General features: G+C 40.7%; 2 protein-coding genes across 2 annotated transcripts in view; both read left to right on the top strand.

The window, feature by feature from the left end:
* The window catches only part of ccdc22 (CCC complex scaffolding subunit CCDC22), a 30,710-nt gene extending 24,333 nt beyond the window's left edge, over window positions 1-6,377 (top strand). The window contains exons 9-16 of the mRNA XM_087833838.1: window positions 392-511; window positions 592-708; window positions 786-887; window positions 1,255-1,362; window positions 3,989-4,084; window positions 4,378-4,437; window positions 4,529-4,603; window positions 5,745-6,377. Of these exons, the coding sequence (XP_087689964.1) occupies window positions 392-511; window positions 592-708; window positions 786-887; window positions 1,255-1,362; window positions 3,989-4,084; window positions 4,378-4,437; window positions 4,529-4,603; window positions 5,745-5,858 (792 nt within the window). The 3' untranslated portion in view covers window positions 5,859-6,377. The remainder of the gene's footprint in view (window positions 1-391; window positions 512-591; window positions 709-785; window positions 888-1,254; window positions 1,363-3,988; window positions 4,085-4,377; window positions 4,438-4,528; window positions 4,604-5,744) is intronic.
* Window positions 6,378-33,647: 27,270 nt separating this feature from the next.
* Window positions 33,648-65,334, top strand: arhgef10lb (Rho guanine nucleotide exchange factor 10 like b). The gene is made up of 20 exons (XM_035915019.2): window positions 33,648-33,756; window positions 35,137-35,240; window positions 37,732-37,809; window positions 38,178-38,357; window positions 39,941-40,057; window positions 42,683-42,775; window positions 44,365-44,535; window positions 45,259-45,404; window positions 46,205-46,371; window positions 48,103-48,218; window positions 53,881-54,008; window positions 54,128-54,228; window positions 55,264-55,385; window positions 57,227-57,313; window positions 57,641-57,858; window positions 58,546-58,703; window positions 58,840-58,982; window positions 62,379-62,550; window positions 63,399-63,515; window positions 64,224-65,334. The coding sequence occupies exons 1-20, from the start codon at window positions 33,660-33,662 to the stop codon at window positions 64,805-64,807; spliced, it is 3,099 nt and encodes a 1,032-aa protein (XP_035770912.2). The 5' UTR covers window positions 33,648-33,659; the 3' UTR covers window positions 64,808-65,334.
* The last annotated feature ends 6,755 nt before the right edge of the window (window positions 65,335-72,089 follow it).

The following is a 72,089-nucleotide window of genomic DNA, read 5'->3' as shown; positions in this document are numbered from 1 at the left end:
ATAGGTCAGAGGAGTTAAACAGATCTGTCTTGGCGGTTTGAGGTCTGTAATCCATAACATGGTGAGAGTTATGGGTTGCAACATGCATAGGAGTGGAAAATTCTTCGTTACCACTTCATGTTCTGCTTCCTTTTCTTTACTCCTGACACTGTCAGTCTGTTCATCTCACAGAGAGAAGAGACAGTATACTGAAAGGTGCTGACAGAAATGTAAAAACATGTGGAGGATATGTATTGTCACAATCTCTGAAAAGAGCAAAATGAGCACAAATGATTGTTTCCTGATTCAAGATTCACAAATGTGCACGGCGACGTGGCTAATGATGTAACAGAATAACCTGCATATAATGCATATAATAATATCATCTTTATTTATTTGTGGTGTGGTGCAGGTGTTGGATGAGCTGAAACAGAGAGAACTGAGAAACTCTGAAAAAGAAGAGAAAATCCAAGTGAAGAAGAAAACAATTGATCTTCTGCCAGATGCAGATAATAACCTGCTGAAACTTCAGGTAGGAGCTGATGCTTGATGTCACCCAGCCAAGCAGGTCTCACAGATCCATTATATATATATGTGCCTTCCTCTCTGCAGGCTCTGGTAGAGGCCAGTGCCAAGCGAGTAGTGAACCTGGCATCTCAGTGGGAGAAACACCGTGCTCCACTAGTTGATGAATATCGCAGACTCAAAGACATCTGCAGCAGCAAAGATGTATGTCGTGTAACAAGCCTTTTGCTTTTCTTTAACAATAAATGTACAGTTTGATCATTTTTGTTTATTTTCCGCAGGTGGAGTCATCCAAGAAGCTGTCCGAAATCAAGTCTTTGCATGAAAAGATCCGTGTTTCTACAGAGGAGGCCAAGAAGAAGGAAGATGCATACAAACAGCTGGTATCGAAGATACTAATTACATTTTTATTGGGGTTGACATAGACAAATTTAAAAACATTAAAAATAATTTTAATTTGTAACGTTGAGTGGTTGATATACCTTTAAATACCATGAAAATGGTATTTTCTAAGCCTGAAAAAAATGTCATGAGAAAAGGCAAGGAAATTTGCTCCACAGATCCCTTTTCTAAAGTAGTGCATCTCCAATACATCAAATTAGGTCATTCATTATTTGAAGCTTGTTTCGTAATATAAGGTTTATAATGGTTATGGCAAGTAGTTGGAAGGATTAGTTTGCAAAATATGTGTTTTGGCTGCTGAATGTAATAAATGTGCTGGTCTTTTGTCCCCGTTTGCTTCTAACGTAGGTAACAGAGTTAGAAAATCTTCCTCAAGATGCGTCTCGCTCAGCGTACACTCAGAGAATTCTAGAGATTGTCAGCAACATCAAGAAACAGAAGGAGGAAATTACAAAGGTATGTTTAAAACCAAGAACTGAAGGAATCTTAATTAGTGATTTTTACATGTCCTATGACCAGACCAGCAGTCTGCATACCTAGGTTCTTGATTTTTATACACCTGTGGCCATAGAAATTATTGGAGCTGCATGAATTCGATTATTTGGATGGTACGTGAATAATTTTGGCAATATAGTGTATTTCTCCCAGCTTCTGTTTATTGGCTCCCTGTTAAATCTAGGATTTAAAGTCCTTCTTTGCGCATAATACAAGATCTTGAATAAATAGGCCCAGTCTTAACTTAATGTCCTCAGATATCACCCCATATCTTATCACCCTAGCAGAGTACTTGTTAGGGCTGGATCAGGTAACCCTGAAGCAGCCTGGGCTGCTGCAGGCTCACTCACTATTTCTTCCTCACTCATCTAGTTATAATAGTGTGCCTCGAGGCATTCACACTGTCTAGATCCTGTTTCTCTTTAAACTTTGTTCTTCTACCTTATTGTGTGAATGCTTCACAGGCATTCACACTATTGAGTTCCCGTTTCTCTTTATACTTTATTCTTCTACCTTACTATTCTAGTTGCTCAGACCTTTGCTGGTTAACTACTCCCTCAGTTTTCAGCCGATTTTCACCATTCAAACTTTAAACTGTTCAGCTCTTTCTGCTGAAGCGTGCTATATCTTTTGGTGCTCATACCTTTTATACTTTTTGAGATATTAAGCTTTTTATGCCATTTTTGGCCCATTTTGCTGAATGGGACCACATTATCAGTGTGATCACCAGTTTAGCTTGCCGAGCTGAGCCATGTTTTAGCTCAGTGAGCAGCTGTTCTCAGAGCAGGCGGACCGGGTTCAAATCCCGCTTATGGCAACATTTTCTTCAGTTAACACTTCAACTGTTTTAACTCTTTCCACGCAAATTTCAGCTTTTTCACCTCTTTTTAGCAGAATTTTCAGTTTTTCATTACTTTTCAGCACAAATTCCAGCTTTTTTAGCTGTTTTTAGCACAAACTTCAGCTTCTTTACCACTTTTCAGCTAGAGAATTCTGCTGATTCACCTCTTTTGAGTACAATTTTCAGCTTTTTCACCTCTTTTCAGCGCAATTTTCAGGTTCCTTAACAAAAAACATTTCAGTAAACAGTTCAACTTTTTTTAAACTCTTTTCAACACAAATTTCAGCTTCTTCACCCCTCTTCAGCAGAATATTCAGTTTGTCAACTCTTTCCAGCAGAAAGTTGAGCTTTTTCACTATTTTCAACACAATTTTCTGTTTCTTCTGCTCTTTTCAAGTTCAAAAGTTCACCTCTTTTCAGCAGAATTTTTTTTTATCTCTTTTCAGTACAAATCTCAATTTCTTCTGCTCTTTTCAGCACAATTTTCAGTTTTTCACCTCTTTTCAGCACAATTTTCTGTTTCTTCTGCTCTTATCAGTGCAAATTGTTTTTCTCATTACATCTTTGGTTGGCATCAGAACTGGTTTGGCTCAGTGGGATGAGCAGCCGCCGTGAGACCCGGTGGCGAAGGTTCGAATCCTACCTGTGGCAATTGCCACACATGTTCGCCCGCTTGCATGCACTCAGCTTTCTCGACACTCTTCACTGTACCCTTTCAAATACAGCCATCTTTAGCAAGCAGTTCAGCTTTTACAACTCTTTTCAGCAGAAAGTTCTGCTTCCGCTGCTGTTTTCAGCAGTTTCCAGTACAAGGCATTCACACTGCATTTTCGCAGGAAATGCAACTTTTTCTAGTTAAATTCTGTCTTGCTTCCATAGTGTACTTTTTGTCCTCTGCTCTTTTCTTTTCTCTTCACCCACAACAAGTAATGGCAAATGTTTGCTCCTCTCTGAGCCCGGTTTGTAGGAGTCACCGTGTCCTCATATGAGGTCTTTTGATTGTTTGGGTTTTCTCTCTGTTTTTACCCCTCAGCCATAAAAGGCTGATGAGGTCTGGTGTACAGGCGGGCAGGTGGCGTGAACACTCAAGTTTGTGAATGCGATAACTCAAGAACGAGGCGACGTAGGATTTTGAAACGTGTACCAAAATCCTAGAGTGAAGATTTTCAGTCATCCAGGTCATCGCAGTCTAAGGAGCTTGGAAAGAGAAGCGTCTGGACTTTAAGTTTCTTGAAGACGTTTCACCTCTTATCCGAGAAACTTCTTCATTTCTAAGAGCAGTTGGTGGAAAGAGCAATCACACACAAGCCAAGGTTTAAAAACGGGTGTGGGTTTACACCCTGGCTCGTGTGATTAGGCAAAGGATCAGTAGGGACACTCCCATAGGGCTTAAAAATCTGAGACTCTCCACCAGTTGCTCTTAGAACTGAAGAAGCTTCTCGGATGAGAGGTGAAACATCTCCAAGAAACTTAAAGTAGTCCAGACTCTTTTCTTTCCAAGCTCCTTAGACAGACCATATGTGCATCTACTAAAAATCTCATACAAGTTTGAATTTCAGTCGAGGTCAGAGGTCAGGTTTTCTGAAAATCTTCTGAATGCAAGATCTCAAGAAGGGAAGTCATGTAGGACTTTCACATTCGTACCATGTGTGCATCTGCTAAAATCTCAGACAAGTTCAAATCCTGGTGATTTGAAAATCTTGCACCTTAAAAATTCAGATTTAACACTGTTCACTTTCCTTTCAGATTTTATCAGACACTAAGGAGCTCCAGAAAGAGATCAATAATCTGACTGGAAAACTAGACAGGACATTTGCTGTGACTGATGAGCTGGTCTTTAAGGTAGTAGAGAGTTTTTATTTTCACAGGATTGGAACTCTTCTGTCTCATTGTTCAGAAATGTTATGCATAATTATGAGGATGATTTCTTTTTATCATTTTACCATTTCTCAGCAAAAAGATTTTCTTCATTGAACAAATGTTTAGTAAAAAGAGGTTTGAGTTCTTCCCAGCGATGGGATAGATGCTCTTTAATCTTATCATTCCCTGACTTGATTGTTTTCTTTTTTCCAGAGAAATCAGTTGCTCCTGTGTTTATTTTTTCAATAAATATTTGTCATGTATGATTTGTGTAGGATGCCAAAAAAGATGAAACCGTCCGCAAATCCTACAAGTACCTGGCAGCCTTGCATGAAGTATGTCACTGTTTGTCTGTGTATCATATATTACTATACCCTTGATGTCTATCAACAACAAATGCTTTCATCATCTTGGATTCTTCCGTAGAACTGTAATCAGCTAATCCAAACCATTGAAGACACCGGTACAATCCTGAGAGAGATTCGAGATCTCGAGGAGCAGGTAGGATTTACAGTTCGACTGCTGCAGTGTTGATTGCTGTGTTACATTAGAATAGAATGAAAAGTCAAATAGTTGTCCAGCCTGGAAAGAGCTGCAGGATGTAGTTAAGTGTGACCCGATGAGCAGGATGTTGAAGGCTGTGGTAGAAAGGATAGGTGAGGTTGAGCAACCCATTGCAATGCCTTTTCCAAGCTGATGCCAGCTGGTTGTGACCTCTTGAGGTGTAAAGGTGGCGACTGCTTGGCTGTACTCTGAGGGGATGGCTTGGGACTTCCAGGCTATTCTCATCAGTTTCCAGAGGAGCTTCAGTACCGTGGGACAGTTCTTGTACACCTTATGAGGCATGCCATTTGGTCCTGGTGTTAAGGCAGCCTTGTTTACCACAAGATTAATTTCAGACCATTTGGGAGGCGCAGTATCAAACCTGAAGACTGGCTCAGTGAGACGAGGCACATGCTCTGGAGAGCCAAGTGGGGTGTTCTCAGGGTCACATAATTGAGTCTTGGTGTGCTCTTCAAGGTCCTGCTGGGTGGCAGCTTTCTGTTATTTTTCTCCTCCAGGACACTTTTTCATGTATTAAAAAGTTTCCTGAAAGAACCTCGTCTGCTCCTTTCTCTTTCTTGTTTCCGTGCTTCTGGATCCGCTCTGCCCTCCTCAAGGTTAAAGCCTGCTCTTGATCTGGACCCAAAGTAGCTGCCTCTCCTTTATAAACTTAGAAATCTCCTGCTCAGGTCACCCTTTTCTCCGGGGGTGTTCTTCCTGTGGGTTATTGCCTCAAATCTCTACCCACCTATCCCTGTAGACAATGCTGTCAAAGAGGTTTACAGATTTTTCTTTTTAGTTTAAATATTTAGTCTTGAGCTGAGAGTTTTATTCAATACTGTATTTATGAAAACAAACCAACAAGGAAAAAGTATTAGACTTGAAATTTGGGCTATTAGTTGACCAGCAACAGTCACAGGTTGCTGAGGTCTTTTTGTTTGTTGTTGTATTTGCTAAGCTACATTATACCTGTAGCAGGTCCATAGTAGGCACACAGTAATTATATTTTTTATCCATGTTTGTCTTTAGTCACCACAGGCAACATGTGTCTTTTGAAAAATCTTTGGTCTTTTGGTCATTTTGTGTTATTCTCTGTTAGATTGAGACAGAAAATGGAAACAAAACTGTGGCTAACCTGGAGAGGATTCTGGAAGACTACAAAGCGATTCGACAGGAGAACGCTTCACTCGCTGCCAAAGTGAGAGAAGGATGAAAGGACAGCTCTGCTTTATGAGGCTAAAGTGAAAACATGAATGGGACTGAAACAGCACTTCAGCTGTCACACTTAGATGTTTGTCCATTAACGTGGAGACCTGCTTTTCTTTGAAAAAGACAAAGTGTGTTTTGGACCACAGGAACTCTGTAATTGAAATGCATGCCATGGATGGACAAATAGGTCGGTAGATGGAAAATGTTGAATTTGTACTTGGTGTGCCTGGGGGATGATTGTTATGCATTCAACTGAAACACGACACTGGGCAGCAGCAGGTGCTGTCATTTATAACGATACATGAGACATCATAAGATGTTGTGATTGAAATTTAATGTTTTCCTTTGACATTTTAAAACACAAGTAACTTTTCCATTTTCAGACCCTCAGTCTATAAGTTGTCATGATTTCATGTGAGCTTAAGTTGAGCGAATGGCATTTGAATGTAGTTAATCTGTCGTCCATCAGCAAATTGTTGTATATATGGTACCAGCCTAAATAAAGATGCCTTACATGCTTGAAGATACTGTGATTTTTTATTTTTTTTTATTTTAAAACAAGTAGCAATGATCCAATAATACCCCAAAGCAGAGATTCTTAATGATATATATATATATATATATATATATATATATATATATATATATATATATATATATATATATATATATATATATATATATATATATATAGATAGATAGATAGATATCTAGATAGATAGATAGATATATATCGATATATAGATATATAGATATAGATATCTATAGAGACATAGATATATATCGATATATAGATATCTATATAGATATATAGATATCTATATATCGATAGATCTATCGATAGATATAGATATCTATATATCGATAGATCTATCGATAGATATAGATATCTATATATCGATAGATATCTATATATCGATAGATATCGATATCTATATATCGATAGATATAGATAGATATAGATATCTATATATCGATAGATATAGATATCTATATCTATCTCTATATCTATCTCCTCGTGCAAAGACAAATTTAATAAATGACAAATTAATAAAAAGGCATGAACATTTTTTTGTGTATCGAAAAAATATCGAACCGTGACACCAAAGTATCGAACCGAACCGAACCGTGAATTTTGTGTATCGTTGCACCCCTAATATATATCTATATCTATATAGATATATATCTATATATATAGATATAGATATAGATATATATATATAGATAGATAGATATCTATCGATCGATATATCTATCTATCGATCGATATATCGATCGATCGATAGATATCTATCGATCGATATATCGATCTATCGATCGATATATCGATCGATCGATAGATATATCGATCGATCGATCGATATATCTATCGATCGATCGATATATCTATCGATCGATCGATATATCGATCGATCGATATATCTATCGATCGATCGATATATCTATCTCTATATATATATCTATATCTATATATATATCTATATATCTATATATCTATAGATATATATATATAGAGATATATAGATATATAGATATAGATATATATATATATATATAGATATATGTATATAGAGATATAGATATATATATATAGATATAGATATATATTAGGGGTGCAACGATACACAAAATTCACGGTTCGGTTCGATACTTTGGTGTCACGGTTCGATATTTTTTCGATACAAAAAAAATGTTCATGCCTTTTTATTAATTTGTCATTTATTAAATTTTCACGGCACATTCTGCACCACCTCTCTGTGCGTTCATCATTTGTTTGAAGCCAGCTCACCTCCTGCAACCACTTTTCCGAGAATACGCGCTTCTTTTGTGGTTCGGACTCCTTCTGACATTTCTTTGGAGGTGGAGGAACACCAAAGTAATTGCTTAAAGGAGCTTCTTCGACATCTTTATGAGTTCTAAACAAATGTCTGTCCTCCTCCTGAAAATCTTATGTATGCAAACACGCGTTGCAACTTCTTATCTTGTGCGCGTTTTTTATTTTGACAGCGAATGCGCACCTGCGGACCACTTATGTGTAGACCTGGTTATTTAGCTCGTCATATTGCAGCCACAGAAATTCTTTTGTCCATGAAACCATAAAGCTGCACTTTCTTTTCGCCTTATAGTCTGATTTGTCATAACTTTTCCGTTTTGTGGTAAGCTTTTCTTTGGCTGTCACTTCTTCACCCTGACCTGTCTTATTTGGCTCAGCAGAACTAAAATATATATCCTGCTTCTTTTACACACGCACTTACATAACGCTCAGCGATTCTCTGCGTGATCAACCTCTCACATGTTTAAGCTTGCTGCGGGAGATTTCACTTGTCATGTTTGCATAGTAAGCTAACGATTGATAAGACGATGTCAGAGGAATTGGTGCGCAAATTATCATCACTCACCAATCAGTGCTGTCGCTCTCTATACACAGTTCGCGCGATTGCAAAGTGAAAGCAAAAAACAAGCGCAAATTCAAACGCGATTTCAATATGTCACATATTGACAGTGGCCGATGCCAATGACATAATTACCCAGCTACATTTCCGAAAGAATGCAAAAGCATTGACATATATTTTTCCTTCCTACGATAGGCCGACGAGCAGAGCAGGGCAGCCCGACTGGAAAAATCGCTAGCGATTTTGCGAGCCCTGTATCTGATTGAGGAATCACTCATCTTTGGAAAAGAGAGTTTATTACAGAGAAATGTCTCTTTCCAAAATAAAAGCTATACTATACGCTTCTTCTGGGCTATATTCTCAGCAGCATATTAAACATATCAGGTCCCCATAAGGAGAATCATGTGCTAACGGCTGTCTAAATGACTCGGGTAAAGTTTGTATGCGTGCTTGTTGTTTTTGTCTGCTTCCACTTGTCTTTGCACTAGGATGCTATCGGGTAAATGTGCAGTCATATTCGTTGTGTTCCCACTAGTGCTGTCAGCCTTAATCTGAAATGAGGTTAACGCCACAACACGGCAAATCTCCGTTAACGAGCTACCGCGGATTGCCCCATGTGTGGGGCTGGACAGCGTCAACACATTAACGAGCTAACTGCGCTAACACACTAGTTCCCACCAATTGAGCATTGCTGGCACATCCAACATACTGTTTTACTTTAGTCCATGACGCGCTTACCTTCAGGGTCATACATCACATGAAGACCAAAATAGTTCCAGACGCCAGATCTGAATGAGGGTGGGGGAGGTTCAATTTGCCATGTTGCAACGAGCTTAACTTCTGTCTAGCTAGCTTGCCCTGCGCTCAGTGAATCTGTGTTCGACTACTCCGCCTAGGCTGCACTGTCGAGCGCAGATCCACTGAGCGCTCAACACAGACAGCACCGTCAAAAGGAAAGTTGATAAAATAAATTAAAAATGTTGTATTGTTCGATACATATGCGTACCGAACCGAAAGCACTGTATCGAACGGTTCAATATCGATACGAGTATCGTTGCACCCCTAATATATATATATATATATATATATATAGATAGAGATATATATATATAGATAGATATATATATATATATAGAGAGAGAGAGAGAGATAGAGATATATAGAGATATATATATATAGATAGATGTATAGATATAGATAGAGATATATATAGATATATTCAATTCAATTCAATTTTATTTATATAGCGCCAAATCACAACAAATGTCGCCTCAAGGCGCTTCATAGATACAGAGAAAAGCCCAACAATCATATGACCCCCTATGAGCAAGCACTTTGGCGACAGTGGGAAGGAAAAACTCCCTTTTAACAGGAAGAAACCTCCGGCAGAACCAGGCTCAGGGAGGGGCGGCCATCTGCTGCGACCGGTTGGGGTGAGAGAAGGAAGACAGGATAAAAGACATGCTGTGGAAGAGAGACAGAGATTAATAACAGATATGATTCAATACAGAGAGGTCTATTAACACATAGTGAGTGAGAAAGGTGACTGGAAAGGAAAAACTCAATGCATCATGGGAATCCCCCGGCAGCCTACATCTATTGCAGCATAACTAAGGGAGGATTCAGGGTCACCTGGTCCAGCCCTAACTATATGCTTTAGCAAAAAGGAAAGTTTTAAGCCTAATCTTAAAAGTAGAGCTAGTGTCTGTCTCCCGAATCCAAACTGGAAGCTGGTTCCACAGAAGAGGGGCCTGAAAACTGAAGGCTCTCTCTCCCATTCTACTTTTAAATACTCTAGGAACAACAAGTAGGCCTGCAGAGTGGGAGCGAAGTGCTCTAATAGGGTAATATGGTACTACAAGGTCATTAAGATAAGATGGGGCCTGATTATTTAAGGCCTTGTATGTGAGGAGCAGGATTTTGAATTCAATTCTGGATTTAACAGGAAGCCAATGAAGGGAAGCCAAAACAGGAGAAATATGCTCTCTCTTTCTAGTCCCTGTCAGTACTCTTGCTGCAGCATTTTGGATTAACTGAAGGCTTTTCAGTGAGTTTTTTGGACATCCTGATAATAATGAATTGCAGTAGTCCAGCCTGGAAGTAATAAATGCATGAACTAGTTTTTCAGCATCACTCTGAGACAGGATATTTCTAATTTTAGAGATGTTGCGCAAATGGAAGAACGCAGTCTTACATATTTGTTTAATATGTGCGTTGAAGGACATATCCTGGTCAAAAATGACTCCAAGGTTCCTCACAGTGTTACTGGAGGCCAAGGTAATGCCATCCAGAGTAAGAATCTGGTTAGATACCATATTTCTAAGCTTTTCAGCGCAGAGTACAATGACCTCAGTTTTATCTGAGTTAAGAAGCAGAAAGTTAGTGGCCATCCAAGTCTTTATGTCTTTAAGACATTCCTGCAGTTTAACTAATTGGTGTGTGTTATCTGGCTTTATGGACAGATAGAGCTGGGTGTCATCTGCATAGCAGTGAAAATGTATGCTATGTCTTCTAATGATGCTGCCTAGGGGAAGCATGTATAATGTAAACAGAATTGGTCCTAGCACTGAACCCTGTGGAACTCCATAATTAACCTCAGTGTGTGAAGAGGACTCTCCATTTACATGCACAAATTGGAGTCTATTAGATAGATATGATACAAACCACTGCAGTGCAATACCTGTAATACCTACAGCATGTTCTAATCGCTCTAATAGGATATTATGGTCAACAGTATCGAATGCTGCACTAAGGTCAAGAAGGACAAGCACAGAGATGAGTCCACTGTCAGAGGCCATAAGAAGATCATTTGTAACCTTCACTAAAGCTGTTTCTGTGCTGTGATGAACTCTGAAACCTGACTGCAACTCTTCAAATAAACCATTCCTCTGCAGATGATCTGTTAGCTGTTTGACAACTACTCTTTCAAGGATTTTTGATATGAAAGGAAGGTCGGAGATTGGCCTATAATTAGCTAAGACTGCTGGGTCTAGAGATGGCTTTTTGAGTAAAGGTTTAACTGCAGCCACCTTGAAGGCCTGTGGTACATAGCCGATTATTAGAGATAGGTTGATCATATATAAGATCGAAGAATTAATCAATGGCAGGACTTCTTTGAGCAGTTTTGTAGGAATGGGGTCTAAAAGACACGTTGATGGTTTGGAGGAAGTAATTATTGAAGTTAACTCAGAAAGATCGATTGGAGAAAAAGAGTCTAACTTAACATCAATGGAACTAAGAGTAGCTGTAGATAATATTACATCTGTGGGATGATTATTGGTAATTTTTTCTCTAATGATAAAAATTTTATTTGTGAAGAAGTTCATGAAGTCATCACTAGTTAACGTTAAAGGGATGGTTGGCTCAAAAGAGCTCTGACTTTTTGTCAGCCTGGCTACAGTGCTGAAGAGAAACCTGGGGTTGTTCTTATTTTCTTCAATCAGTGATGAGTAGTAAGCTGTTCTGGCTTTGCGGAGGGCTTTCTTATAAAGCAACAAACTATTTCTCCAGGCTAAATGATGATCCTCTAAATTTGTGACACGCCATTTCCTCTCCAGATTACGAGTCATCTGCTTTAGGGTACGTGTTTGAGAATTATACCACGGGGTCAGGTACTTCTGATTAGAGACCTTAGTTTTCACCGGAGCTACAGTATCCAGAGTCGTACGTAGTGAGGAGGTGAAATTATTAACAAGATAATCGACCTCTGTTGGGGTAGCGTTCAGATAGCTGCTCTGCTCTGTGTTGGTACAGGGCATTGACGATGATAACAGTGGCTGGATTATATTCTTAAACTTAGTTACAGCGCTTTCAGAAAGACATCTACTTCTGATAAAGTCCACTCTCCACTGCTGCGTAATCAATTATTGTAAATGTAAATGTTATCAAGAAATGATCAGACAGGAGAGGGTTTTCAGGAAACACTGTTAAATGTTCAGTTTCTATGCCATATGTTAAAACAAGATCTAGAGTGTGATTAAAGTGGTGGGTGGGTTCTTTTACATTTTGGGAGAAACCAATTGAGTCTAACAACAGATTAAATGCCATGTTGAGGCTGTCATTTTTAGCATCAACATGGATGTTAAAATCACCCACAATAATTATTTTATCTGAGCTCACAACTAAATTAGATATAAAGTCTGAGAAATCAGACAGAAACTCTGTGTAAGGCCCAGGTGGACGATAGATGATAACAAGTAAGACTGGTTTCTGAGTTTCACAGCTGGGGTGGACAATGTTAAGCATCAGGCTTTCAAATGAATTAAAAGTCTGTCTTGGTCTTTCATTAATTAATAGACTGGTGTGAAAAATTGCTGCCACACCGCCCCCTCGACCTGTGCTTCGAGATTTCTGGTAGTTAGAATGACTCGGGGGTGTTGATTCATTTAAACTAACATAATCATCCTGCTGCAACCAGGTTTCTGTAAGGCAGAGTAAATCAATTTGTTGATCAATTATTAAGTCATGTACTAACAGAGACTTGGAGGAGAGAGACCTAATATTTAATAATCCACATTTCACTGTTTTACTCTTTGGTTCAGATGTGGATACTGTATTGTTCTTTCTTTGTAAATGTTTAAGTTGTTTGTTGCTGGTTTTTAGTTTGTTTTTTGTCTTTTTGGAAGCTGACACAGTCTCTATGGAGATGGGTTTTTGGGGGGGTAGCAGGAGGAGAGAAGCTGCAGAGAGGCGTGTAAGACTGCAACTCTGCTTCCTGGTCCCAACTCTGGATAGTCATGTTTTGAGGGGTTTAATAAATTTGTCGATATTTCTAGAAATGAGAGCTGCTCCATCCAAAGTGGGATGGATGCCATCTCTCCTAACAAGACCAGGTTTCCTCCAGAAGGTTTGCCAATTATCTATGAAGCCCACATCATTTCTTGGACACCACTCAGACAGCCAGCAATTTAAGGAGAACATGCGGCTAAACATGTCACTCCTGGTCTGATTGGGGAGGGGACCAGAGAAAACTACAGAGTCCGACATTGTTTTGGCAAAGTTACACACTGATTCAATATTGATTTTAGTGACCTCCGATTGGCGTAACCGGGTGTCATTACTGCCGACGTGAATTATGATTTTACTGAATTTACGTTTACCCTTAGCCAGCAGTTTTAAATTTCCTTCAATGTCGCCTGCTCTGGCCCCTGGAAGACAATTGACTATGGTTGCCGGTGTCTCTAGCTTCACATGTCTGAGAACAGAATCACCAATTACCAGAGTTTGACCCCCAGCGGGTGTGTCACCGAGTGGGGAAAAACGGTTAGACACATGAACGAGTTGGTGGTGTACCTGGGGCTTCTGTTTAGGACTATGCTTCCTCCTCACCGTTACCCAGCCGCCTTCTTTCCGCAGCTCCTTGGGATTTGCCGGGGAACACCTAGCGGGGCCTACGCTATCTTCGGCTGCACCAGCTACAGGGGCCTGGCTAGCTAAGGGTGAGAGAAGGGTGCAAAGCCGAGTCTCCAGATCAGTAATCCTGGCCTCCAGAGCTGCAAATATGCTACATTTGTTACAGATATCATTACTGCTAAAGGAGGCCGAGGAGTAACTAAACATCTGACACAATGAGCAAGAAAGTGCAGAAGGGACAGGTGAAGTAGCCATGGTGCTAACGGGTCGGCTACGAGCTAAGCTAGCGAAACAGTACAGAGACAGTGAGTGAATACTTTGGCTATAAATTAGGTAGTGAGTACACAGAAAGTGTGCTTCGGATGAAGCACGTGAAGATTATACTGTGGAAAAAAAGAATGTATTTAAAAGTTGTTAATTAAACTGCTAAGCAAATAAGCTACTCAGAAACACCACTGTGTTTGAGCAGGAACAGGAAGCGATACTATACCACAGAGCGAGCGAACACCAAGTGACAGCGCCACCGACAGGACAGGAGGAGGTTTATTCAGCCACTACGAGGCGCCCGGGTCCTGAGTTGCAGTATATAGATAGATAGAGATATATATAGATATAGATAGATAGAGATATATATATAGATAGATAGATAGATATATAGATATATATATATATATATATATATATATATATATATATATATATATATATATATATATAGATATAGAGATATAGATAGATATATATATATATATATATATATATCTCTATATATCTCTATATATATCTCATAATTCACGTCGGCAGTAATGACACCCGGTTACGCCAATCGGAGGTCACTAAAATCAATATTGAATTGGTGTGCAACTTTGCCAAAACAATGTCGGACTCTGTAGTTTTCTCTGGTCCCCTCCCCAGTCAGACCAGGAGTGACATGTTTAGCCGCATGTTCTCCTTAAATTGCTGGCTGTCTGAGCGGTGTCCAAGAAATGATGTGGGCTTTATAGATAATTGGCAAACCTTCTGGAAGAAACCTGGTCTTGTTAGGAGAGACAGCATCCATCCCACTTTGGATGGAGCAGCTCTCATTTCTAGAAATATGGACGAATTTATTAAACCCCCCAAAATATGACTATCCAGAGTTGGGACCAGGAAGCAGAGTTGCAGTCTTACACGCCTCTCTGCAGCTTCTCTCCTCCTGCTACTACCCCCCCCCCCCCCCCAAAACCCATTTCCACAGAGACTGTGTCAGCTCCCAAAAAGACAAAAAACAAACTAAAAACCAGCAACAAACAACTTAAACATAAACAATTACAAAGAAAGAACAATACAGTATCCACATCTGAACCAAAGAGTAAAACAGTGAAATGTGGATTATTAAATATTAGGTCTCTCTCCTCCAAGTTTCTGTTAGTACATGACTTAATAATTGATCAACAAATTGATTTACTTTGCCTTACAGAAACCTGGTTGCAGCAGGATGATTATGTTAGTCAGGGCGGTGCAGAGAGGTTTAAAGGGGCGGGTGCTCAAAGTTAAAAAGGGGCACATTGAACCAGGCTGAATAACAACAACACACATTCATCAAGAATCTAATATGGGATCACATCATACTATATCACTGTTGTGAGGTGGCGACAAGGCAAAGCAAACGTAGCCGATGTTTTACCTGATGGGTACAACGTTGCTGTTGAGGGGTTTCTGCTGCTCCTGCTGCTGATAGTGCTGAAGGGCAGGGCTGTGCTGATCTGAGACTGTAGACATTAAAAAGTCCATAGGAGAGATGGTAGCTGATTAAACAAGTGTCATGAGATAATAACAAAATGCAAAGATTGGTGACAGCGCTTGGAACCATAAAGCAACAAAAAACTGTGAGAAATAATTTAGGCTGTGCCTGTGAATCACTCTTTGCTTCTCTTCTTCCTTCCATCCCATCATCTCATATTTCACTCTCCACTTGCTGTCTATCTGAGAACAAGGCACAACTTGCTATTGCAATAAACTATAATCTAATTATCCACACCTAACAACTCTTGCACTTAATCTATAATAAAATGATGACAGAAAAATGTTATAGCACTGCCTTTAGTAGCCTCACACAGCTCCTACTGTTCCCTCCTCATGTCCTTACCAGCCATGTCTGGACAATGTTATATCATGAGTAATAATTTTTTAAAAATCCATATACATAAAACAAACACATGCACGCACACACAGTGACATTTTAGACCTTCTTCAGAATACTGTATATACTATGGGCATCACGGTGCTGATCCAGAATCCTTACATTATTATTTATTACTAGAGCTACAATAATAAAGCAATGAGGAGGGGGAAGTAATAAATATGAAATAATGTATTTATGATGATTCCATTTGTTTCACTATCCACTCTGTGCAGGAGCAAAGCTTATTACATTTTTAAACTGTAGAGATACAATAATTTTACTGCTGTAAAATCCAAATTTTGTCTTATTTAAAATATAAATCTAATATAATCTGCTTCTTAATGTATGTTCTTTAAAATACAGCGTGTGTTTTTTAAAATATTATAATTATAATAATGCATAATTATGTGGACATGCATATTAGACCGTTTTTTAGTGAAATATAATCCCTCCAGAAAGGCAGGAAAAGCCCGGAAACTTACTTTAAAACTAAATATGTTCCCTAAAACGGTGGACAGAGCTACAGACCCATGACAGCCTTACACAGGTAGCCAGCAGCTATGACCAGCACTACCTGTGCAGTTAATAAAAGGACAGGTAATGTTTGTCACGCTGTTGCACACACAGCACGCTCGTTTGTTTCAACTTACCAACGTGTACGTAATAAGCTAATACTCCTGTGTGCTATACACTACAGTGTACGCTGCACACTTACTTACTGGTTTTGTGGCATCAGTCTGTGTCTCTGAGTTAATTTGCGTTTCTCCTGCAGCTCTGGACCGCAAAAAATGCGCGTGCTCTTTGTGAGCTCGTTCCCGGCGCGTAACCAGCGCATTTTGCCGTCAAGGGCGATCATTGGCTAAATGTGATCATGTGACTGATGCAAGCCAGATCCTTTTATTTAGCAAAACTGTGATTAATAGTTAAATATTATTGTTGAGGGGCACAGACAGGACTCCGCACGCACACACACATTAAAAAATTTTTTTTTTTTAAAAAGTTGCCTCAACAAAAGGGCACTTTGGGCACCCATCAGGAAAGGGGCGGGTGCTCAAGCCCCTCTAGCCCCCCCCTCTGCACGTGCCTGATGTTAGTTTAAATGAATCAACACCCCCGAGTCATTCTAACTACCAGAAATCTCGAAGCACAGGCCGAGGGGGCGGTGTGGCAGCAATTTTTCACACCAGCCTATTAATTAACGAAAGACCAAGACAGACTTTTAATTCATTTGAAAGCCTGATGCTTAACATTGTCCACCCCAGCTGTGAAACTCAGAAACCAGTCTTACTTGTTATCATCTATTGTCCACCTGGGCCTTACACAGAGTTTCTGTCTGATTTCTCAGACTTTATATCTAATTTAGTTCTGAGCTCAGATAAAATAATTATTTTGGGTGATTTTAACATCCATGTAGATGCTAAAAATGACAGCCTCAACATGGCATTTAATCTGTTATTAGACTCAATTGGCTTCTCTCAAAATGTAAAAGAACCCACCCACCACTTTAATCACACTCTAGATCTTGTTTTAACATATGGCATAGAAACTGAACATTCAACAGTGTTTCCTGAAAACCCTCTCCTGTCTGATCATTTCCTGATAACATTTACATTTACAATAATTGATTACACAGCAGCGGAGAGTGGACTTTATCAAAGTAGATGTCTTTCTGAAAGCGCTGTAACTAAGTTTAAGAATATAATCCACCAACTGTTATCATCTTCAATGCTCTGTACCAACATAGAGCACAGCAGCTATCTGAACGCTACTCCAACAGAGGTCAATTATCTTGTTAATAATTTTACCTCCTCACTACGTACGACTCTGGATACTGTAGCTCCGGTGAAAACTAAGGTCTCTAATCAGAAGTACCTGACCCCGTGGTATAATTCTCAAACACGTACCCTAAAGCAGATGGCTCGTAATCTGGAGAGGAAATGGCGTGTCACAAATTTAGAGGATCATCATTTAGCCTGGAGAAATAGTTTGTTGCTTTATAAGAAAGCCCTCCGCAAAGCCAGAACATCTTACTATTCGTCACTGATTAAAGAAAATAAGAACAACCCCAGGTTTCTCTTCAGCACTGTAGCCAGGCTGACAAAAAGTCAGAGCTCTTTTGAGCCAACCATCCCTTTAACGTTAACTAGTAATGACTTCATGAACTTCTTTACAAATAAAATTTTTATCATTAGAGAAAAAATTACCAATAATCATCCCACAGATGTAACATTATCTACAGCTACTCTTAGTTCCATTGATGTTAAGTTAGACTTTTTCTCCAATTGATCTTTCTGAGTTAACTTCAATAATTACTTCCTCCAAACCATCAACGTGTCTTTTAGACCCCATTCCTACAAAACTGCTCAAAGAAGTCCTGCCATTAATTAATTCTTCGATCTTAAATATGATCAACCTATCTCTAATAATCAGCTATGTACCACAGGCCTTCAAGCTGGCTGTAGTTAAACCTTTACTCAGAAAGCCATCTCTAGACCCAGCTGTCTTAGCTAATTATAGGCCAATCTCCAACCTTCCTTTCATATCAAAAATCCTTGAAAGAGTAGTTGTCAAACAGCTAACAGATCATCTGTAGAGGAATGGCTTATTTGAAAGTTTCAGTCAGATTTCAGAGCTCATCACAGCACAGAAACAGCTTTAGTGAATGTTACAAATGATCTTCTTATGGCCTCTGACAGTGGACTCATCTCTGTGCTTGTCCTGCTAGACCTTAGTGCAGCGTTCAATACTGTCGATCATAATATCCTATTAGAGCGATTAGAGCACGTTGTAGGTATTACAGGTACTGTGCTGCAGTGGTTTGTATCATATCTATCTAATATACTCCAATTTGTACATGTAAATGGAGAGTCCTCTTCACACACTGAGGTTAATTATGGAGTTCCACAGGGTTCAGTGCTAGGACCAATTCTGTTTACATTATACATGCTTCCCCTAGGCAGCATCATTAGAAGACATAGCATACATTTTCACTGCTATGCTGATGACACCCAGCTCTATCTATCTATGAAGCCAGATAACACACACCAATTAGTTAAACTGCAGGAATGTCTGAAAGACATAAAGACCTGGATGGCCGCTAACTTTCTGCTTCTTAATTCAGATCAAACTGAGGTTATTGTACTCGGCCCTGAAAATCTTAGAAATATGGTATCTAACCAGATTCTTACTCTGGATGGCATTACCTTGGCCTCCAGTAACGCTGTGAGGAACCTTGGAGTCATTTTTGACCAGGATATGTCCTTCAACGCACATATAAAACAAATATGTAAGACTGCGTTCTTCCATTTGCGCAACATCTCTAAAATTAGAAATATCCTGTCTCAGAGTGACGCTGAAAAACTAGTTCATGCATTTATTACTTCCAGGCTGGACTACTGTAATTCATTATTATCAGGATGTCCAAAAAACCCGCTGAAAAGCCTTCAGCTGATCCAAAATGCTGCAGCAAGAGTACTGACAGGGACTAGAAAGAGAGAGCATATTTCTCCTGCTTTGGCTTCCCTTCATTGGCTTCTTGTTAAATCCAGAATTGAATTCAAAATCCTGCTCCTCACATACAAGGCCTTAAATAATCAGGCCCCATCTTATCTTAATGACCTTGTCACCATATCACCCTATTAGAGCACATCGCTCTCGCTCTGCAGGCCTACTTGTTGTTCCTAGAGTATTTAAAAGTAGAATGGGAGGTGCAGTTTTCAGGCCCCTCTTCTGTGGAACCAGCTTCCAGTTTGGATTCGGGAGAGAGACACTTTCTCTACTTTTAAGATTAGGCTTAAAACTTTCCTTTTTGCTAAAGCATATAGTTAGGGCTGGACCAGGAGACCCTGAATCCTCCCTTAGTTATGCTGCAATAGACGTAGGCTGCCGGGGGATTCCCATGATGCATTGAGTTTTTCCTTTCCAGTCACCTTTCTCACTCACTATGTATTAATAGACCTCTCTGCATTAAATCATATCTGTTATTAACCTCTGTCTCTCTTCCACGGCATGTCTTTTATCCTGTCTTCCTTCTCTCACCCCAACCGGTCGCAGCAGATGGCCGCCCCTCCCTGAGCCTGGTTCTGCCGGAGGTTTCTTCCTGTTAAAAGGGAGTTTTTCCTTCCCACTGTCGCCAAAGTGCTTGCTCATAGGGGGTCATATGATTGTTGGGTTTTTCTCTGTATCTATGAAGCGCCTTGAGGCAACTTTTGTTGTGATTTGGCGCTATATAAATAAAATTGAATTGAATTGAAATATATATATACATATAAAAGCAAAATGGCCAGCTGATAAAAGCTGAAGTTTTCTCAAAACTACTTGTTTTTCAACTCTGAAATATTGGCAGAAGCATTAGAGAAGGAAGAAGGAACAGCCAGCAAATGCAAAAATTACAAATATGGACACATATGCACACACATATGCACACAGAGACTCACACAAACACACAGATATGGAGCACAGAGGGGCATGTGTGAATCTATGCCAGTCAATGAGTCTGAACTCACTTTGAATACACCAAACAGAGAGGCTGTGTACTTTTTCCTGCCCAAACAGCTGCACCTGCTGCAGCCCTTACACACTCAGGCAAAGAGAGACACAAGCTTTCTGCAGTATATTTCTGCAGAGGATTCCCCTCGAACAAATGGCAGATACACAAGGGTAAGGCAAAAATGACATGCCTAACAATGTTTACAAATATGGACACACACACACAGAAATGCAGTGACACATAACCTACATCCAGAAAGCAATGTTTACAAACATGGATGCAAACATAAACATAAACACAGACAGGGGCACACAGAGCATGGAGTGTCTGCGTGTGTCTATGCCAGTCAACCAGTCTGAAAATGCTCAATTTGAATCCACCAATGAAATGCTGCCCCCGAAGAATAAAAATTGGGTCTCTTTCACACACACACACACACACACAGCAGATATTCTGAAAATATTCTGTTTTTTTTTTTTTCATTTGAGATTTTTGAGTTTAGACATTTAAAATACATAATTCCACTCTTCCAGTGATTTAAAGAATATGAGCTATTAATATTCATTCAGATGCGTTCTAGTTCTAAATTTTCTTTTGCCATTAGACAGTTTTTCTTATGTACATTTTCAAGCTGTTCAGCTAGTTTCCAAGTTCTTCTGTGTGAATTTCAGTTCTGTGCTTTGGCTGTCAGGTGAATGTTTCGCTGTATTTCAGCCCATTAAACATGTTTTTTACCAAAGATTTCAGCAATTATCAAAATTCAACTCAAACTATTCAGCTATTGGCAGTCACACTGCATTTTCTACAGGAAATGCATTTTATATACCAGTTTCAGTTACTGTTGTTCATATGTTAACAGAATAAGTTCAAATTGTATTAAAAAATAATACCATCAATATGTTATGTTTACCCGACTACACCTACTGGACTTGTGGAAGTATTTTGAGAACCATAAGAGACTCTTACAAGTGTTTGAAAGAAAAAAAAATCTTTAATATAGATGAAGACTCATGTAGAAATATGAATGAGTTTATAAAGTTTGATTTCTGTCATGGTGTGTTGTGACAGGTAGGTAGTAGGACCCAAACACAGGACTCTTATGTGGAATGAAACTTAAATCGGCAGCTTTTATTGCTGGAAAAATATTTTCATTAGGGATAAACGTCACAAAAAACAAACCAAAAACTCAAAACTCATATAGAAACTCAACTGGAATCAAGAAACTAAAACCTAAGAAACAAGAACTAGGAAAACAAATCAGGAACTATGAACAAGAATTAAGTAAAGAACACGAAGGGGGAAAAAACACCCAGCCCACTGAAAACTAAAGAAACCCCCAAAACATGAACAACAATCATCAAGGAACATATTTACATATTTACAGTTACTGGAACACCAATACTGGGCCGCAGACCCAGTACGGTGACAATTTCAGTTTCAATGTCTTTTGGTCTGCAACAACAGCAGAACAGACTTTTAAGTCTTTTGAAGAAGCCCTTCTTATTGATCTGAAGGTCTTTGGACTTCATACTTTCAGGGTTCAGGAAAAGGTTCCTCACAGGGAACATCAGGAACTGGCCCAATTTCCAAACGAGATCCTTTGATCTTGTGATCTTCGCCTTCAACACTGGATTTGGACTCGGCATAGGGTTCCTCACAGGGAATGTCAGCCAATGGCACACTTTCTGAAAGAGCTCCTTCGATCTTAAGGTCTTCAGCCTTCAGACTAGATGAACTTTCAGCAAAAAGTTCCTCACAGGGAACATCAGGCTCTGGCACACTTTCTGACAGAGCTCCTTCGATCTTAAGGTCTTGAGAACTCAGACTGGATGCCCTTTCAGAAAGACGTTCCTCACAGGGAACGTCAGGCTCTGGAACACTTTCTGAAAAAGATCCTTCGGCTAGTGGAACATTTGCCATTGAATGACCGTCAGAGGAGCGTTCTTCATTTGTGTTCTTCACCTCGGGAAGACTTGAAGGGGGCTCAAAGATTTCAGATATCCAGACCATTGCTACATCAGCAATGGTCTTCAGCAACACTGGTGCAAAGTTTGCAACTTTGATAGACAGAATTTCTTGAGGAAATTTCTACCTAATCTCCGTCAGGATGCTGTCGACCATATCGTCTCGGATGGAGCGGGTGAAGATGGCCTGTGTTTCCATCACTGTGAGACTCTTGGAGACACGATCTAAAGTGGCCTTGGTGACACTCGTGGAGAGGATGCTTAGACTCTGGGAGGCCATGTTTAGGAGGGGACGAGGAGGAAGCTCCCAGAAGCCCTGGAGAACGTGGGGAACTACCTCAATCACTACCTCCTGCGCGGTGAGCAGTTTGCTGTTCCTGCTGCTTCTCTTTTAGGATTTCAATGTAATCCTTTACCACACTGAGGAGTTTAGGTGCTCTGTAGAAAAACATTATAAGAGTTATCTTTTAAACATATTCAAAGCATCATTTAAATATTGAAACACTGTAGCTGGACTGTTAACCCTATAACCGCCTTTGTATCATACATGAGTTTCTGAGACCTCTATCTCATCAACATGATCAATACTTGCCATAATTTCTAAATGTTATGGACAAAACTCTTCTTTTTTTTGTCTAAAATTAACATTGTTGTTAACAAAAAGTTGCCAAAAACACCAAATGTATCAAATGCAATACAAAAAAATATAATAAATACATAATAAAAGTATATCATACACAACGTTTGACGTTTGTTGTCATGTTGTTTTGTTGTCAAAAAAAAATTTGTGCATTTTGTTTAAAGGGTTAATAAACATCTCAGCTCCAAAAAATCAGAATTTTCTGGCTATTTTTTGATGGGTTGGGTCTTACAGGGTTAATAACTGTATATTACACGTGCCTCACTGAAATTTAGGAGGTATGGCCTCTGGGAACTGAATAAGCATTCTGGCTTGAAATTCAACGTCCCTCATTTTATTGATATCGTTCACTGCCTATACCTGAAACAGAAAGCACATTTACAGTGCGCTTATGTTTAAAGGTTATGTGAACATAATGAAGAAAAAAAAAAAGAAATTTCCAAATTACTACAAGTCTTGTGAGTTTTCTAGTCTTACCAGCCTTAGAAGAGGTTTTTCAATTCAATTCAATTTTATTTATATAGCGCCAAATCACAACAAAAGTCGCCTCAAGGCACTTCATAGATACAGAGAAAAACCCAACAATCATATGACCCCCTATGAGCAAGCACTCAGAGACAGTGGGAAGGAAAAACTTCCTTTTAACAGGAAGAAACCTCCGGCAGAACCAGGCTCAGGGAGGAGCGGCCATCTGCTGCGACCGGTTGGGGTGAGAGAAGGAAGACAGGATAAAAGACATGCTGTGGAAGAGAGACAGAGGTTAATAACAGATATGATTCAACACAGAGAGGTCTGTTAATACATAGTGAGCGAGAAAGGTGACTGGAAAGGAAAAACTCAATGCATCATGGGAATCCCCCGGCAGCCTACATCTATTGCAGCATAACTAAGGGAGGATTCAGGGTCACCTGGTCCAGCCCTAACTATATGCTTTAGCAAAAAGGAAAGTTTTAAGCCTAATCTTAAAAGTAGAGCTAGTGTCTGTCTCCCGAATCCAAACTGGAAGCTGGTTCCACAGAAGAGGGGCCTGAAAACTGAAGGCTCTCCCTCCCATTCTACTTTTAAATACTCTAGGAACAACAAGTAGGCCTGCAGAGCAGGAGCGAAGTGCTCTAATAGGGTGATATGGTACTACAAGGTCATTAAGATAAGATGGGGCCTGATTATTTAAGACCTTGTATGTGAGGAGCAGGATTTTGAATTCAATTCTGGATTTAACAGGAAGCCAATGAAGGGAAGCCAAAACAGGAGAAATATACTCTCTCTTTCTAGTCCCTGTCAGTACTCTTGCTGCAGCATTTTGGATTAGCTGAAGGCTTTTCAGTGAGTTTTTTGGACATCCTGATAATAATGAATTACAGTAGTCCAGCCTGGAAGTAATAAATGCATGAACTAGTTTTTCAGCGTCATCTGAGACAGGATATTTCTAATTTTAGAGATGTTGCGCAAATGGAAGAACGCAGTCTTACATATTTGTTTAATATGTGCGTTGAACCTCATACCTCAGTGTATGAAGAGGACTCTCCATTTACATGCACAAATTGGAGTCTATTAGATAGATATGATACAAACCACTGCAGTGCAATACCTGTAATACCTACAGTATGTTCTAATCGCTCTAATAGGATATTATGGTCAACAGCATTGAATGCTGCACTAAGGTCAAGAAGGACAAGCACAGACATGAGTCCACTGTCAGAGGCCATAAGAAGATCATTTGTAACATTCACTAAAGCTGTTTCTGTGCTGTGATGAGCTCTGAAACCTGACTGAAACTCTTCAAATAAACCATTCCTCTGCAGATGATCTGTTAGCTGTTTGACAACTACTCTTTCAAGGATTTTTGATATGAAAGGAAGGTTGGAGATTGGCCTATAATTAGCTAAGACTGCTGGGTCTAGAGATGGCTTTTTGAGTAAAGGTTTAACTGCAGCCACCTTGAAGGCCTGTGGTACATAGCCGATTATTAGAGATAGGTTGATCATATATAAGATCGAAGAATTAATCAATGGCAGGACTTCTTTGAGCAGTTTTGTAGGAATGGGGTCTAAAAGACACGTTGATGGTTTGGAGGAAGTAATTATTGAAGTTAACTCAGAAAGATCGATTGGAGAAAAAGAGTCTAACTTAACATCAATGGTACTAAGAGTAGCTGTAGATAATATTACATCTGTGGGATGATTATTGGTAATTTTTTTTCTAATGATAAAAATTTTATTTGTGAAGAAGTTCATGAAGTCATCACTAGTTAACGTTAAAGGGATGGTTGGCTCAAAAGAGCTCTGACTTTTTGTCAGCCTGGCTACAGTGCTGAAGAGAAACCTGGGGTTGTTCTTATTTTCTTCAATCAGTGATGAGTAGTAAGCTCTCTGGCTTTGCAGAGGGCTTTCTTATAAAGCAACAAACTATTTCTCCAGGCTAAATGATGATCCTCTAAATTTGTGACACGCCATTTCCTCTCCAGATTACGAGTCATCTGCTTTAGGGTACGTGTTTGAGAATTATACCATGGAGTCAGGTACTTCTGATTAGAGACCTTAGTTTTCACCGGAGCTACAGTATCCAGAGTCGTACGTAGTGAGGAGGTGAAATTATTAACAAGATAATCGACCTCTGTTGGGGTAGCGTTCAGATAGCTGCTCTGCTCTGTGTTGGTACAGGGCATTGACGATGATAACAGTGGCTGGATTATATTCTTAAACTTAGTTACAGCGCTTTCAGAAAGACATCTACTTTGATAAAGTCCACTCTCCACTGCTGCGTAATCAATTATTGTAAATGTAAATGTTATCAAGAAATGATCAGACAGGAGAGGGTTTTCAGGAAACACTGTTAAATGTTCAGTTTCTATGCCATATGTTAAAACAAGATCTAGAGTGTGATTAAAGTGGTGGGTGGGTTCTTTTACATTTTGAGAGAAACCAATTGAATCTAACAACAGATTAAATGCCATGTTGAGGCTGTCATTTTTAGCATCAACATGGATGTTAAAATCACCCACAATAATTATTTTATCTGAGCTCAGAACTAAATTAGATATAAAGTCTGAGAAATCAGACAGAAACTCTGTGTAAGGCCCAGGTGGACGATAGATTATAACAAGTAAGACTGGTTTCTGAGTTTCACAGCTGGGGTGGACAATGTTAAGCATCAGGCTTTCAAATGAATTAAAAGTCTGTCTTGGTCTTTCATTAATTAATAGACTGGTGTGAAAAATTGCTGCCACACCGCCCCCTCGACCTGTGCTTCGAGATTTCTGGTAGTTAGAATGACTCGGGGGTGTTGATTCATTTAAACTAACATAATCATCCTGCTGCAACCAGGTTTCTGTAAGGCAGAGTAAATCAATTTGATGATCAATTATTAAGTCATGTACTAACAGAGACTTGGAGGAGAGAGACCTAATATTTAATAATCCACATTTCACTGTTTTACTCTTTGGTTCAGATGTGGATACTGTATTGTTCTTTCTTTGTAAATGTTTAAGTTGTTTGTTGCTGGTTTTTAGTTTGTTTTTTGTCTTTTTGGAAGCTGACACAGTCTCTATGGAGATGGGTTTTTGGGGGGGTAGCAGGAGGAGAGAAGCTGCAGAGAGGCGTGTAAGACTGCAACTCTGCTTCCTGGTCCCAACTCTGGATAGTCATGTTTTGAGGGGTTTAATAAATTTGTCCATATTTCTAGAAATGAGAGCTGCTCCATCCAAAGTGGGATGGATGCCATCTCTCCTAACAAGACCAGGTTTCCTCCAGAAGGTTTGCCAATTATCTATGAAGCCCACATCATTTCTTGGACACCACTCAGACAGCCAGCAATTTAAGGAGAACATGCGGCTAAATATGTCACTCCTGGTCTGATTGGGGAGGGGACCAGAGAAAACTACAGAGTCTGATATTGTTTTGGTAAAGTTGCACACCGATTCAATATTGATTTTAGTGACCTCCGATTGGCGTAACCGGGTGTCATTACTGCCGACGTGAATTATGATTTTACTGAATTTACGTTTACCCTTAGCCAGAAGTTTTAAATTTCCTTCAATGTCGCCTGCTCTGGCCCCTGGAAGACAATTGACTATGGTTGCCGGTGTCTCTAGCTTCACATGTCTGAGAACAGAATCACCAATTACCAGAGTTTGACCCCCAGCGGGTGTGTCACCGAGTGGGGAAAAAAGGTTAGACAAATGAACGGGTTGGTGGTGTACCTGGGGCTTCTGTTTAGGACTATGCTTTCTCCTCACCGTTACCCAGCCGCCCTCTTTCCGCAGCTGCTTGGGATCTACCGGGGAAAAGCTAGCGGGGCCTACGCTATCTTCGGCTGTACCAGCTACAGGGGCCTGGCTAGCTAAGGGTGAGTGAAGGGTGCGAAGCCGAGTCTCCAGTTCAGTAATCCTGGCCTCCAGAGCTGCAAATATGCTGCATTTGTTACAGATATCATTACTGCTAAAGGAGGCCGAGGAGTAACAAAACATCTGACACAATGAGCAAGAAAGTGCAGGAGGGACAGGTGAAGTAGCCATGGTGCTAACGGGTCGGCTACGAGCTAAGCTAGCGAAACAGTACAGAGACAGTGAGTGAATACTTTGGCTATAAATTAGGTAGTGAGTACACAGAAAGTGTGCTTCGGATGAAGCACGTGAAGATTATACTATGAAAAAAGAATGTATTTAAAAGTTGTTAATTAAACTGCTAAGCAAATAAGCTACTCAGAAACACCACTGTGTTTGAGCAGGAACAGGAAGTGATACTATACCACAGAGCGAGCGAACACCAAGTGCATGCGAGTGCTCAAATGATCAGGCCCCATTTTATAATAAAGACCTATTAGTACTGCATTAGCCCAACATAGAACTTTGCTCTCACACTGCTGGATTACTTGTGGTGATAGGGTATTTAGAAGTAGAATGGGAGGCAGAGCTTTCAGCTTTCAGACACCCCTCTACTTTTACGATTGGTCTTAAAATAGTTAGGGCTGGATCAGCTTTCCGGGAATCCTCCTTTACTTACGCTGCATTAGACCTAGGCTGCTGGGGGCTTCCCATGATGCACTGAGTGTTTTTTTTTTTCACTAAGCCATTTTACTCACTATGTGTTTATATACCATGCTGCATTTAATCATTAGTTATTATTAGTCTCTGTCTTTCTTCCACTGTGTCTTTTGTCCTGTCTTCCTCCCATCACTTCCAACCAGTACCTCCCTGAGGCTGGTTCAGCCAGAGATTTCTTCCTGTTAAGACAGAGTTTTTCCTTCTTCTCCTTCATCTGATTGTTGGTGTTTTTTCTGTATTATAGTGGAGTCTTTACGTTATAACATAAAGGGTCTTGAGGTGGCAGTTGTTGTGATTTGGAGCTATATGGATAATATAGAATTGAACAGAAATGAAGAACTCCAACCGTGGTGTGTTGTTCAGCAGTTTGTCCACCAGATGGCTCTTTGCTACCTCCCAGCAGACATCCATACTTTCCGGCAGCCTTGCCTCTGTCAGTGCGCCCCAGGGTGGCTGTGGCTACAATGTAGCTTACCATCACCAGTGTGTGTGAATGGGTGGATGACTGGATGTGTAAAGCGCTATACAAATACAGACCATTTACCATTTACCATTCAGAGACCCGATCTGCTCCTCCGTGAATCGCAACCTTATCGTGGTGGAGGGGTTTGTGTGTCCCAGGGATCCCAGGGGCTATGTTGTCTGGGGGCTTTTGCCCCCTGGTAGGGTCTCCCATGGCAAATTGGTCCTGGGTGAGGGACCAGACAAAGAGCGATTCAGAAGACCCCTATGAAAAAAACACAGAGGGAACAGTTTACCCTGCCCGGGATAGGGTTACCGGGGCCCCGCCCTGGAGCCAGGCCCGGGGAGGGTGCCCGAGGGCGAGCGTCTGGTGGCCGGGCCTTAGTCCATGGGGCCCGGCCGGGCACAGCCCGAAAAGGAAACATGGGCCCATCCTCCCGCAGGCCCACCACCCGCAGGAGGCGCCATAGGGGTCGGGTGCATTGTGTGCCGGGTGGCGGCCAGGAGCGGAGGCCCTGGCGGACTGACCCCCGGCTGCCAAGACTGGCAATAGGGACATGGAATGTCACCTCTCTGGTGGGGAAGGAGCCTGAGTTAGTGCGTGAGGTTGAGAGGTACCGGCTAGATATAGTCGGGCTCACCTCTACGCACGGCTTGGGCTCTGGAACCAGTCTCCTGGAGAGGGGCTGGACTCTGTCTCAGTCTGGAGTTGCCCCTGGTGAGAGGTGGCGGGCTGGGGTGGGTATTCTAATATCCCCTCGGCTTGCTGCCGGTACGTTGGGGTTTTTCCCGGTGGACGAGAGGGTTTGTTCCCTGCGCCTTAGGGTCGGGGAACGGGTCCTGACTGTCATCTGCGCTTATGCGCCGAGTGGCAGTTCGGAGTACCCAGCCTTCTTAGAGTCCCTGGGGGGGGGTGCTGGAAGGTGCTCCACCTGGAGACTCTGTTGTCCTGCTGGGAGACTTCAATGCTCACGTGGGTAACGACAGCGAGACCTGGAGGGGCGTGATTGGGAGGAACGGCCTCCCTGATCTGAACCCGAGCGGTGCTTTGTTATTGGACTTCTGTGCTAATCACAGTTTGGCCATAACGAACACCTTGTTCGAACATAAGAGTGTCCATAAGTGCACGTGGCACCAGGACGCTCTAGGCCGTAGGTCGATGATCGATTTTGTAATCGTATCACCAGACCTGCGACCATATGTTCTGGACACTCGGGTAAAGAGAGGGGCTGAGCTGTCAACTGATCACCACCTGGTGGTGAGTTGGATCAGGTGGCGGGGGAGGACGCTGGACAGACCTGGTGCACCTAAACGCGTAGTGAGGGTGTGCTGGGAACGACTAGCAGAGGCCCCAGTCCGCGAGATCTTCAACGCACACCTCCGGCAGAGCTTCAACAGCATTCCGAGGGAGGCGGGGGACATTGAGTCCGAATGGACCATGTTCAGTGCCTCCATTGCCGAAGCTGCTGCATTGAGCTGCGGCCGCAAGGTGGTTGGTGCCTGCCGTGGTGGTAATCCCCGAACCAAATGGTGGACACCAGAGGTGAAGGGAGCCACCAGGCTGAAGAAGGAGTCCTATCGGGCTTGGTTAGCCTGTGGGACTCCGGAGGCAGCTGACAGGTATCGACAGGCCAAGCGGAATGCGGCTCGGGCAGTGGCTGAAGCAAAAACTCGGGTGTGGGAGGAGTTCGGAGAGGCCATGGAAAAAGACTTTCGGACTGCCTCGAAGAGGTTCTGGCAAACCGTCAGGCGTCTCAGGAGGGGAAAGCGGTGCTCTACCTGCACTGTGTATAGTGCTGGCGGAGCGCTGCTGACGTCGACTGAGAAAATTGCCAGGCGGTGGAAGGAATACTTCGAGGACCTCCTTAATCCCACTGACGCGTCTTCCAAGGAGGAAGCAGAGTCTGGGGATGAGGGGAATGACCCGCCAATTTCTGGGGGCGAGGTCACTGAGGCAGTTAAACAACTCCTTGGTGGCAGAGCCCCTGGTGTTGATGAGGTCCGCCCCGAGTTCCTGAAGGCTCTGGACGTTGTAGGGCTGTCCTGGCTGACACGCCTCTGCAATGTTGCGTGGAGATCAGGGGCAGTACCCGTGGATTGGCAGACCGGGGTGGTGGTCCCCATCTTTAAGAAGGGGGACCGGAGGGTGTGTTCCAACTACAGGGGGATCACACTCCTCAGCCTCCCCGGGAAAGTCTATGCCAGGGTGCTGGAAAGGAGAGTTCGTCCGCTAGTCGAACCTCTGATGCAGGAGGAACAATGCGGTTTTCGTCCTGGTCGCGGAACACTGGACCAGCTCTTCATCCTCTCGAGGATACTTGAGGGTGCATGGGAGTTTGCCCAACCAGTCTACATGTGTTTTGTGGACTTGGAGAAGGCATTCGACCGTGTCCCTCGGGGTGTCCTGTGGGAGGTGTTGCGGGAGTATGGGGTGTCTGGCCCATTGCTACGGGCCATTCGATCCCTATACAACCGTTGCAAGAGCTTGGTTCGCATTGCCGGCAATAAGTCGGACTCGTTCCCGGTGGGTGATGGGCTCCGCCAGGGCTGCCCTTTGTCACCGGTTCTGTTCATAATTTTTATGGACAGGATTTCTAGGCGCAGCCAAGTGGCGGAGGGCTTTCGCTTTGGTGGCCTCAGGATCTCATCTCTGATTTTTGCGGATGATGTGGTTCTGTTGGCTTCATCGGGTGAGGGCCTCCAGCTCGCACTGGAGCGGTTCGCAGCCGAGTGTGAAGCAGCGGGAATGAGGATCAGCACCTCCAAATCTGAGGCCATGGTTCTCAGCCGGAAAAGGGTGGAGTGCCCACTCCGGGTCGGGGATGAGGTCCTGCCCCAAGTGGAGGAGTTCAAGTATCTCGGGGTCTTGTTCGCGAGTGATGGGAGAAGGGAGCCGGAGATCGACAGACGGATTGGGGCTGCAGCTGCAGTAATGCAGACGCTGCACCGGTCCGTCGTGGTGAAGAGGGAGCTGAGTGTAAAAGCGAAGCTCTCAATTTACCGGTCGATCTACGTCCCTACCCTCACCTATGGCCACGAGCTGTGGGTAGTGACCGAAAGGACGAGATCGCGGATACAAGCGGCGGAAATGAGCTTCCTCCGAAGGGTGGCTGGCATCTCCCTTAGAGATAGGGTGAGAAGTTCGGCCATCCGGGAGGGGCTCAGAGTAGAGCCGCTGCTTCTCCACATCGAAAGGAGCCAGCTGAGGTGGTTTGGGCATCTGGTAAGGATGCCCCCTGGGCGCCTCCTGGGTGAGGTGTTCCAGGCATGTCCCACCGGGAGGAGGCCCCGGGGCAGACCCAGGACACGCTGGAGAGATTATATCTCTCGGCTGGCCTGGGAACGCCTTGGTGTTCCCCCGGATGAGCTGGAGGAGGTGGCTGGGGAGAGGGAGGTCTGGGCCTCTTTGCTTAGGCTGCTGCCCCCGCGACCCGGCCCCGGATAAAGCGGATGAAGATGGATGGATGGATGGATGGAGACCCGATCATCTCGGCTCCAAAAGCTGGAGCTGCAGTGAGTTTGAGCGTTACAATGACCCGTGAGGCTGCTCCTCCAACCCACAGCAGCAAGATAAGTCATTACAAAAAACTATCAATATGCTTACTCTGAAAACCGCATGTGAAATCATTTTAAAAAGTCTTCACTAAAGAAATAAAGTAGATTTAATATATTTTGGATCACAGGAGGCGCTGTAAAAACAGCATTAATGTTTTATTGTGGTTGGAGTTAAGAAAATTTCACAAGTGCAAAATGATGAACTGAAAGAGAGAAACTGCAGAGTTGGTCATAATTCTCTTTAATTTTTTCATTATAGGCAGATTCAATCTTTTTGGAAAAAGTCCAGCAGTATCAGGATTAGCTTTAAACGATTCATAGTTCAGCCCAAAAATCACTTTGCTAAGGAATAACCACATCTGTTTTAAACTTCTGTGTGAATCAACCCGAGAATGATGAAAAGAGGAAGTGATTTATTTCTGGCAGTCCCTCACCATGTCAGCACTTCTGTCTTCTGCTTTTGGCACCATGTGCTGTAACTTGCTGTTGGACTTTCGCCGCTCAGTGTTTTGAAAAGGGTAAAATGTAACTTGAGTAATTTGACTTGGTTAGTGGGGAGAATTTGTAAAGTTTGGAATATTGAATATATTGGTCAACACAACACGGAATCTCTTTACTTTGGATAAATAAAGTGGTTTGTGTGCACAGAAGGTAGGTGCCTTAAAACTATATACAAAGGAAGTATGAACAATTGCTAGAGACAGATATTTTGATTAACTTTCTCTTAGAGAAAACATGCAACCATAAATCTTAATGTTATCCTTTTTTATTAGATTTGTCAGTCCATGTTTTAAGATCATGTGTGTCTGTAGTTTCTTGCCAAGCCAAGTTTAGACCTCAGTTTCACATACATTTCCTTCATTGTGAATGTGTTTCTTTAGAGTGATAGCCCTCTACCCTCACATTAAAATCACTTTCATTTTGTTAGATATAACAGTTTCCCACATGAACCACAGTCATTTATCTGCCAAATGGAAGGTTTGTGATTTGATCCCTAAAACAAAGTGTTGAAAAATAATATATAATGCATCATCACTGTGTGTGTGATCCATCGACTGTCTGAATGTGGCTTCTAATATTAAAGAAAATCCCAAATAAATTCAAACTTGTACATTCGCTCAGGATGAATGTATGTAAACTTCTGACAACTACTGTATGTGCAGAAGTATTGATCAGATGTGTATAAAACTTTGCAAAAACATCAATATTGTTAAGTTTATTTAACAAAGACCTAGGCAGTGGTTCATTTCCCCGGTATGTGGGAAACCTACTAACATGTGTCTTTAACTGAACTGTTTGTCGTATTGTGTTGTGTTTATTGATATGAGTTGTCAGGCGTGTCAAAGTTAAACTAATGCTGTGTCTCTGCCTCCTGATGTTCGACTGTCAGCTGCCTGCAGATGTGCCGGGGCTCAAAGACCTTTGTGCTGTCACCAGGAGAGAGCTGGCTTTGTGTATCAGTATGCCTCTTTTTGCCCACATCAGACAGACCTGTGACACTAAGGTAGTGCTAGTCACTTCAACTGTTTGTCTCTTCCATCTTTGAACAAACTACTTTTTACTCTGACTGTTAATCAGATAATCTTAAATGACTTCAGATAGATATGGTTTTATTTTGCTTTTGCCAGAAATGAAATAAACCCCAATAGTATTTTGATACAATACAAGTGGTTTCATTTTTTCAGATTTGAATTTGAAGTAACCATGGTTACACATCTGTTCTTGTATTCCAGGTTCAGTAATTGATGAAAGCAGCAAGAAACGGTACCAAGGAGGGTTTAGGAAGGAGAAAGTTAGCAATGATTCGCAAAGTGTCATTCCTACAGAGAAAAGACTCTACAGGTATAGAATTGGAGCTGGGATTAAACCTTAAATAATTAATTAATAATTAAAAATGAAAATTATAATGTTCTTTAAAAAGTTTATGGCCTGAGTTGCAAGTTTTCCAAGATTCAAGTCTATGATGTTCATTTTGTAAATAATGGGCCTATTTGAGTCATGATTTAGAGTGTGGCTACCTTGTAACTGATAACTTGCTACCTTATGTGCAAACGTCCTCTGTCACAGCCAGCCCATTACCAGTCACTTGTGGATCCCACACCAAGGGTGCCAAACCGAGGGTGCAAACAATAGTTAAAAAAGCAGCTGATGTCACCATTACTATTTCTACTTTTGATTGGTTCAATTCCCAACCAGGGCTTCTACATCCGGTAAGGATTCCTAGGCTAGACCCCCCATGCTAATGTACCCTATCTCAGATATGAGTGGGAAAGAGATAGCTGAAGCCAGACAAGAAGCTGACTGCACTCCATGAACCTCTGACAGCACCAATGAACCAGGTGGTGAAAGGTGAGAGACACCCGGAATGGCTTACTGAAGGTTGGACAGTCCTGATCCCCAGAAGGAACTGCTCCCATCAAATTACCGGCATAAAACCTGCCTCAATACCATATGGAACCATCGTGGAAGAACAGGCCACTGCACGGTATGTACCCCTGGCAGGAGGTGGCTGACATCCAGAAATCCTACCAGTGGCTGAACAAAGCTGGACTGAAAGACAGCATAGAGGCACTAATCATGGCAGCACAGGAACAAGCTCTGAGCACAAGATCCATAGAGGTTGCGGTCTACCACACCAGGCAAGACCCCAGGTGCAGGCTGTGTAAAGATGCCCCTGAGACAATCCACCACATAACAGCAGGGTGCAAGATACAAGCAGGCAGGGCTAGTGGCCGGCATACCAAGTGCTAGCAACATCAGAACGGAGGAACATGAAAAGCTGGGGAGGTACCAAGGACTGAGAGAAGAACTTGATTTGGAGGATGAAGGCAACAGTGGTCCCAGTGGTAATTGGAACACTTTGTGCAGTGACCAAGTGCAAGTGGCTCCAGCAGATCCCGGGAACAACATCTGAGATCTCTGTCTAGACCGCAGTCCTAGGAACAGCTAAGATACTGAGCAGGACCCTCCAGCTTCCAGGCCTCTTGTTAAAGATCCGAGTTTGAAGGATAAAGACCACCCGCAGGGGCGAGGGGGGAATTTAAAAAAGTGACTACACATGTGTGTATGTAAGTTTGTGAGATTTATAATAATAAAATGCTCTTTATATGAATAACATATTCAGTTACAGTGATGGAAAAGAAGACAGTAGTTAATAAATGAGCCAGGAAAGTCAGTAAATGACTTGTGATGCAAACACTCTCTGGTTGTTTGATTTTGCAGGTGATGGAAAAGATGATGCCGGTTACATGGATGTGTTTTTGTGTGAGGTAAAACACCCTCCACCACAACTCTGCCCCATGCCAGAGGGACTCAGCAGTCAGCAGGTGTGCATGTGAGCATATGTTCACTAATCTGTATCGAGGGGCGCTCTATATCTGCTGACTTATTAAAGGCTGCACTGATGAAATTGGATTTTCCTGTGATGCTCTGATATCAGTTCTCCATATATTGATCACTTTATTAGTTGAATGAACACAACCTAAAATCACCAACTTAGAAACATTGTTACTGTTTTCTGTCTTTCACATGAACTCTGTATTTGATCTTATGGTGGCTGAATATTGTCTACAGCTGAGGACAGAATTAAAACACAACAAGGATTTTTTGGGGAAAATTACTATGTATTGTGTAGGGGCATTTCTTTACCAGGAGTGATGTATGTTTTAGGCTGCTGTCCATGATACCAACCTAAAACAACTTGGAAGACAAAGCGATGAAACAGACCCAGTTTTGCTGCTGACTGGTTGATGTTTTCTCTCAAAATCTTCACATATCCTTCTTTCTTCATGATTCCTTTCACCTTGATGAGATTCATGTCCAGATGCACTAAAGCATCTCCACAAATACCCATCGCTGTGCTTCATCTTTCCCCAAACATAAGCAGCATCTTTGTGGCCAAAGAGCTCTAGTTCTGTCTTATCTGACTAAAGGATGCACTTCCAGTATGCATAATCTTTCTCCAGGTTGTCCTTGGCATACTTGAGTCTGGCTTGACAGTGTCTCTTCTGCAGAAGTGGAGTTTTTCTTGGTCTGAAATCATGCAGCCCATGTTTATGCAGAATTTAGTGTTTACCTTCTTTTCTTCTGTAAGAATACGCCTCGCCGTTCAGGGGTCTTTGGACACATCTCTCACTAGTTTTCTTCCCAGAGTCTTTGAAGTCTTTCGCTTCCTACCTCTGCCAGGCTTGTTCTGTACTGTAGAGCTATCTTTGAGATTTTTGATACTTCACACTTGGAGATGCTGAGATGATTTTGTATATCCATCTCCTGCTTTGTGAGCATCAACAATTGTTTTTCTCAAGTCTAAGCAGAGTCCGCACCAATGGAGCAGAGTGTGATAGAAGTTATCTGTGAAAGAGGCTAAGGCTAAGGGGACGGAAAGAATTACACTGAAATAGCACAGGTTTCTTCCTGTTAAAAGGGAGTTTTTCCTTCCCACTGTTGCCAAAGTGCTTGCTCATAGGGGGTCATATGATTGTTGGGTTTTTCTCTGTGTCTATGAAGCGCCTTGAGGCGACTTTTGTTGTGATTTGGCGCTATATAAATAAAATTGAATTGAATTGAATTGAATTCTTTTGTTTTTGCCATGAGGCTTTCCCAGGTGACAGCTCAAACCTTGCTGATTTTTTTTTCTAAAATAATTGTTATTGAGTGCAAAAAAACATTTTTTGCTTTTAAAAAAAAACTAGTAGATTTAGAAATGCTATATTGAAAATCCCTTGCTCTCTTTAAACACAAACTTCATAGGGGTCTAGTAATTTAGTCCTCATCCTTTAGTCGTCACCCTGCCAGGTGGGTGGTCAGGCAGCAAGTGCATCTGAGTTTGTGAATGTGATAGTTTGAGATCAAGACGACGTAGGAGCTCCAAATTAATACCATAGGTGTATCTACTAAAAATCTCAGGCGAGTTTGAATGTCAATGACCTCGATCTTAAGGTCACAATAAGTTTTCTGCTAATCGTATGAATGAAATAATAAGGCATGGTAGATATCATAGATGTGTCATACATGTGTTTAGTTGGAGGCTGAGAAGTGGCCAGTATTTTAATATTCAGTTACTTAGTAGATGAAAAGTAATTGGACAATCGACTGAAAGGCAGTTTCAGTGCCAGGTGCTTCTGTGTTATTCCATGACATATTCAACACATAAAAGGAATTCATGCTCAAGTAGTGAGCTTGTGGTAGCTACTTACTGTAAAACGTTATTATTCTATCAACAACAGATGATTACCCTCAAAAAGACTTTGAAAAAGACCTAATTTCACAACTGTGACCCTAACCTAATGGAGATTTGTGCATGGACTGGTAACTGTACGGCACTTTTCTGCTCTAACTGAGCACTTAAAGTGTTTTTTTTTTTACTACACATCACATTCATAGTTTTCTAGTTTTCACACACACACAGTTGCACAGTTACTGATTGATGCATCAGTAACTGTCGCTTGCCTAAGGACATTACAATAGTGTATTGAGGCAGCTTGGGATATAGTTACCAACTACTCTATGCTTCTGAGCCACAGCCACCTACACTTACTGCAAGGTCAAAGTTATTTAAGCATTCTTAACATGATCATGTTTTCTAGGATGTTTAAAACAAATAATTTAACATGAACTACTTCAAATAAATATCAAACAACTGTGGCTGAAGTTTAATAAATTTTGTCCTCTCTGTTGTTCCATATTTCTGCATTCGTCTTGACTCATCATCTACAACTTTTCTAAAACTGAAACTGTTTGCGCATGTTTTTATTTAGTTGTTAATATTTACGGTCATTGGTTTGCTGGAACCATTTCACTTATTGGTGCTTCGTTCAGGTTGTCAGACGTCTCATCCTCAGATCCATTGTGCAAAGTGAGAGCAGCTACTTGGACTCTCTTAAACGAATCCTTCAGGTGAGACACGTTTCTCTTCAGGTGCTGTCAGTGTGGAACTCAGTCACAAATTTTATAGTTTTTATATTATATTCAAATTTTGCATTTTAATATAAAGGTTAATTATAAACATTCAGTGTTCATCTGAGCACTTTGGGGAACTCACTCTAAAACTTTAATTACTTTATACTTAAGCAGAAAAAACTTCAGCCATCAGAAATATGACATCCCAATTTCTAATATTTAACATTGTGGGTCATTATTTAGCAGATGAATTCATCACGGATATCAAAATGCAAAGTATACAGTTTAAGCACTGTTTGGGTAACCTAACAGAACCATAACCACAGATATGCAGTATACCAGACTGGTCTGTCTTTGTCCTTCAGGAGTACCAGAAGCCTTTGCTGGAGACACAGTCTGTGATTTTAAAACCAAAGAAGGTGCGTCAGATCTTTCACCGCCTGCATGAGATCTATCAGTGTCACTGCATGTTCCAGATTGCCCTTGCATCCCGCGTGGCCGAGTGGGATCAAAGTGAGAAGATAGGAGACTTGTTTGTGGCTTCGGTCAGTTGACATTTTCTTCCTAATTTCTCTTTTTAATTTCTGTCATCCTTCACCTTTAAGTGAAGTGTCCATCATCACACTACTGAAGTCTCTTTCAAGTCATTTAAACTCCACACAACCTGCTCATAACATCGTTTTTGTAAAGCTGAAGTCTCTGATTCTAAGCCGAGGTAATCTCAGTGATGTATTAGGCATAGGGGTTGTCAGACCATCATGGCTGTACTATTTCCTGATTTTAGTGACATAATATTATTATCTGATAGATGCCTCTCTGCCTGACAGACATACTGAAATATAGAAGGTGAAGGCTTTTATGGAGCGAGATTGTGGTCAAAAGTTTAATTAATTTGAAAAGGTTATTTGAAAGTGAAATTCTACGTTTTCATGTTTTAAAAGAAAGTGAAAAAAACATAAACTGTTTATTTTAAATAAACTATTAGTTTTAATGCAAGTATTTTTTTCCAATTTATTTTTAGCTTTAAATTCACTTTTCTTTGTTTCAAATCTCATTTGATCTCATCCAGTTTCAGACCCTTTTTTCAGTTTCCCTGATTTTGTGTTGTGAGTGTGTATCAAAAGGGAGGGGCAGAATGTAGACTAATGACTGACATCTCCTGTTGTCATGGTTAGCACTGTGTGACAGGCAGAGGTTGGACCCAAATGCAGGACGTGTAACACAAAGTGATGAATGAAAGGAGGCAGCTTTACTGCTGTAAACTTAGAAAAATTGAACATAATGAACAAAACATGATAGACTGACAAAATAAAACAGGAAACACACTGAGACACAGACTAAGACACACAGGCTTGACACTGGGACCAGGGGAGAAACAGACATGAGAAAATAGCCGACTAGGGAGACAAAAAAGGAAGACCTAACACAGACATAGCAGATAAACAAACATGAAGACAAGGGTGACTAAATGAGAAACATGGAACACAGGGGAAGCACAGTAACATACAACTACACACAAAAAAATAAATATAACATAAGGCAAAAACTAAGAGAACCAGAAATACCAGTGATTAAACTAGGAACCTAAACAATGCCATATAAAGCCTAAGGAAAATAGAAACACTGGGTCACAGACCAGGACCATGACAGCTGTGACACTAAAACTAAAAGTCAGTTTAAGGGGATCACGTTTATGCTGTCCCTGGCTGCAGCAGTGAGTTTTATGTTAAGAAACTGAGGCTATGCTGTCCACTTTTACTGTCTGACTCTTAAGCAGTAAGTGGCTGTTTGCCTAACTGCACTCAAATGGGGAAAACCCACCCGTTAGCCGTAATGTTCCGGTTTGTAAAGCACTTTATAAATAAGAACAGCCATTTTCAAATAACTTTTTCAAATGAATAAAACTTTTGACCCTGATTTAGCTCCATAGTGAGTCAGTCTGTTAGAGTGGGAGCTCTGTGTTTCAGAGGGCAGTCAGCATAACCTATGATGGCTAATGGTTTGACAAAAATTGTGACTCGTCAACCATTTATTTGCTTTGTAGTTCCACCTGTTAAATTACTGTGAATATTGTTATACAAATATTGTGGAGAAGCAGAGTCCTCATGTCACAATGTTTCCTTTACAGTTTTCAAAGTCCATGGTTCTGAACGTGTATAGTGACTACATCAATAACTTCACCAGCGCCATGGCTCTTATCAAGAAGGCCTGCTTGTCAAAACCTGCTTTCTTGGACTTTCTTAAGGTGCTCACACTGCACATTTACACCACATTGTCAAATGTGACAAATGACAAACGGAACCGATTACATGTTCCCTCCCTTCAGGGGAGAACTAAGAAGAGTAGGATTGTTAACTGGATTTAAAATCTAACTATACCAAATGATAAACAAGTGTGACCTTTTTAAAAGTGCAGTTTAAATGAAAATAATGTGAAAAGCTGTAAAGTGAAAAGGGTGGCATGGTGGTGGATGGTTGGTGCATTTGTCACCTTGCAGCTAAATGTTTCCTGGTTTGAATTCGAGATGAGGCCTTTCTGTGAGGAGTTTGAAGGTTCTCCATATGCCTGTGTGGGTTTTTGCCAGGTATTCCCATTTCCTTCCAAAGTGCAAAGACATAGACTTAAGGTTAACTGGTTATCATGAATTGGCCATGAGAGTGAGACAGATGAATAAAGTCTTACAGGAATAGCTAAAATGTGACTTGGAGTGGAATCAGCTATGAGTGAGTATAATATCAGAACAGGCTGTGCTGATATGAGGAATTATGGAAATTCTAATGTTTTGTTAAAGTTCCCATATCCTGAGAATACATGGTTTATAAGGTTATGATATTTTTTTATGAACTTAGAAGTGTAAAGTTTGAGCTGTGAGCACCTGAAGCCTCTTACTCTCAGCACTGTTCCAGCCTTTTGGCAAGAAGACGGGCTCCCTTACAAGCCAGCAGCAATTTCCCCTTCTTTCTATGTTGAAAGCAGGTAGCTGAAGACCATGACCGCCCACTTCCAGAAGTGGAACCCAATATTCATTTCATCCATTGACATTTTAAAAAAGTACTTGCATAGTTTTAATATTTGAACCGTCGCCGGGGCTCCAGCACCCTGCCACAGTCCTGGAGGGACATACCACATTCTGGTAAGGTGTCATGCAGACCCTGGTTCTCCCCGTGGCATTGTTGGAGGCAGAGTGGGTGGAGGTTAGATGTGTTCATGGGGATATTCACAATTACCCCACTTGTGCTGCTGCTATTGGAATACAAGGGCAACATGCATAGAGTAAAGGCAGCAGTTTGCTCGCACCTGTCGCATCCCCTAATTCTGGGAACCAATTGGCTGCGATTCACCCCACGGAAGATTTTCCACTGGACTAGTCTTGTGATGACACCCTACACTCAACCTTTGACCAAGTGATAGAAATTGATGGTCACTCGGCGCGCCCTGATAATGCGCGGACCGCACTTTGTATTGTTAAATGATAGGCTTTATCGAGTGAGTCGTGACACTTGTACAGAGGAGGAACACACCTAGTTGTTAGTGACTAAGAGCCACCGGGAAATAATTTTCAAGACATCTCATTATAACCCCATGGCAGGGCATATGGGATATGACAAAACTCTGGAAAGAAGAATGGCCAAATGGCAAAAATAATAAAGGAAGTGAAAAAAGGAAAATGTGCAGATAAGGTGATGTGCAGATAAGGAATTCACATGATAAGGTGGGGCCAGGTTTCACAAAGAGCTCACCCGAAACCCTGGCTGATTGGGACCCACACCCAGTTTCACACCTTGGCTCAGGCGATTAGAGGATCATCAGGGGGTCCTTTTGTCCCTCTGTGGGGGGACACTCCCACTAGGTTTATATCTGGGACTCTCCACCATTTGACCTTAGAACTGAAGAAGCTTCTCGGATGAGAGGTGAAACGTCTTCAAGCAACTTAAAGAAGTCCAGACGCTTTTCTTTGCAAGCTCCTTTGACTACAATGACCTGGGTGACTGAGAACCTTCACAGATATATTTGCATATATATACCTGTGTGTGTATAATATGGACCTTACTCAGGACCTTACTGCGAAGTAACAGTGCTAGACACTTCACCACTATGCCACACTGAAAGAAAGAAAAATACATAGAAGTAAAATTCCCGAGCATATAATCTGTAGTTATTTAATAGTGTTGTCAGTGTTACAGACTATAGAACACTTATGAACTTCAACTGAAACATTCAACTACAGCATCTGCATGAATACCATGACATCTTTATTGAAACACATATGCACATTATTCTCTGTCTTTTCAGACAAACAATACAAACAGTATAATGTGCCAGAGCCACTGTTTGGCCACCTGTGCTATTTAACTTTAATATTTAATATGAAATCATTTTAAAATGCAGCAGCACAAAATGCAGTCAATTTGAGAGAAGAGAATCCTCTATATGCCTAAGAAACAGTCTGCTTTGATGATCAACTTTTTCTGCTTTCCTGAGGAACATCATCTGTGGTTCTTTTACCCACACCTGTAAATCTCAGAATAAGGAAGGGGGAAACTGTGAATCAGCCACTGAGATCAGCAGCAGACTTTCAATATCAAGAGTTAATACATATTTGAAAATGACTCAGCTCTGTAGTGTTGTACAGCAACCGTGGAAGATGAGGAAATCCTCCCCATTCTTCCCAGCATGCTACATACAGGCATAGGGCAATATTCCATGTGGACCATAATCAATTGGTTGTAGGATCTCTAACTGTTAGTTACAACCATTTACCTCAAGTGATCAAGTGATCTTGGAAAATACAATACTTTGTTTTGAAACATGAAGCACTTCCTATTTTAAGCTCATTGGAAAAAAACCCCTCTTTTCTTTCAACATTTAGAGGAAGCAGGCATCGAGCCCAGACAGAATCACCCTATATGGCTTGATGGTCAAACCTATTCAGCGCTTCCCACAATTCATTCTGCTCTTACAGGTGAGTGACTGATGACACACCAGTGACTGCATCACTCTGATCCCTTGTTAGCATGTCTCAACCTCTGCACTCGTGGGTCATGACCATGGAACACATGCTGAAGGTTCAGGTTACAGTTATTACTTATTTATCCAAATCTTACAAGGCAAGCGAAGCAACCAGTTGATGAAATACAGTTTAAACAGATGACTTGCATGCTAAATAGGAAATGCTGACTTTTAGAAAAGGTGTGTGGTCAAGAGTACATGTCAATTCATACTGAAACTTACCGACTCTTCTGGAATACTGTAAGGCTGAAAAAGTTACACTGAAACTTTCTGATGAAAGGAAGTGAAAGGCAGTTCTCGCCACTGTCTACTCCAGTGCACTGTGCATTCAGCAAGTAGTACTGTACCAGAAAGCTGGTTTTTCAAAACACCATTCAAAAAAGTGAAACGAATTGCATGAATATTTAATATTACACTCAGTTAGAGTACACGTCAGTACACAGTTAATCTGCATGACATAAAAAAGTTAGCCTATTGTTTGTGAATATAAGTGACAGTAACAGCTAAATAGGTAACAACACAACAATTGTTGTTCTAAAAAGTCTCCAGCTCCCCTATAAACTGGTCAAAATCCACTATTTTACCACTCTGTATGGATGAGGAGGATGTGGCAGATCTTGTTTCGCCCCATCACCTTCAAACAGACAATATTAGATATTTAGGTATTAAAGTTGGAAAATAAAACTCCCCATATCAAATTGTGCAAAAACAAAAATCTCCAGGAGGTCTAGAAGCAGCAAATATAGAATTATATTATTTAGCTAATCAGCTAAAATATCTTATTAAATGGTTTAATCCTCAATCCAAATCGTTCTGGTTACAAACTGATCGAGCATTATGCCGAGACATACTTTTATTGAATCTCCCATTCATCAGACAAACTTTTCACAGCATATCCATAGAGTCATCTCTGTCAGCCTGGTGGGAAATATTACCAACTCCACAGCCTCACCATCTCCTTACTCTCCTATTTGGAATAACCCAGACAATCAACCAAAAAAAAAAAAAAAAACCCCATTAAACTTCACCTCTTGGAAAATCAGAGGAATTACACATCTTTGTCACTTTACCCAAAATAAGACTTTTATTAATTTTTACAATTTAATTCAGGTCTTTGGCAATGACAATTCAGTTTCTTGAGTACTTTTAATTAAAATCAGGATAACTTTAAAAAACAATGGCTTCAAGGAGGAAGTGTTACAAACCCTTGGTTCAGAGAGAGGATGAACTGAGGGGCTGCACTAAACGTGATATAAGACGAACAAAGACTATTTGTCTGTCAGTCATTCTGCTCTAGTCCAAAAATAAAATAAGGACTCAAGAGAATGGGCAGACTTTAAATGATTAAATAATATTTAATCTTTCCTTTTTTAACCCACTCACTTATCTAGTTAAATGTAAGGTTGTATTTGGTAAAATACTATTGTCAAGTGAAAGGTTTTCTATATTTTCTGTCTTTATAATGAGTTCTCTCTATGGATTATTAAATTCTCTGTCACCATAAGATATGTTATATGAACAGTCTCTGCTGTGTTGCATCAGGACATGTTGAAGAACACTCCAAGGTCCCACAGTGACCGGCTGCCCCTGCAGCTGGCTCTGACTGAGCTTGAGACCCTGGCCGAGAAACTCAATGAGCAGAAACGTCTGGCTGATCAGGAGGCTGAGATCCAGCACTTAGCTCACAGCACTGGGGAACGCAATCTCAACAAGGTGACAACTATGCATTTATTTATGCAGACATAAGCTGTTATTGAAACTTGTGGGTAAATTTGAGATAATGGCATGACCACATATATTCAGAAGTCACCAGAACGCCCATTCACTTTCCTTTGTCCAATCAATCTTTAAAAGCAAAGCTCCAGTTGTATGGATGCAAAGAACAAGCTTCTCTTACATTTTTGAAAATGGTGTAAGGAGAATCCACAATCTGTGGGAGAATCTCATCTGATAGACTTTATTTGCATTACCCAGCATGAATTTGCATAGATGTTTGATTTTTGAGTCCTCTTTCATTTTTCTAGCTGGACGTTGAAAGTACATGGTTGGGTGGGTTCATCCTTCAGCGTGTGTTCAGCTAAATTAATTTGTATTGCTCATGGTACCTCTGGGCAGCTGACGGAAGATCACCAAAGTTCTCTATTCAAGCTGAATTTAACACTAGTCTGCTCAGTAACCAATGGGTTACCTTATTATGGGATAAAATCAATGAGAAAATTTGTTTCTCAAGGAATTTGATATCTTCAGCTATTCAGCACCATGCCAAACTGTCTGCAGATATGAAGATGTACTTTGTCAGCTCTTAGCTTGTGACATGAATCTTACCTGGGATAAAACTACTCTGAAACTTGATTTCAGTGAAGACATTTCTTGATTTCTGTAATTTCAAACATCATGTAAGAATATTTTGTAATCAGTGACCTGCATTGTTTTTAGCTGCTGAACTCAGAACAGAAGCAGCTGATTCATTGTGAACTTCTTACTGAGATAGTTTTTGGGGATAAAGGTCAAGTTATCAAGTCAAAGGAGCGGAAGGTCTTTCTCATCAACGACACCCTCATTTGTGCCAATGTGAACCTGAAGTAAGTACCAAACCTCTTTAATCCCAAACTTTACTCCTAGGTGTTACTGAATATCCTGACTGGTGCTATACGTATAGTGACCAAAGTCATCTTGTGGTGATTATTGTTGTGAATTGGCACTATATGAATAAAATAGAATTCAATTAAAATTAACTGAATGGTTGGAGTGAATTTACAATTACCCAGCTGTTATTATTTGGGATATTATACAAGTTCCTCTCGTAGGGTTCTCAGAGCTTGAAAAGGTTCTAAAAGAAACCCATGTCAACTACAAATATTGGTGTTATTATTGGTTTTATCTCCTTATTATTATTACTCATTTATTCATTTATTATTTACCAGGGGAAACTGGACATGTATTCTGCTTTGGCTCTGCTGCCACAGGGACAAATACTTTTTGGCCAAAGTGTATTTAAGATACTAAATATGGAATTTGCCCTGATACATCAATTGGTGTAGGACTGTGTGTGCAATAGTCCTTGGGCATCAATAAACGCGCTTTATGAGAAGGCTTGTGACTGGGTGAATGAGATTTGCAGTAGAAAGTGGTTTTAGTGCAGGGTTGAGTGGAAATAATGTATGTATTGGTACCAGTCTGTTTACCTGCATACGTAGATATACTTCCAACACAACCTTGACTTATTGAGTTAATAACCATCTTTACATATGTTAGTAAAGTGTCAGTGAATCTAGATAAGAAAAACATTTCCTAGATAAGCTGCAGTTACGCCATAGCTGTTGTGTCCTGCTGAGACCCCCAGTCCCTTGTTGTAAATGTTTGCAATGTATTTGTCCACCAGGAGTCCCCCTGACATCAGCACCCTGGTTCCTGTTGGTCCTAAGTACACGGTGAAGTGGAGTGCTTCTCTGCTGCAGACTCAGGTGGTGGAGGTGGGGCAAGATAGTCTGCAGGGCAAAGACGGTGTCATCACAGCCAGATGTCACAGCTCTACTGCCAGCATCACTGGTACCATATCCACATCTCATTATCTGAGCTACCACACAGATTGCTGTGCAGTATACTAAAAGCAAGCAAATATTAAGAATTTGATTGGGAATTATTCTAAGCTATCTGTTTTAAAGTACTGTGTAAAGGTCTTGAGCCAGGAGTCAGACAGCAATAGTTCCGAAGGTCTATCAAAGTTTTTCTTTGAACACTGGCAGCTTTTTCACCCACCTTCAGTGCAATACCTGATATTTTATCAGGGAATGCTTTTTTATTTGTTAGACCACGTTACACTAACCTATAAATCACTCAGTGGGAAGGTGACTGCCAGGAAAGCCAGGCTGAAGAAAGAGAAATAGGAAGAAAAGGCTGAGGTGGATGTGTGACAGATTCCTGACTGATTGCAAGCTGATGTGTGGCTGTTATGTGACGCCCCAGCCTGTGATGTGGATGATGCAACCAGGATTTAGGAAAACCGCTTGCAACACTATATATTTATACCTTTTTTTTTTTCCCCAGGGATCTATAATTATGACAGAATCACAACAGTGTGCCTTTCTATAGAATATTGATATGAATATATTAGTGCTGTCAGTGTTATGGTGCTATGGCGTTAATGTCATTTTAACAAGATTAACGCTGACAGCACTAATTGAATATATGTTTGCAGAAAATATAAACACAGGCTGTGCACACTGAACAACCACACAGAAAGTGATGCTTGTGTTCTATGATTATTACTGACTTGTATTTCTGAACATGAAATCATAAAACAATTATTTCACTGCACTGCAAATGTTCTTATATAAAATAGAAAATCAAAATTTATATGCGCTCTGATTGTAAAGCAATATATACACTACCAGAGTGAGAGGCACCCTGAACCTAAACAGCTACCACAGCATTCTGCAGCACCATGCAGGACCCTCTGGTATGAGCTTAGCTGGTCAGGGGTTCATCCTACAGCAAGATAATGACCCAAAACATAGATCCAAGCGGTGCCAGAACTACCTCAGGAACAAAGAACAAGGTGGTGAGCTTGAAAACATGGAGTCTCCAGACTTAAACCCCATCGAGCTGGTTTGGGATGAACTGGACAGAAGAGTGAAAGGAAAGCAACCTGCAAGGTCCACATTTATGGGAACTTCTGCTACAGATATGGGAGAATATTTGATTTCTATTGTAGAAAGAAGCCATGACTGTGTTCAGCTGTTATATCAGGTGCTACTTTGATGAGTCAAAAGTTTAGAATACATTTTGGTCTATAAATTGATTCCATGATTTCTTTTACTCCAATTGCGTATTTGTACTATGCTTTCATTTCAGAGTGCAATGAGACATTAAACTGCATAACTTTCATGAGCCACACCCATTTTTACACCTTGGCTCATGTGATCCTTTGTCCCTCCTTGGGGGGATACCCCCATGGGGTTTAAATCTGGGACTCTCCACCATTTGACCCTAGAACTGAAGAAGCTTCTCGGATGAGAGGTGAAACGTCTTCAAGCAACCTAAAGAAGTCCAGACGCTTTTCTTTCCAAGCTCCTTAGACTACGATGCATGTGCTTGTTGGTTCTGGGGTGTGTGGCTAGATGTTCTGGCCTCCCTCGGGATGGTGGTCTGCAGTGGCTTGGGAATCTTTGGCATTGGAGGGGGACTTCCCCAAGCACCCACCAGAGGTCCCCTCTGGTGCTGAAGATGCCTGGTACAAAGCTGTCATAGATGCTAAATGTGACCACGTATGTGTTTCAGGTAAAGTATTGCTCGGCCCTCCAAGATTGTATCAGGAATTGGAGGAGCTGCAGCATGACCTTGCTGTAGTGGAGGAGGTCTCACTGTTGGTTGGCACGCTCCACGGAATCTACCAGGTAACAATATTTATTATTATTTTCACTTTGCTTTATGAATTCAATTCAATTCAGTTCAATTCAGTTTTATTTATATAGCGCCAAATCACAACAACAGTCACCTCAAGGGCTTTATATTGTAAGGTAGACCCTACAATAATACATACAGAAAAAACCCAACAATCAAATGACCCCCTATGAGCAAGCACTTTGGCGACAGTGGGAAGGAAAAACTCCCTTTTAACATGAAGAAACCTCCGGCAGAACCAGGCTCAGGGAGGGGCGGCCATCTGCTGCGACCGGTTGGGGAGAGAGAAGGAAGACAGGATAAAGACATGCTGTGGAAGAGAGACAGAGATTAATAACAAGTACGATTCAATGAAGAGAGGTCTATTAACACATAGTGAGTGAGAAAGGTGACTGAAAAGAAAAAACTCAATGAATCAGGGTAGTCCCCCAGCAGCCTATGCCTATTGCAGCATAACTAAGGGAAGATTCAGGGTCACCTGGTCCAGCCCTAACTATATGCTTTAGGAAAAAGGAACGTTTGAAGCCTAATCTTCAAAGTAGAGATAGTGTCTGTCTCCCAAATCCAAACTAGAAGCTGGTTCCACAGAAGAGGGGCCTGAAACCTGTTGCTTTATGCAGCAGGTATGTCTTCCTAAAAGTGTTCTGAAAGCTTGTGAGACAAAAGAGATTGGTTGATCACAGCTTTTCTACTGTTCCATCAATAAATCGACAGATATATTGATGTGTTCCTTCTGAATCTTTTTTTAAAGATAATGTAAAGTAAGTTAAAAGGTATTTCTATGACATTAGGTCTTATATGAACAGTCTGAATTAAATTATAATAAATGTCTAATATCTTTTTATCTTTTCTCTTGTACCCTCCATGAAAAGTCCTTGGACACAACATTAATCTACACATTTAAAAAAAACCCAAAAAAACCATTTTCTTGCTCTCCGAGGTCCCAAGTACTATAGAGGAACATTCGAGAAGGTATTGACAAGGTTTGCAACCCCTGGGTGTCGTGTACACTTAATATATGGAGAAAAGTCATGAAAGAATTTAAACTGGAACAGGATTTGGCTTTATTTAAATGGTATGCATATGACTCTGACTTTGTCCCGAATAAATTGGACTCACGTTTTAAAAGTTGGTCTGCTAAAGGGTTATCTACATTCGATAGTTTGATTAAGGATGGGAACTTTATTAGTTTTGACACACTGAAACAGAAATACAATCTAGAAAAACAGGATTTATATCGATACCTGCAAATAAGACATTATATAAAGACAACAATCGGTGTGATGCCAAACACTAATGCGGAACTGGTAACTTTGTTTAGACAGGCGTACAGTGGGGAGGTCAATACAAGACTCATTTCCTTTTTGTATTATTTTCTTATAAATAAGCTTCCCCACTCAACTGATTATGTGAAGATGTTATGGGAAAAGGAGGGAGGGATGTGTATTTCAAGGGATGAATGGACTCAAATGTGGGAACGGCAATGGAGGAGTACTTCCTCCAACAGCTGGAGGGAATTTGGATGGAAGTCTTTGATAAGGTTCTTTATTACTCCGTGTCAAAAGGCTCATTATGATGGGAACCCTCCTGTATGTTGGAAAAACTGTGGACACCAACGAGCACATCACACCCATATTATGTGGGACTGTCCTGTGCTACGGACTTACTGGAAAGACATTCATGGTACATTACAAGGCATTTTTGACTGTACATTCCCTTTGGACATGAAGACAATCTTTTTTGGTTGTATACCGCAGAACTGGTCTAAAAATGATATATGTCTGTTAAGAGCTTTACTTGTTGCAAGTAAGAAAAGTATAACTAAGAAATCGTCCTTGCAAGATATACCGACCTTGTCATTATGGTGGGAAATTACGCTAGAGATCTATAGGATGGAGGAGGTAACAGCTCATGTCAATGACAGGGTGGGTTGGTTCCATTTGTGCTGGGATAAGTGGGTCCTATATGCCAATACCCATAAGCCGAATCTTCTTTTCAATGCTTGAAACCACCAACCTAGCTAACTGGTCACTCCCGACTGTTTTTTCTTTTTTTTTTTTCTTCTTCTTTTTTTTTTTCCTTTTCTCTTTTTCCTTTTCTCTTTCGTTTTGCTTTGTTTTTCCCTTGTAAATTGTGTTGATTAATGCCTGTAATCACCTTCGTGAATTAATATTTTAGAAATAAAGAATTAAAAAAAAAAAAAAAGACGCAACCAATGTATATACAGTGGCACATTTTTATTCATGTACCATGTACCAACACACCCCCAAAATATTATTCTACCTCAGCATCCTGTCTGTGTTCTGGGTCAGGCCAGAGAATCTCATCCACATCACAGGCTATATTGGCCCTAGCCAGGCACCCGGGGTAAAATCCTCTTGCATGCCTGATCCACCCCTGGCATGTATCTACTGATATGTCTGGCAGGCATCTTCCACGGCCTGGAAGAGGTGCACACGGGCATACGGTTCTCTGTCGTACACTTTCCACCGCCATGCCGAAAATAACTCCTCAGGTTTAGAAAGGGAGAGTATGCAGACAGAAAGATGTTAGAAAACCTTGGGTTATTGGTAAACCAGTCTCGAACCAGAGCAGCGCGATGGAAGCTGACAACAAGAACATAGTGAGGCTGCTCTGGCTGCTGGTTCCCCTCAGTCCCACTGGAACATATGTTGTCTCAGACCGCCAAGAAAAGCAAGGAGAAGCATAGTGTTATAGTAGGGTGACCAACCGTCCTCTTTTTTTGCACTTGACTTGTAAAAGCCTATGTGATATTTTTTATTTCACCATTCATTAACCGCACAGAGAAGGCATCATTTAAATATGTCAGCGTTTTCTTTAAGCAACCAGAATACAGTTTTTCTGAATTGCTAAAACACATTTCCTAAAATCTCATCTCTTTGTCTCAAAACACTAAACACAAACTGTAAAATTCAAGCCACACACACAAAACCTTTGACTTGTCTTGCAAAACCAAACATTTGACTCCAAACTATTTTAACTTTTCTCAAAATCAAGCACTACTGTCAAAAACCACACAAAACCAGCCAATGTGCAAACACAACTTAGCAACGATTACACACTACAGAAATAAATACAAAACTCTGTGAGATAGCGGGAAAATAATGTCTATTTATTCATTCATTTATACTTGTACTCACATTTTAACAAAAAAAAAACTGCAATAAAAAAGTTACATATACATAAAAAAATTATATATTTTTACAGCATATTCTAATAATTTAATCTGCTTGAAGTAGATTTTCCTGTGTTTAAGAGTTTCGGTCGTATACTTTTCATCTCCATGCTGAGAAAAACTCCTTGACAGGGTTCAAAAGGGAGAGTATGGTGGAAGAAACACATTGATAAAAAGCTGCTCATCAAAAGTCTACTCGCGATCTCTCTGCTCAAGCAAAGCATCCTGTAGACCATCCAGGAATGTTGCTAGAAGTTCAGTGTTGTATGGCCCAACAGTAACATGACAGTGGAGAACCCTATAGCTGCTGATGACAGCACAGATAGTTACATTTCCACCACGCTGGCCAGGCAGTTCAATAATGACACGTTGACCTATGACATTTCAACCTTTTCTTCTCCTTTTTGCTAGATTCAACATGTATGTTGTTTTCTATAATCCACTGCTGTGTTCCATGCAGTCGAATTGCATTATTCTGATGGACCATATCCACAATAAGTGTCTCCTGGTGTTGTGAGCGCATGCATGTCCTTCCACCCTCATGTGGCCATCCTTCAATTCTAAACAAAAAACAATTAATTATAAGTATACTTGTATACACAGCACATGTATACATCATACTATTCATTTACAGAACTAAAATTAGTTTGTTGTGTACTTGACTCAATGGTTAGGCCTCATGAATACATCTTCGTGGATGAAGCTGTATTCAATCTAGCAAAAAGCAGAAGAAGAGGTTGCAACATGTGTTTTCCATTTTGAGTGGTAGTGTGTTAATGATGAAAACAGTGTGTTAGTTGTGTTTAACTTCTGTTGCCTGTGTGCACCATTCTGGATACAAGTGCACCACACTGCTAAATGTGTTTTGTGTTTGAGAATGTGTTTAGAGAGTTTTGGTAAACGGGAGATTCAGATTTGCCAACAGTCTCCTAACCAGACGAATAGTGTTTAAGATTTTGGCAACTGTGAGATTGATTTGATAAAAGCGTTTTCATAGTTGACAGTTTAGTTTTTACAATGGGGTTTAGTGTTTTAGCAATTCAGAAAAACTGTAAGTAAAGTTTTTTATGACTGGGCCAAGTGTCCTCTTTTTCAAAATCAAAATATGGTCCCCCTATTTATAGGGTCCTAGAATGGCATGGCAGTGGAGTACCCCTTGTTGGCTGATGGCGGCACAGGGAGCAACATTCCCTCCACGCTGACCAGGGGGCATTTACAATAGCCCAATGGCCAATTATGTTCCTCCACCTCCTCCTCCCTGGTGTCCTAGACCTCCTTCTCCTCCTCCTCCTTGACCTCTTCCTTTCTATGTCTTTTCCATTGTTTCAAACCTGAATGAGCTGACTTTGCCGCTTTTGTCTATCTATCAAAGTTTCTGATTGGTGTGTGATACATTTTGACTTCTAGTGTTTCCACTTCGTTAATTGTGTGCTAATTGAGCTAAAACTGTGCTTATGTGAGTTAACATTATTGACTGCTAGTGCTTTCTAAGTGACCACATGGTCTCAGCACTGACAAATGTAGGGATTTGTGTGTAGAGATTTGCAGTAACAGTTCACCACATCTGACTCATGTGGTAAAGCAGGGGCATAGTGTTTATAGCTCAGGGTAATGGGTGTGCTTTTTGGAAAGTGGCATTATGGTTTTGAAATTTGGGTTCACAAGATTGGTTATAGTGATTAAGCAATCAAGAAAAACTGTAATACTTTGTTGTCTTCTTGATTAATAATAATTGTTTTGTTTAACCAGTTAAATATAAATATATCATAATAGCAAGCTGTTTTGGACAGACAGCTATAACTGCATTAATGCCTACTATCTCAAACCAGGCATACATATGAAGAAGAATACTACAGGACAGATTTTTAAGAACATGGGTGATGTGCAGAGTAGTAACTAGATGATTAAAGCTCTCACTTTCAATTCAAGTTTTACAAAATTCACATCAAGGTGCTATATACTGTAGGACCCTACAGTAGTATTGAGAAAATGGTATGGCTCAACAGCTTTTAATGACCATAAAATTATATGAAAGAATTGTAGGTTAAGAAGAGAGGTGATCATCAGTGAGCAGCAGTATGTCTAAGCACATTATTGGTTAAAACTCTGAATGTGTATGTAAAAGACTGCAACCCAACACACTGTTGTTGCGGTTGTGTTAGGGGTTCTTATTGATTTTGCACTTATATAACTCTTCCCAGTTTGGTACACTCTTCCTTCCCTCTAGTCTCTGATCTTACTATAAAAAGGGAAAAACCTCGTTAGATAAATTATCTCCACCCGTCTCTCCAACCTTCCTGGGACCGACCCTTGAGTTCACTGCAGCACCTGCAGTTGAGCCAGCGACCACACCTCTGCCGTATTTGTTTATTTATAAAAAAAACAAAAACAAAACACAACCCCACCCCAAACAAGTGAGGTCCATCCTTTATTTCCCCTTTTTTTAATCTCCCTGCCAGAATCTGAATACAACAGTGTCTCAGGACTGGTGTCTGGCTCTACAGAGGCTCATCCGTCTAAAGGAGGAGGAGATCCAGAACGCCAACAAGTGTCGCCTACGCCTATCTGTTCCAGGCAAACCTGACAAGTAAGTGTCAAGAGGTCCATATCCAAAGCAGACTTAGAGAAGGGGCAGTGAGGTTTTACCAGGCAGAGGTGTGTGAAAGTGTTTGAATAACATGTGGTCATGTCTTCTATGCCTGACAGGTCTGGTCGTCCAGTGAGCATCATAGTGGTCTTCAACACTCCCAACCCCTTCAGTAAGATCTCCTGGGTGAACCGTCTTCACCTTGCCAAGATAGCCCAGAGTAAGTTTAATTGTGTGTGTGGAGTGTGGAAATGGACTGCTGCGTGCATAGCACTTTGATACTCTGAGCACTCAGATTCACAATCTTTTTAGATTTATGCTTCACCTAAAAACTACCAACCAGTTAGCAGTGCTGATAAATGCTGTAAAACAATAAAAGCCAATTTTAGGTTAAATTGAAATTTGCAGCCTATTCATGCTGAGACATGAGTTTGACATTAATTCACCAATAAATCATCAAATTAATTTTAATGATAAGTTGTATTTGTCTTCAACTTTAAAGTTACTACATACATGCAACCGTAGTTCAGGGGGTCGGGAAGCTCATCTTGTAACCATGGTAAATGGCCTGTATTTGTATAGCGCTTTTTACTAGTCCCCCCTAGGGACGCCAAAGCGCTTTACACACCCAGTCATCCACCCATTCACACACACATTCAGACACTGGTGGAGGCAGCTATAGTTGTAGCTGGACTGACAGAACCGAGGCTGCCATATCACGCCATCGGCCCTTCTGGCCAACACCAGTAGGCGGTAGGTGAAGTGTCTTGCCCAAGGACACAACAACCGAGACTGTCCAAGCCGGGGCTCGAACTGGCAACCTTCCAATTGCAAGGCGAACTCCCAACTCTTGAGCCACGATCGCCCCGTAAGGTTGCTGATTCGATCCCCAGCTTTGTCTGTCTCGGTCGTTGTGTCCTTGGGCAAGACACTTCACCTACCGCCTACTGGTGTTGGCCAGAGGGGCTGATGGCGCGATATGGCAGCCTCGCTTCTGTCAGTCTGCCCCAGGGCAGATGTGGCTACAACTGTAGCTGCCTCCACCAGTGTGTGAATGTGAAAGTGAATGAATAGTGGAATTGTAAAGCGCTTTGAGGATCTATGAGCGCTATATAAATGCAATCCATTATTATTATTATTATTATTATTATTATTATTATTATACAGCAAAGTCTGCATTTTGAAAGTTTAAGAAAGTTGTTAGTTTTTGTCTTTAATGTTTGTGTGTGTGTGCGCGTGTCTGTTGTTTGGGCAGGAAAGGAAAACACGTCAGGTTGGGAATGTGCTGAAGAAGATGGGAAGACGAAAGCTCTGTTAAGCTGCCCACTGCTTACCTGTAAACTTTCGGTTTTCTCCTCCAGAACACACACTCTGAAGGTGAGAGGAGAGCTGTTGCTGATGACAAATACAGTTGTCCAAAAATGTTTCACTTAGAGTCGGTGTTTGATTAGTCTTTAATTAAATGAAGGAACTTTGTGGTGACTCAATCTCAGCTGGACTATCCTAACCTCCTGCTCTCAGCTTCACCAGCTCTTCCCCTGCGTTGCTGCATGTCCACACATTCCTCATAGCCTGAACAGTTTCCTCCCATGTAGGGACGCTCCGATGCGATATTTATATTATGAAAATCTGCTTTCATAATATAAATATCATTAAATAACTTTAGAAAAACTTCCACTTGACTCTTTACATGTAATGTTATAAAAATATATATTTTATTGTTTAACTAATCTGAAAATGTTAGTCTGCCAAATGTGCAGCAATTTAATCTATTTATTCTCTTTAGCTGATAGTTTGTGGGGCCCAGGTAGACTGTATAACTGCATCTCTACCAGTTTCTCTGCACTCCAGCCTCTTCTGTGCCATGTGAAGGGATTTTTCTTAAGGCAGGAGAAATTATCTCCATGAAAAGGAACAGGTTCAGCCATTGCACACTAGAACAAATTCTCTTCTTAAATAAAAATGAAAAAGGGGTTACTTTAAATGCATCATGTTTTTAATTTGCAAGTTCATAAGCATTTTCCCTTTCCATTTCACAATCAATTCTACCCCCAGGTTTAAAATATGTCTGGGAAAATTTCCCTAATATAATATTATTTATAAATATACCCGTCTAGCTCTTGCACAAGTGCATGGAGGCAGGACCTCACAGCAGAAACATACTCCATAATGTGTTGTACATTATTATATGTATATTATATGTAATGTGGTATTTTTCAATTATTGTATTTACCAACATCAAGAAGTCACAAGCAAAGAAAGACCACACCATGGTGCATGTTTGAACAAGGAGAGTTTACTGGTCAAGATTATTTATTAAACAAATAAACCACATTTTTTTTAACCCCCCCAAAATACACGTTCAAAGCAACACAACGGAGGATCAGACAGAATTCCACTCAGTAGAGTGAGCAGTCATAATGAAGCAGTTGGTTTTATTTTGTGGATTCAAGCGGCTCTTCATATTTTTGGCCACCAGATGTCACTAGAGAGGACTGTGTTGAAAAGCTTCGAGTAATAAACCGTTTTTCAATACAAGCTTCAATTGTTCAGAAAGCTTCATTTGGCCATCACTAGTGACAGCACTTGTAACCGTAAGGCAACAGATTAAAAAAACTGTGGGAAATAAGCCAGGCTCTGCCTACGACTCTGTCAAGTGAAGGCTATGTGCAGGCAGGATAGGAGAAATGATGGACTCAAAACAAACAATTATTACTAAATGAGAAAAATAGGAAACTGGCTAAACGGGGAGACATAAACTAAACTAACAGGCAGATGGCTGGAACATACAGCATGGGACAATGAAGATCACGACACAGACAAAGGAAAACACAGGACTTAAATACACAGAGGGCGCAATCAGGGAATGGGAAACAGGAGAGAAACACGGCTGGGACAAATCAGGGCTAACGAGACAAAGGAAGCACAACTAGACACATTAACATAAGACATGGAAAGACATATATATATATATATATATATATATATATATATATATATATATATAGTGTGAGTGATACTGAGTAGTTTTAGCTGTATGAGATGAGAAAGCATTTCACTAAATAAATATGTTAATTTATTAACACATTATTGTTTTAATAACTGAATTGACCTTTTAATAATTTTTTTTATCTGTTCTGTTACATTAATGAATTATTTGTTTAGAGATGATTTATAACGTCATTAATGTTTCAAACATGTCTGCTATGTTTGGCCAGCTGGAGGCAGCTCTTCACAGCCCATCTCAGTCCAGACTGCTTGGTTTCTGCACTGCCAGCACATCCTTGCCACAGGGTTACCTTTGGGTGGGTTCAAGCTTCCACTGTTCAGAAAACATCTTTTTATTCAGTATTCACCTGCTCCTATGTGGATCTGTATGTTTGAATGCATTATTCAGTGCGGTTTCTGTTTTATGTCTGTATAACCACCACAGTGTTAGCTCTGCTGCTGGGTTAAGCTTGTCCCCCTGCTGTAAGAACTTATGTATAAAACCTTGGCTGTTCAAATCTGTGCTTTTGAGACACACTGTTATTGGTACATTACGGATCCATGGCATAATTGCTTTGACTGTTGGTTTTTTTTGTTTTGTTTTGTGATAAGCAAAGCTACTTTTCTCCTGTCATGGTCTTCAGGTTGCTGGTGGAGGTGGCAACTCCAACCATGGGCAAATAGAGATTTTCTCTCTGAACCGAGCCAGTGCCCGCTTGGTCAAAACCCTCCCACTGAGAGCCCCAGTCCTTTGCCTTGAGTATGTGAAGGAGACGTGCCCCAGTACAGAGGAGGGGACTGGGAAAGCCCAAAGGGCAGCCAAGACAGGAAACATAATCTGTGTTGGCCTGCAGGACGGCAGGTCAGTCTTTCCCAACACAGCACATTATTTAGTTTTATAGCTGTTGGAACATTAAGTATTGTTTGGACCACAGTTTTGTTATATTTGACTAATGATTGTAACTTTAGGTTAAAAAAAAGAAGACAATTCCTCAAAATATTGAACCATTTTTTTTAATATCATCAATTTTCTTTCACGTCATCGACCAGTTTTAAGGCCAGGATGAACCCTCTTTTGTCACTGAGGAACTGCTGCTAAAAACAGTTTCTGTGGGAGTTTACAGTTGCTCATTCATGCCGAGGTTTGCACCAGGCAGTTTTTACGCTGATTATGCCATTATTATTTTTTTCCCCAGAAAAAGGATGCCTAAACCTATTTTGTGATTTTATGTTGCTATAAACTGAGAGAATGTGGTACTCTGCTGTTATTTGATTTGGATTGCACAAAAAAGGCTTAAGAAAACAAGTTGATTGCAAAATACATTATTCTTAAAAAAAAAAATAAAAAAATCAAAGACAACCTTAAAACTTACATGAAAAGCATGAAATCAGGTAATGACATTCAATTTTCTTATGTATCTCTTTGAGCAGATTGTACTATGAGATTTTGAAAGACTAATGTAGAGCTATGTTATTTTGTTACAGCAGCAACAGCAACAATCTGGCCCCATGTGTAATATGTGACTTTTCTGTCTGCTTGTCTTTCCAGTATCCATGTTCAGAGCAGTGTGGACACAGCTGTTCAGTGCCTGCTGACCTTGGTAAACCCTGACAACTGTCCAGTGCTCTGCCTCAAACATTCACTGTCGTTCCTGTTTGCTGGACTGGCTAATGGCAAAGTAGCTATATACCACAGAAAAACTGGAGGTGAGCTGTCACAGATACCACTCTCACATGATGCGAGTTTGCATGTCAGACTAATGAGGTCATGCACTAGCGTAGTAGGAGCTAAATCACAGAGCTCAAATTAGGTGCTAAACCACCAACTAATTCTTCCTGTCAGAGCGACTGTGGGATGTGGATTCATGCAAGCTAGTGTCTCTTGGCTTCAAGCCGGTCTACTGTCTGCTGACACTTGAAGACACTGTGTGGGCCAGCTGTGAAAACCAAGTCACTGTCATACAAGGAGACAGCCTCTGCATGCAGGTATATTGACTGTTCAGTATGCACACTGAGAACATTTTAAGTGGGCCTTTAACACTTTCCCTTGTGCTCTGCAATGGATGTGTATACTGTTACAGTGGTGGATCCATGTCAAAATGACCCAATAATGAGGCTGGCATTTTTACAAGTGATTCCTGTGAACCAACTGCTCGAGCTTCAGAGTCCTCTAACTATTGCATTTCAGACATTTTTTATACTCTTGGATGTATAATCCACCACAAATGCAAAACTAAATTATCAGACCAGCTCAACAGTCCCACCTACCTGCTGTTCAAAGCTGCTTTTTAAGGCAAATAAGACAAAAGGGCTTGTTTCAGAGAGACAATGACCTGACAGGCTATGTCAAGGCCCAATGTAAGCTCAATAAGGATTACCAATTCTACAAGAGAAGAATAAAACTGTAAGTGTTAAATGTGTTTAATGGGTCAGCATCAACAGTAAACCACATTTAGGAAAATACTGCCTGGATTGGATTCCAACTCTGATTCCCAAAAAGCTGTGTTACTCTGTGAAATGTATATAAAACAGAATGAAATGATTTGTTCTCATAAATCCATATTTTATTCACAGTAGAGCATCAAATATCAAATGGTTGTCAAAGGTCTGCCCAATTTTGACCAGGGATATTATTTTTGTTTCTCTGTTTTGAATTGAAATGCAGTTTAAATGCTTCATTTTTTTCCCCCCAAAATTAAAAGAGCTCGAGTTTACAATACTAACATCCATGTGTATTATTTGATTCTGTCGCCCGCTAAAACCCTTTTAAATGAAAAAAAACATTTGCACTTTGGGGCGAAGTTTCTTGTGTGATTAAATGCAATTAATTGTGATTAATTAATTACCAAGCCTCTAATTAATTTAATTTTTTAATCGAGTCCCAACCCTAGTAAATATGTATTCTCAGCATACACATTTACCCGAATACTACAGATGACTACAATTCAATTCAATTCAATTCAATTTTATTTATATAGCGCCAAATCACAACAAATGTCGCCTCAAGGCGCTTCATAGATACAGAGAAAAGCCCAACAATCATATGACCCCCTATGAGCAAGCACTTTGGCGACAGTGGGAAGGAAAAACTCCCTTTTAACAGGAAGAAACCTCCGGCAGAACCAGGCTCAGGGAGGGGCGGCCATCTGCTGCGACCGGTTGGGGTGAGAGAAGGAAGACAGGATAAAAGACATGCTGTGGAAGAGAGACAGAGATTAATAACAGATATGATTCAATACAGAGAGGTCTATTAACACATAGTGAGTGAGAAAGGTGACTGGAAAGGAAAAACTCAATGCATCATGGGAATCCCCCGGCAGCCTACATCTATTGCAGCATAACTAAGGGAGGATTCAGGGTCACCTGGTCCAGCCCTAACTATATGCTTTAGCAAAAAGGAAAGTTTTAAGCCTAATCTTAAAAGTAGAGCTAATGTCTGTCTCCCGAATCCAAACTGGAAGCTGGTTCCACAGAAGAGGGGCCTGAAAACTGAAGGCTCTCCCGCCCATTCTACTTTTAAATACTCTAGGAACAACAAGTAGGCCTGCAGAGTGGGAGCGAAGTGCTCTAATAGGGTAATATGGTACTACAAGGTCATTAAGATAAGATGGGGCCTGATTATTTAAGACCTTGTATGTGAGGAGCAGGATTTTGAATTCAATTCTGGATTTAACAGGAAGCCAATGAAGGGAAGCCAAAACAGGAGAAATATGCTCTCTCTTTCTAGTCCCTGTCAGTACTCTTGCTGCAGCATTTTGGATTAACTGAAGGCTTTTCAGTGAGTTTTTTGGACATCCTGATAATAATGAATTGCAGTAGTCCAGCCTGGAAGTAATAAATGCATGAACTAGTTTTTCAGCATCACTCTGAGACAGGATATTTCTAATTTTAGAGATGTTGCGCAAATGGAAGAACGCAGTCTTACATATTTGTTTAATATGTGCGTTGAAGGACATATCCTGGTCAAAAATGACTCCAAGGTTCCTCACAGTGTTACTGGAGGCCAAGGTAATGCCATCCAGAGTAAGAATCTGGTTAGATACCATATTTCTAAGCTTTTCAGCGCCGAGTACAATGACCTCAGTTTTATCTGAGTTAAGAAGCAGAAAGTTAGTGGCCATCCAAGTCTTTATGTCTTTAAGACATTCCTGCAGTTTAACTAATTGGTGTGTGTTATCTGGCTTTATGGACAGATAGAGCTGGGTGTCATCTGCATAGCAGTGAAAATGTATGCTATGTCTTCTAATGATGCTGCCTAGGGGAAGCATGTATAATGTAAACAGAATTGGTCCTAGCACTGAACCCTGTGGAACTCCATAATTAACCTCAGTGTGTGAAGAGGACTCTCCATTTACATGCACAAATTGGAGTCTATTAGATAGATATGATACAAACCACTGCAGTGCAATACCTGTAATACCTACAGCATGTTCTAATCGCTCTAATAGGATATTATGGTCAACAGTATCGAATGCTGCACTAAGGTCAAGAAGGACAAGCACAGAGATGAGTCCACTGTCAGAGGCCATAAGAAGATCATTTGTAACCTTCACTAAAGCTGTTTCTGTGCTGTGATGAGCTCTGAAACCTGACTGAAACTCTTCAAATAAACCATTCCTCTGCAGATGATCTGTTAGCTGTTTGACAACTACTCTTTCAAGGGTTTTTGATATGAAAGGAAGGTTGGAGATTGGCCTATAATTAGCTAAGACTGCTGGGTCTAGAGATGGCTTTTTGAGTAAAGGTTTAACTGCAGCCACCTTGAAGGCCTGTGGTACATAGCCGATTATTAGAGATAGGTTGATCATATATAAGATCGAAGAATTAATCAATGGCAGGACTTCTTTGAGCAGTTTTGTAGGAATGGGGTCTAAAAGACACGTTGATGGTTTGGAGGAAGTAATTATTGAAGTTAACTCAGAAAGATCGATTGGAGAAAAAGAGTCTAACTTAACATCAATGGAACTAAGAGTAGCTGTAGATAATATTACATCTGTGGGATGATTATTGGTAATTTTTTCTCTAATGATAAAAATTTTATTTGTGAAGAAGTTCATGAAGTCATCACTAGTTAACGTTAAAGGGATGGTTGGCTCAAAAGAGCTCTGACTTTTTGTCAGCCTGGCTACAGTGCTGAAGAGAAACCTGGGGTTGTTCTTATTTTCAGATAACAGTCACAACTAGGCAAGAGCTTTATTTACTGAACAACCAGCAGATTATTGTTTACATGAATTAAAATATTCTTCAGAACATTCATGTACCATGTTTTCCTAAAAAAAATATTTTCCACAAAATGAGTCATATGACACATTTTGTGGAACCAACTGACATATTTTTTTTGACAGATAAGCCACAGATTAACCCTTTCTCTCTGTGCTTCAGAGCTTCGAAGCCCACTCAGATCCAGACTTCAGTGTTAGCCATATGGTCCATTCAGGTGGAGGTGTTTGGATGGCCTTCACCAAAGGATCCTCCATTCATCTGTTCCACACAGAGACCTTGCAACAACTGCAGGAAGTCAACATCTCCACCCGTACCAACTATCTGTCACCAGGCAAGGCCAAAAAAGATACTGTCACCGAGACAGACGGGCATACCAAAAATACAGTGTAGTTGCTTTTAGACCTGTGTTTAGCATTTCTAGAATATTGTTGTCACGGCCTGAATGTTTAGATGTCATGTTGAATGGGTCTCCTTTCTGTCCCTTGCACCAACCTTAATACCTTTGGGGACAGAGCCTTCAGTGTGGCAGCACCCACCCTCTGGAACTCTCTCCCATATGAGACTCACGATGGCCCAACACTGGAGTCCTTCAGGAAACGTCTCAAAACTCGCCTCGTCAACAAATCCCACAACCCGTAGCTATTTTAAGTTCTAGTTACTGTTGTGTAAAGCAAAGTTGGGTTTCTTGAAAGACACTATACAAATCTAAGTTATTATTATTATTAAACCCAACTGCATGGCAGGACAACCTTGTTCCTTCAGGGAACAGAAGTTAGCAGAAGTTGTTATTAAATGATGCATTTCTGTTCTATACAACTTGCTCCCATTCTCACGAACAATATGTAATGCTGTCTATCTAACATTCAGACATTCAGTTACATAGTGTCATCACAGGTTATCTGCCTTAAAGGCATGAATAGAGATGTCTTCAGCCAAGACACACAGGGGTGTGATATGCCATACTACAATACGTTTACAGTTTACTGGAAACTTTCCCTTCCTGTTCACTTTTTCCTTAAGATCTCCACGCTGTAAATTGAACTGAGCTGCTCAGTGACAGAGCTCAGCCTGAGTTCAAATTTTGGCAGACTACACACACAGTGTTGTCAGGGCTGGGCAGGAATAAAACATGTACCGTTAGACTATGACCAATGTAATGGTTAAATGTTTGTTTTCCAGGTCACGTTTGTGTATCCAGCTTACTGATCTCTCAGGGTATGTTGTGGGTGGGGACTAGCCAGGGTGTCATCATCACTTTCTCTGTACCGACTCTTGAGGGTATCCCGAAGATCACAGGTCAGAACATGCATCAGCACTCCTGCTCTCTGATGTTTTTGTGACTGAAGTTGAATGTACACACAGCATGTGCTCATTACTGGTTGAACATCTCAAGATCTCTTGTGATATACAATATATCCATGTAGCATGATGGCCTGATGATGAAGGCTCTGGCACTCACCAAAACAAAGTTAACTCAATAAACTGGAAACTGAACCATGAAAGCAACAAAGAAACAGGAGATATGCTCTATTTAACAAAAAATAACATTAATTCCCTCAAAAGAAGTGTAGCCATTATTTTTTTTATATATAAAATCTATGAAAAAATGACTATTTCAATTCTATTTGCTTCCTAATTTATACTATTTGTTCCCCTATTAATTTACTTTATTATTTAGTTTTCTATTTCAGTTTATTGATGTGCGATATATATCAAATAGTCCTGTGCATATGCTTTGCTTTGGAAACACTCTACCTCTGTGGGTCTCAGTGCAAGTTTTTTAAAACTTCTTCCCCTTTTAACTCAAACTCCACTAAAACTGTGGTCCTGAAATGTTGATGATTCTCTGCAGGGTTGCATTTACACTCTATTTAGTTCTATTGAAAACTTAATGTTTGTTCAGTTTTAGGTTTTTTTAGTCTTTTGGAACACATTTACTTCTTTCATGTGTTACTCTGGTAAAATGAGACAAAGTGAACAGATGTACAACTTTTATATCCTCAGGTAAAGCGATGACATCTCTGAATGCTCACTGTGGTGCTGTAGATTTCCTGGTGTCAGCCTGCAGCACCCTGGCCTCTGATTTGCTTCGACGGGATTCCATCTTCAACATTAGCAAAGAGAGTGCTAATGGAGAGGGAGGAGGTGGAGGTAATGTTGAAGGAGAAAGAGGAGAGCAGAAGCTGGAAAATAGCCACCATAGGGAGAACTTAGAAACTTCTCCATGGAAGCAGGACAAACCTAAGCATCTCCTATTGCAGTACCACCTCCATTCCACCTCCCAGCTTCCTGGGAAGCTGCTGACAGCTCAGCCAGAACAAGCAAACCCAAAGGCCTCCCCAGATCTCCAGATGGAGGACGGCTCCATCTATGAAGTAAATGAGGACCCCGATGTTTGGTTGAGAGGGCGGCCACTGGAGTTGGGGAAGGAGGGAGAGGCCAAACGTAACAAAGTCACTTCAACAGCCATCTTCTCTGGTGGAAGAGGATACCGCAGGATAGGACTGTCAGCATCAGAAGAAACCTGCTCAGACTCCAGTGAAAACACACTGCTCGTGTGGCAGCTCCCTCTCACGCTTAGCCAATGACAGCTTTCTTTGTCCTCGGTTACTCTAGTTCTAGTCAAGTGTGATTACTCTTAGACCAGGCACGTTTAAACATTTAAGGTTGATTCTAAAGTCAAAGACATATCACCTTTGACAGTTGACAGTTAAAATAAAAGTAACATTACTTAAGCCTACAGATGACGACCGTCATCACAGTGGATACTAGGTGACAGCTTTATTTACTACAGTGAGCAGTAGTAATGTTGCATATCACAAAGATAGCAGCACCTGGCATCAGTAGAGAGGAAGAACTCCATATTTACAGGAAGCAATCCTCCAAAGAACCTGGCTTATATAGTATACTAATTTTAAAATCAGCAATGTTTTTCAAATGAAGCTGTACAATGTGATACTTGGTGGAACATTTCTATATGGAAACAGGTTGTATGTGTATGTCAGATGAGTGTCAAGCCTCAGTGTCTGCATTTGGACCTTAAACGTTTTGATTTGGACACACATCTCAGTGTTAGGCTAAACAAAATAGTGGCATATTATGAAAAGAACTTAATGAAAACCTAAATCTTTATATAATAAAGGAAATAAAATGTAAGAAAATTGCATCACAATGAAAGTTTCAATGGTGTTTGGGTGTGTGTGTGTGAGAGAGAGCGTGTGTGTGCAGCTACACCATAAATACAACATAAATACACAGACCCAGACAGTTAATGGAGTCAAGTGATGTCTTTACTGTGAGCTGTTAAGATTCACTGCTGGAAAGTTCCACCTCCTAATACTCCTATTACCACTAGGATGACGACTTCCTACATCGGCCACAGCTGTTCCTTCAGTCTCGCCACTTCTCAGATGTCTAATGCTCCATCTGTCTGATGTTACTGTCAGCTGGCATAGCCACATCTTTCACAGCTGTGGTCTTCTGCTTCTTGTCAACTATATCTGTTTGGTTGGCCAGAGGCTGCTTTTCTATCCGGAACTTGAAAGTCCCACAGGACCTTAATCCTCTGTTGTTTCAACCACCTTTAGACGCAATGGGAACTTGGTGATGTCTAATCCATATGCAGCAAAGATGTTCTACAAGAGTCAGAGGCTTTCATGTAGTGAATCCAGGTGGTGCTGAGTTTGGTCTGCCTGTTCCTCGAATCTTCATGAACTGCTCAACCAGGAGCTGGTGCTTTGTAAACTGTTATTTCTAATGTCCTTCTGTGCTGTGCTCAATGGTTGACTCACGTGTCTACTTGTAACTAGCTTGGTTGCTGTGATGCGTTATTTATGGTCGTGCAGAGAGACCGCATCATCTGTCCAGGGATTGTGTGTCTGCTTGCACTGAACTCTGTTGTCAGCCAGCTGCAAAGAAGAACAAAGTTGTAACATACAGAGAGTTGAAGTAAAACCAGGTGTTAAAAACAATATCTGTGCTTTACATGCTGTATTTTTTGAGCTCCCATCCCCAGGGAACTCACTATTACTCACTGCTCTATTCCAGCCCACTTGGACAGTGCGTCTTGTGCGATTGAAAATCCCTTTCCCCTCCCGGTCTGTACGTGCACACATTTGTGGGACTATAAATCCAACTTTAGTGGAGCTTCCATGTTGTGGGGATATTTCATAATTGTGGATTTTCTGCCCTGTATTGGCAAGTCCAGACAAGTACCTGCTGTTAGCAGCCCACTTATTTATGCTACCAGGCCTTCAATTAGCTTCTTCAGCCAAATGATGAGTAGATCTATGTTCACATCTGCAAGCATCTCCTCTGATTGGACTTTGCCAGTTAGCTGGAGGAGTTGTACCCTTGGTTGTGTGGATGCTGTGACAAAGTGGGTGAGAACACCATTTGTCCAGAGTTGAAGTTTGCTATTCTTAGTTAACATTTGTGTTTTGATTTAGCCATACCTTATTTTAATTCTGTAGTTTGCAAACATTTACTATCCCGGGTTGGTTTATGTTTTGTACTTTTACAGATTATATAATATAGCATCTTGGCTTAAATCAACATTGACAAGTTTGTTAAGTTAACATTTTATTTAATTCAACTGTTAATTTGTCTAGTTTACTTGGTTTGAACTCACCTGACTTACCTGTGTTCCAGGAGCAAAAGGAGGAAGTGATGCCTCACTTCCTGTATTTATAGCTTCTTGTTTAGTTTGGATGTCACAGGAAGGGACCAGGTGAAGAAGGGGGAGAATTGGTGTAACTGAATAAAGCCGATTTCAGGATTGTGTTTGTTAGAGAGATATGTATTGATGTAACATGTATTGACTACACCTTTGAGTGTTTTATTGCTAATAAAGAGTAGCATCATAAGTTTATTAGAATGGTAATGTTTATCTTACCTATTGAATGGAATAGTCCAGAGGAGGATATCGTTTGGAGTATTTCAGCAGAAGAACTTAGATGTTCAAGGGGAGAGGGCCAGGTCAGTAGTGATGGGCAGATGAAGCTTCATGAAGCACTGAAGCTTTTCATCCAATTGGTTCACCCCAGCGCAAAGCGTCTTGAAGCTTCATTTGCTCTAGTAGGACACCTACTGGACGTAAAAATATTAGTTGGCATGAATTTGAAGAGTGTGGTTTTTTGCACACAGCCTGTAAATGTCAACAACAAAAGGAGTGTGTAAAACATGTATATTGTAGTGGTGGCAGTATACTGTGTATATTTATATTGGCAGTATGCAAAATGATTATTTGGAAATGCTTAAAATGGAAATGATCATTTAAATGGTAAATGGACTGATTCTTATATAGCGCTTTTCTACTCTCCCGGAGTACTCAAAGCGCTCTATACAACATGCCACATTCACCCAGTCACACCCATTCTCACAAGCACTTTATCTGTACTTAGTGCTTTTTCTAACTACATTCACACACATTCATACTCCGATGGACGCATCGGAGAGCAACTTGGGGTTAGTATCTTGCCCAAGGATACTTGGCATGCAGACTGGAGGAGCCTGGGATCGAACCTCCAACCTTCCGATCAGTAGGTGACCTGCTCTACCTCCTGAGCTACAGCCACCCCTAGCCACCCCTTTACTGTGAGGTGAGGTGTGGTTGGGGTGTGGACAGTGGTTGTGCTTTTGTAACGTTGAGGTATGGACAGCTACAGACTGAGGCCTCAGTCCTGCCTGTTCACATTTTATTCAGTAAAAACTAAATTTTCACTGCTTTTATGGCCTTTTTAGTGGGGAGAACATAGCAAGGATTTAATGATTTAACAAATCTTTTAAATCCTTTGTCCTCCACAATGCTAAATGGCTGGGAGTCCTCAATCACCATGGTAACCAGGTCTTCATCTATTTGAGATTGTTCTCCTGAGGAAAGACAATAAAAACAAAGCACAAATATAAATATCATACACGTAACTTATTACAGTTGTATAATATTGTTATATCATTTAGTAACATTACTGCATGCTATATTATCATTGCATTTGATGGCTCACCTGGTCTTGCACCACAATCGGTGTTCCCCTTATTCTCAAAGCTCTGTAGTGCCTAAGCATGGATGAGGTGTTGTTGTTATATCCCAGCTCCCTGGCACATAGCAAACACTTCACCTTGTACAAAAGTAAAGACAGCTTAACATAAATTGTATTGCACCATCAGTATTATGAAAATACATCTTCTGTAGAAATTTACATACCTTGTTGGGAGGAATAAGATCAAAATGTTCCCACACAGGGGAGGACATCCTCCTCTTCTTAGCTGGCTCCATTCTCTCCTGACTTTCTCTCCTCACTCTCATAAACCTCCAAACTCTCTCCAAACTGTCTCCAAACTCTCACTAACCGCAACTCTCCATCAAACACCCACATTTTGAATGAAGTCTGAGGGGTTTTTTGATTATCGTTTCACAACCAGAGTTGGTTGTTTTAACAGATGATCACAGACGGGTATATGTCAAAGTTAATTTAGGAAGCTGTTTTTAAACTACTTCAAGTATTGTACATCTGTTGTCCTTTGGGCTCAAAAATGACCCCGTCTGGTTTGAATATTTATAAAGCAATAAGTATAAAATATCATTCATCTCTGTGTTTCAAGGTTTTATTCGACTTTATTCCAACTCATTACCTGACATTTTTCTATATTTTGGCATGGTAGGAACACCAGGGCATGGGTCTGAGTGAAGGCAAACTTTCATGAGGACAAAGCCGTGTCCATATTTCACACAAGTGCAGGAGGAAGCTCAGGTTTATTCCTCTGTACTGGTCCCATCATGGACAGCTTTCTTTTCTGCAGTTGCAGGCCAAGGGTCATATACAGTAAACAAATTGTTACTGGTGATTGTTTTCTTTTGGAAACCTTCTGCAATATTAGGGACAACTTGCATGCCCTGACTGCAGGCCAGATGGTTTGCCATCATACACTAGCATGTTCCATGTACAGCTGGACCTGGCATCACATACTGCCCATGTTTTTATCTCAAAGTTCCCCGGTTTACTTGGGATGTTGTGTTGGAATGGACAGAGTCCTCTCCAAGTGCAAAGTCCTCCAGTGCAATGGAGGCTTGTGAGCATACTTTCTGTGTATGTATTATTGTAGGGTCTACCTTGCAATATGAAGCACCGTGATGCGACTGTTGTTGTGATTTGGCGCTGTATAAATACAATTGAATTGGATGTAGAGCACCTGCCTCCTCATTGTGCTGCCTGTTGTTGTTGTTGTTGTTGTTATGGTTATGACCTTTGCTTGACCCCACACATCAGTGATCCAAGATCAAAGATGTTTGAAAGCAATATGGTGTGAACACAAGGGTTAACAGTGACTGAAGCTGGTGAAGCTAAGCGACCGGCAGCTTTTCTTCAGGTGATTTCCACATATATATATATATATATATATATATATATAGTGGATAAATCACTGGTCTTAGTTCAGCTATGAACTGCGCTTTGTGTGGCAATACAGCTAACGTTAGCAAGTAAACAAGTTTTAGTCATTGTAACAGATGTGTTTCATCTTGCTAACCACATCAACCAACATTATTATTGTAGGGTCTACCTTACAATATAAAGCGCCTTGAGGTGACTGTTGTTGTCATTTAGCGCTAGATAAATAAAATTGAATTCAATTGAACTGAATGTGATGTAAAAACAGAGTTTTTAAAAATTGTTAATATCTCATTTAATACATTTAAAAATGAATGAAACAGGCATAACAGAAAAACTTTACACAGTTGCCATTGTTTTTGTTCACCCAATCTAGGATGAAAACATTGCTGTTAACTTTGAGACATTAAACTGCATAATTTTCAATAAATACCTGGAAAAACTGGGATGTTCTGAAATGTTTGACCGGTAGTGGATGATAATCAGAGAAATTTCAGTAACAAATTATGCTAAAACACAGAAAATGCTTTCTACATTTTAAACATCCCAGAGCCAGAGTAGCTCTCTCTCCACTAGCATCCTTGTATGATACTAAACCTTTAGGCTGTTGGAACAGTCAGCCATAAACTATTTTTAGTAGCCAACCACACACATTCTGCATAAATCACACGTAGTATTAATATACTGCTTGTATATTTTTTGCCCCGCCAAAAACCCTCCATGAGAAATAATATAAAATATATACATGTTTTAATGTTTTAATTGGCATCACATGAAACACATGAAAGCTTAATTACATGAGATTTTTCTTTAGCACATTTTTGTGCTTTTTCACATAAACCTATCCAGAGGAGAAAAAAAAAAAACAAATGCTGGATTGTGATAAGCAGCATACATTAAGCCACAGCAGAGAGAGAGCTTGTTCTGTCATTCAACTTGAACAAGGAAACAGAAAATAGGACAGAATGTTAAATATTCTGGCAGACAAAACAGGGAAGCAGACATGGAGATGCACTGAGAGTGAGGTGTAGAAACAAAAACAAGAGAGAGAGAGAGATGCTGTAATCCTCCGAGTTTAAACCCGAGCTGCTGAGCAAAGCTGCCTCAGAGTGAAGTATGGGAGATGAAATGCTGCTGTCATCCTCCGCTCTGATAACAGATGGAGCATCCTCAGCTGTGAGCAGCAGCACCCAGCAGGATGACTGCTTCTCTTGTCCTCTGCCTCCTCCTTCTGCTTCACATTTTCAGTCTTACAACGGGTAAGTACATAGGGGTGTGCTTTGTGATTCCTTGTTGATATTATTGATTTTGCCTTTGTGTGGTCTTTTCAGTAGTCAAAAAAAGTCAGTTTCTAAGAGTAGTTATAAGTAGTAGTAGTAGTTATAAAAGTGTTTTTTAAATCATTTGCTTCAGGGAACATGATGGTTTCACATAAACTTACTTGTGATGAAGTTATTCACCTGAAAGACAACAATGCACTTTTTATACTGGTACTCAAGAGAGTAAGAGTGTGTGTGTGTGTGTGTGTGTGTGCGCGCGCATAGTGAAAGGATCATGCCATCATGCCAGTATTTTTACACATTTGGAACAGTAGTTTGACAGGACACATCACTACACGACAATTGTTTTGTGTTAACTCTGCAATTAATAATTTGCTTAATTAAAGTATTTATTTTCTTCCAAATCCTTAGAAATCCATCTATTTTATTCTGCTTATCCTATTTAGAGTCACGGACAGGGCTGGGTCACAGGGCATGGCTGTCTAAGGTCGATGTCAACAGTCTTGACATCGACCTTAGTCATCAAGCATCATAGTACTCCTTGAACAAATTACTAAAAATCCCCATGCAAATAATGATGTTTTCTGTATTGTGAAATGATCTTCATGAGAACTTTAGGACAACATGCCAATGGTCAGCCCAGCCTTACTTTGGACTGTGTACACAGATGACTTTGCATATCATAAGTTATATGATACAAAAAAATTGTTATATCTATTTTTTTGTATTTTGGTTGAGGTGAATTGACTGGAAACCAGAAGTTGTCTGGAAGCTATTAAATGTTTAAAAACCTCAAAAACGTTATCAGCTTTTTAAAATTTGCAGCTATGTGAGGATTATGTAAACATAGATTTAATGTTACAAATTCAGCAGCTGCAGTCTTTCTCATGGATCTTGTTGAAATCCATTTTTATGAAAGGAAATTTGGATGTTTATTAAGCCTTTTGTTATAGCTTCAGAGTAGGAAAGCTGTCCTTTAGTAAGTTACTTAATCCTGCTCAGAGATTTTTGCCCTTAGGGATAAAAAAGCCCATTGTCTAACCATGACCCATATTGCTCAAGGTAATCTGTACTTTAAAATGATTAAATGTTAGCAGCTGCTCAAACCACAGAGTGCATGAATGCTAATCCCAAAGCAGAAGTCAGAGATTTGCGATCTATGATCTTCAAAATGTCCATCTAGATTTAGGTTCATGAATTATTTT

This window comes from Neolamprologus brichardi, chromosome 20, assembly GCF_056152115.1.
Source record: "Neolamprologus brichardi isolate AB-2024 chromosome 20, ASM5615211v1, whole genome shotgun sequence".
Taxonomy (NCBI): Eukaryota; Metazoa; Chordata; class Actinopteri; order Cichliformes; family Cichlidae; genus Neolamprologus; species Neolamprologus brichardi.
Note: the sequence above shows the minus strand (reverse complement) of the source record. Positions and strands in the feature narration are given on the sequence as shown.

Excerpts from the sequence above, each read along its gene's own strand:
- arhgef10lb (XM_035915019.2), top strand. The coding sequence starts at position 33,660 with ATGAAAGCAGCAAGAAACGGTACCAAGGAGGGTTTAGGAAGGAGAAAG. Across the intron at positions 46,372-48,102 it reads CTCTACTGCCAGCATCACTG|GTAAAGTATTGCTCGGCCCT; the intron begins GTACCATATCCA and ends TATGTGTTTCAG. Across the intron at positions 57,314-57,640 it reads TGCCACAGGGTTACCTTTGG|GTTGCTGGTGGAGGTGGCAA; the intron begins GTGGGTTCAAGC and ends CATGGTCTTCAG.